General features: G+C 37.1%; 2 protein-coding genes across 2 annotated transcripts; one reads left to right on the top strand and one right to left on the bottom strand.

Moving 5' to 3' along the window:
- Window positions 1-15,554: 15,554 nt before the first annotated feature.
- On the bottom strand, window positions 15,555-18,176 carry LOC110932992. The gene is made up of 5 exons (XM_022176239.1): window positions 17,987-18,176; window positions 17,763-17,918; window positions 17,267-17,695; window positions 15,947-17,097; window positions 15,555-15,872 (listed from the first exon to the last, which is right to left on the bottom strand). The coding sequence occupies exons 1-5, from the start codon at window positions 18,174-18,176 to the stop codon at window positions 15,555-15,557; spliced, it is 2,244 nt and encodes a 747-aa protein (XP_022031931.1).
- Window positions 18,177-27,124: 8,948 nt separating this feature from the next.
- Window positions 27,125-50,918, top strand: LOC110935840 (ABC transporter C family member 13). The gene is made up of 36 exons (XM_022178192.2): window positions 27,125-27,358; window positions 28,860-28,900; window positions 29,016-29,103; window positions 29,178-29,333; window positions 29,415-29,546; window positions 29,913-30,013; window positions 30,217-30,280; window positions 30,431-30,682; window positions 30,757-30,826; window positions 31,516-31,576; window positions 31,698-31,785; window positions 31,892-32,010; window positions 32,121-32,218; window positions 32,325-32,391; window positions 32,999-33,116; window positions 33,524-33,640; window positions 34,261-34,341; window positions 34,431-34,652; window positions 35,492-35,593; window positions 35,693-35,760; window positions 35,897-36,028; window positions 36,119-36,266; window positions 36,755-37,038; window positions 37,731-37,881; window positions 38,507-38,682; window positions 39,416-39,527; window positions 39,626-39,679; window positions 40,748-40,870; window positions 41,683-41,781; window positions 41,861-41,953; window positions 43,066-43,176; window positions 43,254-43,415; window positions 46,282-46,469; window positions 47,468-47,657; window positions 49,215-49,382; window positions 50,760-50,918. Exons 1-36 carry the CDS (start codon window positions 27,320-27,322, stop codon window positions 50,838-50,840), a joined length of 4,356 nt encoding a protein of 1,451 aa, XP_022033884.1. The 5' UTR covers window positions 27,125-27,319; the 3' UTR covers window positions 50,841-50,918.
- The last annotated feature ends 21,171 nt before the right edge of the window (window positions 50,919-72,089 follow it).

Below are 72,089 nucleotides of genomic sequence, written 5' to 3'. Positions count from 1 at the left end.
AGAGTCAACAACTAGTTGAGCGAGTTCACAGTAAACAGTTCAATAATAGTAAGTAAGCCTTGTGTTCGTTCGTTAAGTCATGTATCGTACTAGTTCGTATCGCGGCCCTCTAGGCATGTGTGCGATGACTAGGGGAGGTTTTCCCCAAGTATTCTAGACTAGGTATATTCGTATCGCGGTCACCCGACATGTGTGCGAAGGTTAGTGTATAGTTCGCGGCCTTCCTAGGCATGTGTGCGAAGATTAGTCATATTATCGCGGCCAACCCCGGCATGTATGCGAAGATCAGTTCAATATGGTATCACTAGTCTAGTCGTATCTCATCAATAACCCTTCCTCACCCGAGGATCATATTACTAAGTTCCATAAGCTAGGTAAGTACAAGTAAATAATCCAACCCATTCCCACCCTGGGAACTCATGCCTTGGCTGTGTGAACCTACCTTGGTTTTGCTCGACAGATACACAAAAGGTTTCTTGAACTAAGAGTGGTCAACCACGTCCTAACAGGGTTACCATACAAGTTAGGTTTGCATTCAAGTGGTGCACGTAGGTTCTACACGTATTGTATCCAAGTAACGATCATAGCATACATGTATAATCATGGCTGTTAACATCAATTCATCCAAATCCAACAGTAACATCACGTAAACAATTAAAGCCCAACAGTTTACAAGTCCAAATCAGTGTGCATGTGTTCGCGGTCTCAAGTCGAGACTAGACGGTTTCGAGTTGTTGGCCTAAAGATCTCGAGTCGAGACTAAGAAGGTCTCGAGTCACCATGTACTAGTCGAGACTACGCGGTCTCGAGTCGCAACAGGACTCGCAATAATGGTCTCGAGTTGCGTTGTTTGTGTGTGGGTGTTGCGGTCTCGAGTCGAGACAGTGGGATCTCGACTCGCAACCCGTGTCGTAACAGATTTCCTTGTTTGATGCTCATTATCTCCGTAACATTAGCAAACAGATTTGGCAGTTTCATAATCAGATCAAATCACAATTATTCAACATTCAAACACGTTCATATCAATTTCAGAACAATGAATCAGTATCATATGAACATACAACCTAATCGTTCGACTATTGAACTCAAAGACTAGCATGTGACCCTAACCGATTCATCATATCAACCATGCATTCGGTTCTAGATCCTTATCATACAATTCCGATTTATATGAACATAATCTAATATATATATATGAGCCGATTATAACCTGAACAATCAACACAAACAATCATGTTTACAGTAATTCTAGATCAACATACAAAATTGTAAACACACATCAAAACATCATCAAACAAGTAACCGAAGAATCCAAACACTAACCGATTAAAAGAGTGTGAAGGGAATGATCCGATCAACAACGATTTTCGATCCGAAAGGGGATGTTCGCCGTCGGCTTCAAGAGAGGGAAAGAGAGCACTAGGGTTTGTAAACTTGTGTGTGTGAAGTGTATTGGTAACAATGTGTGATGGTTACAAACACTCTAATTGTTAATTGATCAAAGGGGGATGGGCCGAACCCAACCTGGGTTGCCCATTCGGTTTCGGTTATAAGAGTGTAGCCCAATTGGGCTTGTGAGGTCGGGTGTGAGTGGTGTATTTGGGCCGATTGCATACATACATACATACAAACGCAAATCAAACATAACATTCATTTAATCAACAAAGTTCACATAAGCACGTAACGTTACCCAAAGTAGGTTCGAATTACGAGTTGTCACAGTGGCGTTAGCAGCTGCCAACCCTAATATTTGAACTTGCGCATTCCACCAGGTCAGTGCAATGCCTTCGAGAGTACCAGTGGCATACTTCACCCTGCGAGCCTCAGGGCATTCACACATCTCAAAGACGGACTCGAGCCTTTCAAACCAATGGAAGAGTCCCACTGCTCCTTCAGTGCCACTGAATGTGCTAGGACGACAGTCCATGAAAGTCTTGAAGGTGCAAACAGGTGGCTGAGCGTGCTGACCTCCTGCTTGTGCGGCTGCTAGTGCCGCAACAGCTTGTTCGTTGATCAGAGCCGTCAACTAGGCTTGAGTCATGTTAACACGTCCAGCCATGATCTTCATATCAAGGCAGCATAAGTGAGAGAGGTTCGCGAAATATGCGATGACAGAAGAGAGTAAGCACACAAGTGTTCTTAAGCACTAGTGGTTATGTTTATCTAAGCATACCATGAGCAAAGTTCTATGTAATCTAGCAAGTAGGCAATGTAAACATGAATAGTATCACCTATAGTGTTGAGTCTTGCACGTGGAGCGAAGCGTCGTTGTGGATCGTTGAGCACTGTACAGGTTATAGTCTGGTTTTAATAAAAACATTTTCCCCTTATTAAAACCAAGTTTACTATAACCAATGGCTCTGATACCAATCTGTCACACCCCCAAAATCCACACGCGGAGTATCACCGCTTGGAGGCGTGACTGACCAGGATCAAGCCACCAATCATATTGAACATAATAAATAGTAAATGTAATTGAGACTGCGATACGAATTAATATGTTACATGGTTTACAAAACGAACATATGATTTACGAAACGAATGCTATAACTAAACAACCAGCTGTGAACTCGCTCAACTTTGTTGTTGACTCGTTGTTACATGCCTTGCAGGTCAATAGGTACTCAGGAGCTTGCACAGGGAGGCGTAGTCGTTGTGGGGCATGGATCATAAATGCCATGTTAAAAACATTATAACACTTGAACTTAGTACTTATGTTTAGGTTTTCACAATTATGATTCCGCTAAACACTTACTATGTTTCTTATTTTGAACACCTTTCATATTGTTTGGTTGAATTACATTTACTATTTATTATGTTCAATATGATTGGTGGCTTGATCCTGGTCAGTCACGCCTCCAAGCGGTGATACTCCGCGTGTGGATTTTGGGGGTGTGACATCGGGCAAGCAGGGTGGGGGCCTGTGTATGCACACTTTGCAGGCGGTGCATATGTAACTGGTGCTGGACGGTGGTGAGACTGTTGCTGCACCAGTATGGCTTGCAGTGGAGCAGCAGTGGTAGTGACAGCACAGTTCTTGTTGTTGGAGCTGCTGTTGTTGTTCTTCTTCTTGCGGCGTGAGGACTTTGATGATTGAGCAGCGGCAGTTTCGGCGGTTGTTGCGGTGGTAGCTTAATGCAGAGACTTTGAAGCTTTATCCCAAAAACCAGCTTTTACCCGTTTGTCGTTGATTTCAGCGGCAAGCAGATAAGTTTCTTCGATCGTTGCTGTTTTTGCGGCATGAACAAAGTCAGCAACACAGTCGGGTAGAGCTCGGATGTACTTCTTGATTGCCATATCAGACGTCTTCACTTGATCGGGGCAGATGATGCTGAGCTGCTTAAAGCGAGCAGTCAGGGCAGCGTTGTCTCCATCCTTCTGCTTTATGTTCCAAAACTCGTCCTTCAGCGTTTGGCGTTCATGGGGAGGGCCGAATTCATCCATCATGATGGCTTTCAACTCTTCCCAAGTCAGCTCATAAGTTGCATCATTCCAACGTTTGTTTCGTTCAGCCGTCCACCAGTCTAGTGCGCGAGACTGGAAGACGCCGGTTGCGTTAAGGGTACGGAGATTTTTAGGACAACCGCTTTGGCGCAGAGTGACTTCGATGGAATCGAACCATTGAAACATAGCCATTGGGCCATCTTCTAAAGTGAATTCCTTTGGACCGTAAGCCTTGAACTGCTTGAAGCTGAAAGCAGTTTTGGTAGCAACTTTAGGTGCGTCAGTTCTAGACTCCTCATACGATTTGCTAACATTCTCGTAAATTTTACTCACGATCTGAGGCACAACCTTGGCCACTTTTTTAGCGAGAATGGCAGTAAGGCGTTTGTCCCGTTGTTCTTGGCGAGTGAGTCGTGGATGACGAGACCCAGATGATGGTCCAGTTGACATTGTCTGCAACAAACATCGTCATAGGTCTCAGACACGTCATAATCGAATCTCACCTCACACGTCTAATACTAAAGCTCAGGAACACATTCAATCATATAGCCGCATAGACACATAATCACAAATTCACATAAGCACAGAAGCACATAAGCACGCAGGGCACAGAAGCACAGAACGCATACACATGTAATCACAGAGGCAGTCAGAATACAGAAACCTATCATTCAAAGTTCGCGAGCGTTCGAATGTAGCGATTGCGTTTAGTATAGCGATTAGTATAGTATAAGCGCGTGGTATAGCGAGCTTCGTACAGTGGTTCCTTATAGTAGCAGCGACTTGTTAACGTTTTGAGATAGATAAGCAATGCGAGTCGTGCGTGTCCATCGAAGTGATATCAAAATCGGATAATTCTCCAAAATTTTAAACACATAAATAGGTAAATACACATAAAATTGACGAATTATTAGAGTCAGCAGTTACGGGCTCAGAATCGAAACACACAAAAATCGAGAAATGGATTGTCTGCGGCTAGTTAGACATTGACTAACCAAGGCGATTCGACTATTCTCAAGGACTTGTCGTACACATTTTGACTTTCAAGATCGTGTCTCTGCCTCGATTCTTGGGCGTTTGGCACACATTCCTTTGGTCATTTAGGGACTTCAGGTCATTGGAGTCCGTCGAGACTTTGGTGAGAGTTTTGGAAAACTAAATAAAAAGTCGGAACGTCAAGGTTAGGGTTTCACCCCTGGCTTAACAACTTCATTCCTATTTTAGTAAAATATAGACGAAAGTTCGCGCTAAAGTATGGATTTCACTCCTAGTTCAAAGCGAATTCTCGCGACTGCCATCTGCGAATTAACAGGAGTAGGCGAACTTCTCTCTTCTTGTGTTCCCCCAAAACAACCGTCAAAAACCTCCCCACACTTGAAACCTACACTGTCCTCAATGTGGCAAGAAACTGCGACTCAAAACTAAAAGAAAAATAAGAATTGTAACACCTCGAAAATTTGCGTCCTATAATGTATTGACACGTGTCATAAGCCTGAACGAGTCAATGAATACTATAAAGGGACTAAAGTTGACAAACATAGAAAGTATGTGAATTCAAGGGTTCGAAATGTCAACAATAGATAAATATGCCCTACAATAACCCTACATGATGTTTATACCCTTAAACGAATGATTCATGGATCATACGAAGCTCATTGTGAAAGAAAGTGAGAAATTACAAACTACAGGGGTTAAATGTGTCAACATGTTTAAGTTATACCTCTGAGTGACCTTTTAGCAAACCCGAAGCTTTGTAAAGGTAAATTATGCTCACTACAATGCACGATTCAAATTTCATAAAGTTCCGTTGTAAAATGAGAAAGTTATGATCGATTTCGTACAAGAGGGGTTAAAAGCGTCAACGTTGGAAGTTAAGACTTTTCGGGTAATAACAAGGTAATCAAGGACTTAGCATGATAGGTAAAAGTCTAGGGGCCCTTGTAGGTAATTTGGAAGGGGTCAAAGTGCAAGAGATAAGTTAAGTTGACCTTTCGAAGAACCAGGAGCCAACATACAATTAATGAAAAGATTTGGAATCAGATCTGAAGGCTCACGCGGCCCGCATAAACATTGTGAAGGCCTTACGTGGGCCGCCTAACACGCCCATATGCAGAAAATCGTTTTTGTGCCTGTTCAGCCCATGTAAACGACTTATGTTGCCTTTAAACACTTCCAAGAGCTGCCTAAGCATCCCCTAGACATTTAGGGACACTTGTTAGTGATCAAACATCAATGGTAGACCTTGTTGTCAACAATCCATGAATTTATGAACACTATATAAAGCCCATTCTTGCACACTTTGTGATCATTCATTCCATCTGCTTTCTTGGAGCTTCCTGGAGCATAAGAGCAGACCCAAGCCATCTCTAATAGTGCATTAGACCTTGGTAAGTATTCTCAACCTCTCTTAGTTGAGTTTTTGCTTAGTTTTAGCTTAGAAGTCAAACCGTCGTAAGTAACGGTTGACTTAATGATTAATCACTATTGGTCCAGTGATTGATCGAATCGAAGGTGGTTATAAGTTGGTAATCATGTGGGCTTTAAACCCCTAAAAGGGCACCCTCTGATTCCCACTCTAACTAGTCCAAATGTCGAGTCAAACTTGCTTAGAAAAAGTCAACAGAATGCTAATTTGCGATTTTATGCATAATCAGTAATGTAGATGGCGTGTAACCTGTTTTAACACTCATATAACATGATAATAAGTATATTAACTAGTCTAAGCTTGATTGATCCGACCATTTACTGTTTTGACCCGGTTCGGAACCGAAAGTCGCAAAACTTTGACTTTTGCTTTGACTTCAGTTCTGACCCGTTATGGTATGATTTAGATATGCCTTAGGACTCTCTTAGGACCAGGTTACATGTTGGTATAACCCTCTGTGACCGGTTCGTTGTTTGTCCGAGTCTTTTGCACATTTCCGTTAAACGCTTAAAAGTTGACCATAACGCCCTTTTGACCTTAAAACGAGAATTTTGGACATGTGAAAGCACAATAACCTTAGTTACTAATTTCTAAGTATGTCCCTAAAATTTCACGTCAATCCGAGGTCTAGAATAGGAGTTATGCTAAATAGCGCAATTACGGAAACTTTAGTAATTAAAAGGCGCAATTAGCATAAAGCCTATCTAAACCCAAATTTCGACACCAAACCTTTTACACACTGATGTAAAATAATATTTTGGGATTTTTAAAGATTTTTTATTATTTTTAACCTGCTCATAACCTGCGGTTATGGCATCGATTCGGTAAATACCGAATATACCCTTTTCGGACATAACTTGAGTTCTACATGGTATTTTGACCCGATTCCAGTTGCTACTGATTTTAAATAATAAATAAAGTATTTTGGACTTTATAAACTGTTCGGAAAACTCAGATTTCCTGTAGAACTCAGAAATCTCTTTTATAATCTTTAAAAAGACCGTAATACCCCTTCAGGGCATATTTTGGATTTAAACTCATTACGGGCATTATGGAAGGTATCCTACTGATACCACAACCTCTTTAGAGTATATTAACTTAGGAAACTTGTGTAGGACTCTTACGGTTACCCGTTACGCCTTTTGCGCGCACGGTTCGGTTTATGTAACTAGCTTACATAAACTAGCCGAAACGGGTCAAACCTTATCATTTTTACTTCAAAATCCAGAGTGTGGTTATTATACCCATATAAAACAAGTCTTCAAACTTGTTGGGTCCAAACCACATTCCATTCCTGGTTTTCGCCTTTCACGCGATTAAACCGTATTTATCCTTTGAAACTGACCGGTCTAAGCTAAGGCTAAATTAAAGACCCGTTAGGAATCTAAAGGGTTAATAAAACCTTCGTTCCAGATTGAGAGCCCCAGTAGAAGTACTTGCGCTTGCTGATTAGAATATACAGCTGAGTATAAATTGCTTTTGCTAGCTCAGGTAAATACCTTTAACTTATTTTCCCTATACGGGCTTGGGATACGGTATTATAATAATACCGCTTGGTCGGGTATTGAATGTTTAGTCGGATTGTGATTAAATTATTGAGGTAACCCGCTTTAATCTGTATTGTTTGAAATAAAAGCCTTTAGGGGTTAATGACCATGTCCCGGATATCCCTGACATCATTGTATTATAAAATGGCCACGCCTTATGAACGAGGTGTAGGCATACCCCTGACAGTGCATAAGGGAAACGGTATCTCACTCTCTTGTGGGCCTATACTTGTGGCGTGTCTGTTAATCTTGACTCGATTTCTACATCGGGCCCTGAACGTACAACGAACATGTAAATCTGTATACAAGATTATAAAGATAATTGTCCCAAGTTATAAAAGATATGTTGTGCCTTGTGCATTCAAATCAATTTTATTAAACCTTTTCAAAAGAGTCGGTTAATTGTATTTACCAGTGTAAACTGACGTATTTTCCAAAAATGGTTAAGTGACAGGTACTGAACGTAATTGGCTGGAAGCTCAGGGCGTTAATAAGGAATCTTGCAAGTTCTAGATGCCTAAAGTCTGTTGAACAGTTTTCTTTTATTTGATCCGCCTGTGGATCCTTTACTTCCCGTTGTAATACTTTGACATTACTTAATATTCGGAATGTAATATATTTATCTTTTGCTTCCGCTGTGCATTTATATTTTGTGTTGGTTGACTATGATGACATCAATTACGTCACGATACTCCCCACCGGGCCCACCGGTGATACGTGGAAATTCGGGGTGTGACAAGAATCTACAAAAAAAAAAAAAAAAAAAACTAGAACCTTCGTTTAAAGAAGCAGGATCCTCGTGATTGTTCCATAACAGCCATATAGCATTTCCTTCATGACCGCGTTCAACAAAGACTCTGGTTGATAAGCTCTATCCATGTTCCAAAGAATTCACATGTACAAAGGCAAACAAGACACCTAAGCGTAATACCGAACTAAACAAAAAAATAAATCGTATAAAATAAAATAGAAAGAAAAATATTTTTTTTTTATTTTTTTAGAAAACAAGAAAAACAACTAAACTAACTAATAGTAACCACACTAACTCTCCGGCAACATCACCAGAATTTGATCGGGTGTCGTGGTTTGGTCAAAAATAGAGTTAAAGTGTCACACCCCAACCGATGGCGGAAACATCGAGGCATGGCACTGAGCGAAACAAATTGTCCAGAAGTTTCCATAACAATTATCATTACCAATTAATTTAAAGTAACATGTCTCATACCATGTCTCAAAAGGTAAACAAATTATTACAGACAAAACTAGGCAAATTGTTCTGTTTCGACAACTCAGGTTTCATTAGTACAGACAACTATTTGTTGGTAACTAAGACTCTTTCCTAGCCTTGATATCCAAGCAAATAGACACCGTAAGCACCTGTCACATACGTTAAAATAAAAGTCAATACACATAGCGTAAAGGCGAGTATACAAGTTTGATATAGCATATAGAGTTCGAAATAGTTTACGCATAACCAGCACGTACACTGAGTAAAACGAAGCATGTTAGTTATCGACATGAACCTATCGATACTAGGGGTGTTCAGGATTCGTTTCGAATTCGAAAAAATCAAAATTCGTTTAAATTCGATTTGATTGTCAAGAATTCGTTTCGATTATAAGAATTCGAATTCAAATTTGATTCAATTCGAGTCAAGTAAATCGAATACGAATCGAATACGAATTTATAATTTCAAATTCGATTCGATTTGAAATTCGAATAAAAAATTATACAGTTTTATTTATTATTTTTATATATAATACATATATAACTTTTATTAAGGTATACTATAAATTATTTTCAAAAATTTTTCCAAGTATTAAAATTACCCATTATCAAACCCACTACATGACCCATAAGTAAAACCTAAGTAACAAATCTATCAATAGATTTCTAACCCTAAAAATATTAACTTGCAATGTCGAGTGATTATTCCCGACTTCTCGTTTTGAATTTTAGACTTGTGGTACTTTATTTGAAACTTTTTAATGTGATATCGTGCTTTATGGCTGTTTTAAAATTTATGTTTTATTTTTATAGTTTTTTACATGTTTTAAAGAATCAGAATTAAATCGAATTTATTCGAATTCGATTCGAATTCGAAATTTTAATCGAATACGAATCGAATACGAATTGGGTTTTTTATTCGAATACGAATTCGAATCGAATTCGATAAGTTTTAATCAAATTCGAATCGAATACGAATTCAAGGAAAAATAAAAATTATTCGAACAATTCGATTCGAATAATTCAAAAATTCGATATTCGATTCGATGAACACCCCTAATCGATACCAATGACTGCGGGTTGACTGCCCAAGGCAGTTCGTAATACATGATCACAACTGTAATCCATGCAAATAATTGTCCTTAACAACCCCTGTGTGAACGGGTGCTGAGTCCAAACTATAGTACTATCGTCGTTAAGGCAGGTAGACAGCATTCCATGTGTAAACATACCAAACAAGCATTCATTAAGTCACGTATAACATGCGATATCGGTTAGCGTTTAATGTATTGCGTAGTGTGTTCGTTTGTGATTTTGAATAAGTAACGTATGTAACACCCAAAAGTGCGAAAGCAAAAGGGGATCGAGTATACTCACAGCGATTGATGGATTGAAGGGAGCGCTTGAGAGTAGGGTTAGCCTGATTAGATTGCCAGCATAACGATAAGTGATGCGTAAAACAAAAACAAGTTTATGTGGGTAGGACAGCCGTTCGTTCGGTTGGTAGTCCGCTCGGATGGTCATCCGACCGGGTGGCCTTTCGAGTAGATTGTTTCTTCCTTTAGGAAGGATGTGTTTGTGTATGATGGTTTGACTTTTGAAGTTTTTGTTGTAACATTTTGAAAATATTGAAGTATCTCTACCTTTCAGGTCGGTCGATCAGACGGTCGTTCGATCGGCCGGCAACCCGTTCGGCTGGGCACTTCAGTGAGAACAAGTTCTCAGCAGGTTGGCACTCGATTGAACAGCAGTTCGGTCGGGTGGCATCCTTAGTGCATTGAACATGTTTGAAAAATCGATTAAGTGTGGAAGCTTAGGTGTTTCATGGTACGGACGGCAGATCGATCTGATGGTAGTCCGATCGGACAGCGATTCGTTCAACACCCAACTTCATAGGTTGGCAAAAGTGGTGAAGTGTGGGTCCCAAGGTGCAAGCCGTTCGGCTGACCGGTCGTTTGTTCGGGTGACTGTCCGTTCGAACAACAGTCTGATCGGATGGCACCCCGTTCTGGTCGTCCTGTTCGTCTTACACTTTGTTGTTTTGGTTGTTTATCGTTTTATCGAGATGTTTTTGATAATGTGTTAAGCAACAGAAACCTCGTCAATACTTGGTATTCCTGGTCGGATAGGAATCACCCAAATCCGGTCAGTTAACCGTTCAAGACGGTGTTCCAGGTTTAACCCGTAATCGGTAACCCTCGTCGATGGGATCCGGATCTTGGACCAACACAACCACAAGAATGAGTAGGAAGTCGGTACAAGCTCCGATTCTATCGGTTTTGAGTGCATTGAGTGTAAAAGAGTTGAAAGAGGGTTGGAAAACGTTCTCTCAATCCTTTTTACCGTGAATATGTTTAGATCTATGAAAGATCTTTGTTGTTTATGTGGAAATCGGTTAGATCTAAGTTGTTCTTGGTGGATTTAGGCCAAAACATGAAGTTCTTTAAGAACACATGATGACGTCATCCTAGAACACCTTGAATCTTGGTGATTTCACGGTTAGAAGTTAAGATTCAAAAGATAGAATGGTGTAGGAGTGCGTGTAGATCAAGAAAGTACAAGATTTAGGACGAGATCTTACCGGAATTGAGAGAAATCGAGGAAAAGGCGAGGAGCACGAGCTGGTCGGTCAGAGAGTTTCCAGAAGTAGAAAGAATGAAAGTGACATGGGTATTTACAGAGTTCCAAAAGAGGACAGGGCTGGCCGATCGGCCAGGCAGCTCGATCGGACAGCCTGTCCGATCGGACGACAGTCCGGGTGGACGGCTGTCCGGGCGGACGGCTGTCCGGGCGGACGGCTGTCCGGGCGGACGGCTGGTCGATCGGCTGGTTGCCTGATCGATCGGTCGACTAGTTCGAGTGTTCGGTGTGACGAGCTTTGCTGTTTCGATTTCGATTGCGAGCGATGCGATGCGATGCGATGGAGTTTCCCAGTCAAATTACTTTTAATCCCAACTACTCATATCTCGCGCTATTTCTTCTCCACTAATTATCATACTATATCAACATACAATCATCCTTATTTCGTATTCGTTTAGCGATTACGATTGAGTTCGATTGCGATTCGATTGATTACCACACATAACATAAATAAACATGCACAAGTAACACATAAGGCACACACACGTATAACAATCACCAAAATGTGAATTTCGAGTTGCGAGCGCGATGTTGATTAGATTAGTTCGATTAACGTTTAGTTGACTTTATCGCATTGATACTTCCTATTGTTCACACTCGTAAAGCGATTCGTAGCGATAAATATTCGTCGATTGTTGCGATTATAATTAATTACTCCACATAATACAACTAACGTAAAACACAAAATAGACTAACTACAAGTCAAAGAAGTCAAAACAGGGATTGAGCAAGGAGAGACAGATTGCTATTAGCAATCTTTTCTTCCTTTGACTTCATTCTTGACTTTGACTTTGACTTCGAAACACGGGGTGTTACATAAAGTGTGTTCCTAATTACCCCAAATTATGTAGCTAGTGGCAATAAGGGTGTCAAATCCACTGAAAGTCTGTGGTCCGTGTTAAAAGTTAGTTCATTAGAAAACACGTTTATGAAGCTTGCTAAGTTTTATCTTTTATTGTTTGTTTGAAGGGGTGTTGGAATATCCAACGATTTATGTTTTGATTAAAACAATACTTGGTAAAAAGGATCACACCCGGTTTGAGATTATCAAACCTAAGGTTCTTCAGCACAATTAGGTTGGAATCACAATCACAATTTGGTATTAACGGGTTTGATGTTTGGCTTAGGCGTCAATAACCATCAATATCAAACGATAGACAAGAATACGTTTCGTTACTCAAGAACATACAAACCCTAATATCATGTCAAATCATATATAACCTGAAGGGGTAAGGTCCCAAAAACCTCACAGAAAGGATATAAGACCATGCCACCAGCTGGCCTTTCAACCTTTTTTACCTTGCGCGGCCGCGCATTGGTCTTACAAAAGGAAGAAAGAAATCAACAAGCGATAGTTGCGCGTCCAAAGGAAAACATAAAATCCTCGCGCCGTCTCCCATTGACAAAGGGTTAAAAACCCTGAGGGACAATACTTCCGCCCAAATATCCAAACTTGGATATTATTTTACCCAGACTTAGGACTTATGCAACTGTATGCACACTGTAAGGTGTCGCACCAAATTACAGCAGTAATCTTCTAGAAGGAATATGATCGTGCACCACCCAGACGGTTGTAGCCGTCTGGACACGTGTCATTACCACAAACGTCCTGAAATCACAACGATGGCATGTAATTGGAGAATGATCTCCACTTAAACCACTTTCCACGTGGCTATTCCCCAACCGTAGATCAAGTCATGATCCGTGTGCATTCACATCAGGATCAAAGCAACTTAACGAAGATCAAAAGGACTTAACGGAAGGAAAAATAACCGCTACGGCGTTAGCATCTTCCGTTATCTTTTCAATAATAGATTTTCCCTCCCAAACTCCCGGTTATAAATAGGAGAACTCTTCAGGTATAAACTCGGAACACATTTCACTACTCAAATACTTTTATCTTCTCCATTACAAATACATATTCTCACACCGGAGTCGGGTCAAGGAGAGAACCCTCTTCTCCCCTTGACGAGGCTAACGGTGCTCTGTTTTGCAGAATCACCGGAGAAGGAACTTGGCTGCAACTGAATCAATAGAGAGAGAACTATCCTTTTATGCGGATTCAAACCCCCTAGATATCTCGGTTCCGACCATTTATCTAGTGTTTCTTCATTGGCGCCCACCGTTTTCTCAGTTTTTCTAGTTTCTATCTCGTTTCGATTCAGTTCATCTCATTTTTCTGTTTTTGCACATGGTAGAAAATTCATCTTCTCACCGACAGCCTGGTCCTCGACCAAATGTCGGAAACAATTTACCAGTAGAAGGGATGGTTGAAGAGGCCTCAGACGATAACGAGGTTCAATCTAATGGAGCAAATGACCCTGTTACTCCAGGGATATTTCCCATAAATCCCGCTCAATCAATTTTACCACCGGGGGAAACTCCGATATCATGGTATGTCCGGTCACAAGGGGCATTAAATGCAGTGTACACGCAGTTGTGTGCTCAAACGGCTCCCGTAACACAATCACGAAGACCGGGATCTAGAGCTCATGCTTCCCAGCGAGAAGAATCAACTTATGATGGTACAAACAGCTACCAGAGACAACACCATGAATCACAACCTCGTCAAAGGCAATCAGTTCATGATAGGTTGGGTTCCCCATGGGATGCTCATACCGATGAATCTGATCAAACATATCGTTTGAGTGCAAACACCAGCGTATTCAACAGACTACACCCAAACTCTAACAAATCCAGGCCTCGAGCGGTTTACAACCCTGAGGCAGAGCATAATTATGACTTAGTTTACCGCCCTGCAGAAGCAGCGGAAAACTCGAAGTTTATACTGGAAATAGCTCTGGCTCCGTTAGAAAGAGCAAAATTACCATCTAACGTCCGGAAATTCAATGGGTTAACTGACCCCGACGATCATCTGAGAGTTTTCACCAGCGCAGGGTTGGTTGGCGGTTGGACTCTTCCGCTTTGGTGTCATTTGTTTGTTCAAACATTAACTGGGCCAGCGCGAATCTGGTTTGATAACCTTCCGACGGGGCAAATCGAGTCATGGAAGGACCTGCGCCAAAAATTCTTAACACACTTCAGCCAGCAAAGGCGTTCCATGCGGGATACATCCGATGTCATGAACATATGGCGTCGAGATGACGAGAATCTGGAAGATTTTATAACCAGATATAATAAGGAAGTGTTGGAGATCGGGGGTGTTCACGAACAGCTAATCCGTGCTCAGTTTAAGTACGCGGTTAGATGTGACGACATGGTCAAAGTGTTATCCGGAACAGAGGGCCTTCCCAAGAGTTGGGAAAAGATAATGGCGGCGGCCAAGGTTTATGCGCAGACGGAGAAAAACCTTACTACAAATAGGCCACCACCACCACACAGCAGGCCCACAGACTTAAGTGCAACGGGCGAGCGAAGATTCAAAAAATCATGGCGCGAGTCATCCGGAAGTCGCTCCTCTGAAGACGCTCGCGCAACAATTAACAAACTCTCTGCTCAAAGAGAAAACAAGCATGAAAATAGGGAGAGGCAGTGGACCCCCCTAACAAAGACCCCGGCGGAGGTTCTGAGTACCGAGGATTATCAGTTTAAACCGCCAATCCCGATGAAGAGTAAACGTGGTCAAGACCTGGCGTAATATTGCGAATATCATAAGGATACTGGGCACACCACAAACAACTGCATTTCCTTGCGCACCGAGATAGAGAAAGCCCTCAAAAATGGGGAGTTTGCGCATCTACTCCAGAATATGCGTAAGAAGATAAAACAGATTACCCGGGGAGAAGAAACCTCCAACAAACGGGCGAAGACTTAAGGGACTCTGTAGAGTTCCCCGCAGGAAAAGACATCAAATATGGCGAAACTATCAGGGAGTAAGTTAAGTTCCATCTAATTATTAAGACTTTGTAACGCCTCTGAGCTTTATCCATGAATAAAATTACAAAGTTTCTATCATTTGTGTTTACAAAATGCACGCAATTTCTTTTTAGTAAGCGAAAAAACATTATGGTAGTATAAAATAAGCTCCATACGCGGTCAGTGATTACCTCACAAACGACCATAAGCTTCACACATGAGCTTCATACCAACTTTATTCGCCTTACTTAAGTAAAAGCAATTGTACTCATGCAAAATATTGTAAAGACATTCAAACAAATGGAAACATATTACCTTCAGCGTACAAATACGCCCTGAAAAGATTCAAATACGGCAGTGTTTCGAGTTTTTACACAAACAGCGCAACAAAACAAGGATATACATCCCACAAATAGAAAGGGGGAAATGCAAATTGTTCAAAAACAAATTTCACCCTACTCTAAATCTTCATCCTCATCAGGAAAGATTTCTTTAAGCTGCGCTACCGGATCATCCGACTGCAGCGCCACATTTATCAACTCCATAACTGGAAGTTGTAAATTATTAAACTCTGCCTTCAGAGAAGCAAGCGCAGCGGCAGTATCTACGCCAAAAGCAGCGGACTTGCTATTATCCCAAGTAACTTTCAGCGCACTAGTTACATGTTGAGAGCATTCTGCATAACCTTGCGCATAACCATCCCGCCGCGCGGCAACCACTAAATCAGCAACAGTCTTATCCAGCTCTTTAGAGTTCAAAACAGATTCAGCAACCTATGAAATCAATCGACATTGGTAAAGCAAAAAAAAGAGCAAAAGCAAGCGCATATATAAAGGAGGGATCTTACACAAGCAATCCCACGATCCTTCAACCAGGTCATATCGTTCTTTAAAGGCTCAAGCTCGCTTTCCGCTGAAGCCCGCGTCGTCTCTGAATTTTCCAGTTTCTCTTCAGTCTCAGTCAAACGGCGAGAGGATTCAGCATGTTCGGAACGCGCAAGCTCCAGGTCCTTTTTCAGTTGTTCCTGGTCAGAAACCAAAGCAGTAAGTTCCTCTAGTTCTTTATCTCTAATGGCAAGAGTGCTTAAAGCTTGTACCTCCCGTTGCTCACTCCGTTCCCTATGAGAACGCGCTTCTGCCAGCGCAGCCTCCAAGTCAGCATTCTCTTTCTTCAATCTTTCAACCTCTGCATCTTGATTCTTCAGCTTTTCGACATCAGCTTTGAGGTTATTAATAATAATGCGGAGATTTGCTTTCTCCGCATTGTCCTTTTCACAAATTTTCCTCCAATTTTTTCGTTCTTCAGAAAGAAGAGCAGCCTCAGCTTCGGCCTTTCTTTTCCAACCAGCAACAGACCATTCCTCAGTCTTGCGCTCAGCCTCAAACTTGGCTTGATCATCTTTTAATTTTGACATCAATTGGGCCAGACGTCTCTCATCATTGGAGAATTTTTTCTGAGCCGCCATGAAAGATTTCTGCTCTTTATGCATATTATACCACTCCCGAACAATACGGTGGGTGGTAGAAACATGAGAGGCGGTCTCAGCAACATAAGACTGATAGGCCTGTTCACAAGATCGGCTTTCCTGAAACTTGACCTCCCCAGGCGGAAATATCCCCTGCAGCCAATCTTGGCACGCATGCCAGTCCGCAAAAGTATCTCCTTTCTTCAAATTCCAAACAGGGGCGTGAAGGTCAGCAGCATCCTTCTCCGAATAGCTCCGATAGTAATAATCTCCCAAAGTTTCCTCTGGGCGGATGGGAGATTGTTTCCTAACACCGACAGACGAGTCTTGCTCTTCAACCGTCATCCTCTCAACATGCTCCGGCATAGTATCTGAAGGCGAAGGAGTAGGAATTTTTTCAGTTGCCCCTTCCCCTTGGTCTTGAGTAACCACCTCGGGGGTCGAAGGATTATCCGTATCATCCACCTTACCTAGGCCAGCATCAGCAGACCTCTCGATTTCAACAGGCTTCTCCGCATCATCATCTGCACCTTCTGCAGCGTTCGAATGAACAGTTGCAGAAGCATGCGGGGGGTAGGAGGAAGTTCTTCATTCACCACAGATTGCACGTTTGTGGAAGTTTGAGCAACAGGAGCTGCTGTAAAAATAAAAATCTGTAAGAATCTAATATGTAAAAAGGAAACAAAGGAAGATGCTACTTACCAGAAACAGATTCCGTAACAAAAGCATCAAGATTCCCCCGTCGGGTAATCTTCTTTCTTTGAACTTTCTTAGGAGGTTGGCCCTCCGCGTCAGTATCAGTTTGTTTTCTCTTGCTCGCCCCCCTTTGCACTAAATGCTCAGGGCTAGATTCCAAGTCAATCGGATCATCTGGGTTGGATGGAGGAATATCAGCAGAATCTTTCGGTTCTGGTTTCGGTCGCCTAATAGTAACTGCAGGCGTAAGACCCTCCAAAGTGTCAGAAACCACCACATAATCACACTTGTCAGAAGAACGGCGCATACCTTTCTTCTCAACGTTTTTAGCTTTGGAAGATTGAGTCTTCCCTACATCGCTTTTCTTAGGCGCAACATTACTGGTCGTAGCGCGTCTTTTCTTCTCAGGGCCTACGCCCAAATTTGACAACTCACCTATAAAGCGCAAAGAACAGTTAAGGCGCAAATGAAAAGTTAAAACGGACAGTATGCGCAAACTTACCTGCGCCAGCAGCAGGAGGTTCAGACAAATCCGCGTCCCGCGGAAGAGAAAAATTCCTCGCAATACGATCATACCAACACTCTTCATCAAGATTTTTCTTAATGGTACCCATTCTCCCCCCTTCTCTTTTGTATGCAACAACATACAGCGAAACAACTGCAAGAAAAGGGGGACATGCTCAAAAAAAAAAAAAAAGAAAAAGAAGAGAGGAACCTAAACCATACCATGGCCTCCCTTTGTATACACAGGCTTGTCGTCCCAATCCATCTTCCAGTTCAAACTCATCCCAGCTCCGACAAGGGCTTTCTCCGGCAAAGCAATGTTAGGTATCTCCTTCAAATCCTGATACCAAGTTTCATCAGAAGGGGTCCGGAGTGTTTCAATAGGAACATCTTCTTTTCCCCTTAAAACCATCCTCACCGGAATCACTCCGGCCTTGATAAAGAAAAATTTCTGTTTCCAATCATGGAAAGATTTCGGAGGATTAAGCAAAATCTTCTTTGCAGTTTGGCTTAGGCGTCAATAACCATCAATATCAAACGATAGACAAGAATACGTTTCGTTACTCAAGAACATACAAACCCTAATATCATGTCAAATCATATATAGCCTGAAGGGGTAAGGTCCCAAAAAACTCACAGAAAGGATATAAGACCATGCCACCAGCTGGCCTTTCAACCTTTTTTACCTTGCGCGGCCGCGCACTGGTCTTACAAAAGGAAGAAAGAAATCAACAAGCGATAGTTGCGCGTCCAAAGGAAAACATAAAATCCTCGCGCCGTCTCCCATTGACAAAGGGTTAAAAACCCTGAGGGACAATACTTCCACCTAAATATCCAAACTTGGATATTATTTTACCCAGACTTAGGACTTATGCAACTGTATGCACACTGTAAGGTGTCGCACCAGATTACAGCAGTAATCTTCTAGAAGGAATATGATCGTGCACCACCCAGACGGTTGTAACCGTCTGGACACGTGTCATTACCACAAACGTCCTGAAATCACAACGATGGCATGTAATTGGAGAATGATCTCCACTTAAACCACTTTCCACGTGGCTATTCCCCAACCGTAGATCAAGTCATGATCCGTGTGCATTCACATCAGGATCAAAGCAACTTAACGAAGATCAAAAGGACTTAACGGAAGGAAAAATAACCGCTACGGCGTTAGCATCTTCCGTTATCTTTTCAATAACAGATTTTCCCTCCCAAACTCCCGGTTATAAATAGGAGAACTCTTCAGGTATAAACTCAGAACACATTTCACTACTCAAATACTTTTATCTTCTCCATTACAAATACTTATTCTCACACCGGAGTCGGGTCAAGGAGAGAACCCTCTTCTCCCCTTGACGAGGCTAACGGTGCTCTGTTTTGCAGAATCACCGGAGAAGGAACTTGGCTGCAACTGAATCAATAGAGAGAGAACTATCCTTTTATGCGGATTCAAACCCCCTAGATATCTCGGTTCCGACCATTTATCTAGTGTTTCTTCATAACCGAATTCATTTAGTAAAGTCAATGGTGCGAGTATATATCGACAATTCACGAATACAAAACATGATTGAAGAAATTAACACAATTGTTCAAATATTCAAACGCAAACACAATGATTCACAAACTAAAAATATGTTTCAAGACACTAGAATCTTACAAAGTCTACACTGGGGTGAAACCTAGGAGATTAGCCGCTCATGGCTTGTAGAACTTAGAATCCGGATGAAATTGTTGAAGAAGAACACATTCGATCTTGATTTTTGGTGTTACATGATGATTCGAGAGTCTTGGAATGGAAGATTATGATGGAGAATGAAGTAGAAATTGATAAGTAACTACCCCATTTCGAAATTCCCCAAAAAGAACAATTAAAATCGGAATTCAAGGTAAGTTTGACCAAATTTGCAATTTTTGACCAGAGCAGTGTGTCGCCGACACAATAAACTTGAGACGTTGACAGAAGTGGGTCGCTGACGCGATAAACTTGAGTCGTTGACACGATAAAAGTGCCGACGCGTAACTTTGCTGCCTATGGGCTTCCCGGCGCGCCATACGAAGGGGGGTCGCCAACGCGATTTCAGCCAGTTTTTCCACTTTTCTTCGTTTCTTCACTCCGGGTCCTCCTGGCTCCAATCCAAAGCCCTATTTAGCTCTCTAAATGCACCTTAAACTTATCTAATCTTGCAAAACGCAAACTGTATCAAAGTAGAGCATTCGAGAACTTAAATTCACATAAAAACGCAAATTTAAACACGAGAAACTAAGGACTTTTAACCACATATCAGGCTGCGAAGAAAACAACATAAAGTTATGTTTTCTATCTGAAGAAGAACAAGTAATTCTCTATATTATAATTTACAAATAGGGTTGTAATCTACAACACTTTGAAGATAATTACAACTCTTGGTTACTGCTAATTTTAGAAATGGCTAAGGTATAATCTTAGTCAAAAGTATAGGGAAAATAAAAGCAGAGAAGAATCTCAGGTATAATCTTAGTCAAAACTATATACTCTACATAACTGAGTGAAAAGTTCGGGGGTCGGCCGCCCCCTCCCGCCCTACTTAAGCTACACCCATGGTGCCAAGCCGATCGATTTATGGCAATGTAAGAGCGTTTTAAATAATCAATTGGATGTTCCATTTTTGTAGCTTGATTTGAGTTTTTATACCCTTTGTAACATCAACTGAACTTTTAATACAAACTTTTATAGACAAAGATTGTGTTTTGCAAACCAACGGGAACAATCGTTTCGCTTCTCTTATAATGTTCGGTTAATGCCATAATTGCTCGGATCGGATGGGAAGGAAGGTTTGTTTATACATATTGTTGGGATCTTTTTCTATCTTTTCACATTTAATATTTTTGCTTAAATGTCATGAATCTGGATATATTCCGCTGATATGAATCATTGAGATTGAGAAAGTGTTGGTCGGCTATGGTTGGGAAACTTAATTGATATTTTGCTTTCTTATTTTCTATATTTAAGCTATGCTGGTTTAGAAAACTGCTTTCTTGGTCATTCATTATAATAGTCTTTCATTCGAGTTCATTATACGAAGTGAACAAACCATTTCTCACAACTGATGAAATACAAGTTGGCAAGCTTATAGTATTATCATTTTACTTTTGTTTGGATATCTGATTGTATCCTCACGGTGCAGCCATTTTTATGTTATTTTTTCTATATGAAAAGGAAAATATGACTTATCTTGAGAACATTACAATGTTTTGACTTTTGACATCTGTGTTGAGGTGTCAGAAATGAGTATGTTGGTAGAACCATAGCAAACATATTGAATATAGTAGATTTTTGCAAGAAGGAGATTTACCAATTTAAACCTTTTATTGTCTTAAAGTTTAATGCATATTCTCTTCTGGTTCAACTACCAGCTCTATTAACACATCTTTAACCCACAAGATAGGTGTTGACAAGGCAACCAGATACTGCGCAACACTGTTCTATAGCAAAAAGATCGTTTGGATACCCTTCACTCAACCCAACCCGTAATAAACCGAACCGCTACCAACCGAGTTCCCGCCGTGTGTTACGTGGGGGATTTTACTAGTTAATCATTACGTATGAATTACTTAAAAACATCATTTCCAAATGTTTTTTAATAGCAGAGACCCAGGACACGCGGGACCACCACTACTAGAAAACAGCCAGATTTACCACAAGCATATTTGTAGCAAATTTGTGGAAAATTTGCCTTAGCTACATATTTGGGACAAAACAGGTTCGTGTGAAAAATACTTGTCGGAAAGTATGATTGCGACAAAATTGTAGGAAATTGGCTCAGTTTGCTACAAATTTCCTACAAATTCATGTTGTGTGGCGATTTTGTCTGAAAATTGCGGAAAAGTTTTGGGTCTTTTTTTCTCTTTTTTGTCGCAAAAACTGTAGGAAAGTGGTAGTAAAAATTTAGTTTGTAGGAAATTTGTGGGAAACTTTTGTAGTAAAAAATGAAGATTTCTAGTAGTGCACCTAGCAAATGGTTCACCCTTTCGTCCGAAAAACAGAACGTGATAACCTAGCTCACCCGTCTAGAAGAAAACCCATAACGGGAAAAACCTCTGGCTCAACTCATAGCATATTGCTCTAAGCGAGACTTCAACCCAGAACTACCCACAAGGAAAGCCATGGGACTACTACCGGACCTAATGGCTTTTGGTACACATTACTCGGAAGCTCTCTATAAAAAAAAAGAAAAAAAAAACGTGTCTAAATATCAATTTTAAATGAAATGGAGAATCCATGGATATTCAACGAACATGGGTTGGGTACCAATTACATAAAATCATAGTAAAGACTAAACACTTTTAATAATTTAATAATTTATTCAAGCAAATTGAATCACTGTTTGATAAAAATTGATTAAAGACATTTATCTTCATCGTCTCTATCTATATGCATATTATTATTGTTTTTTTTTTCAACTAAAATATTAAAATGCAAGTCTAAAATAGGGTTGTTAAAATTGTTCGACGCTCGAGACTCGTTCGATGCTCGATCGAAAAATGTTCGGAATTAGTTCGTTCGATTCTGCTCGATTGAAAAAGGCGCTCGGTTCGAATCGGTTCGTTTCAACGAACCGAGCATGAGCAAAGGTCCCCTCAGTTCGGTTCTACTCGGTTGGCTCCAATTATTTTTTAATATATATATATATATATATATATATATATATATATATATTAATAAAATAAGTAGAGGCGCATATTATCAATATCTGGTTCAAGATCCAACTAGAGCCCATTTAATTATAGACATGAAGGTTGATACCAATAGTCAATTGTCTAATAATCCAGAGTATTTGAGTCAAAATGTCAAAATACCAAAATGTGAAGCGTCAATCGATACTCAAGTGTCAACCCGTCATTCAATTTAGATGTACATAATCCTATTTAAAACCCCACATCAACCATCATTATTCAAATTCTCCGTCGTCAAAATGCCAACTCCCTAAGGTTTGCTTCAATCGGTTCACTTGATTTCAAACTTCTCATAGATAAATGGTCTGCTTTAATCGATCGACGAATTATCTTTCACTCGATTTCTATTCCTTGTTATTTCGTAAATTTATACTTGTATTCTAATTGGACAAAACCTTAGGGACGAAAACTGCACTTTACTCTAAAAACTAACAACCCTATCGTCGCTTCTATTTTTTATGTGATGCTCGATACTCGCTCGATGTTCGTTCAAAAAATACTCGGATTGAAAGGCGCTCGTTCGATTTTGGCTCGGTTGAAAATACGCTCGGTTCGATTTGGTTCAGTTTATAAACAAACCAAGCACGAGCAAAGATGCGATTGGTTTGATTCAGCTCGTAAACAGCCCTAGTCTAAAGTGACTTAAAATATAGTAGACTATTTGTTGTTGTTTTCTTTCCAACTAAAATATTATATATTGTATGATAAAAATAAAAATGCAAGTCTAAAGTGCCATAAAATATAGTAGACTTAATTGAGAAGAAATAAGATAAGAATTTTAAAGTTACGAGGGAAAGTTTGTTGTGGCTATTGAGGTGGTCTTTATCTTTACTAACTGCTTTCCATAAAACAAGCAGCCACAAACTTTAATTGACACGTGCCAAGCATGTAACACAGGACAAAACTTTGGTTCCTTCTTTATACGGAAAAGAAATTGGGTATACATGACTTATTAAGTTATTTTGAGGTAATTAATAAATCATTTGGAAAAGCTTTAATTTTGGAAAAGCTATTAAATTAATATTAATAAATCATTTTCAAACTCAATTCTGAACGCGTTTGTTTGTTTTTTGTCCTAGCATCCATAACGTGTCGTTCTTCCCCACAACTTGGCGTTGTGACGGTCGATGTTGAGGAGGGTGAGGAGGAAGGGAAGACGAAAGGAAGAAGTTTGTTGGTGTCCTTGAAAATAAGAAAGAAATCCATCTTGGTAGGGGCAGCTTAAAGAAGTATTTTTGTTGTGCCTTATGTTAACCTAAATATTTTTATTCAATACACGAATAATAACACATACATCAATCTATACACGAAATGCTAGCATTTATCATGTTCAAATTATTATTAGTGGGAAAAGCCTGATACATAAGTGAAAGTTATACGTGACTCGGTCTCGTATCTAATAGATAAGTGAGTGATTTGTTTATGACATGATATACAAACAACTCTAAAAAAAGGATATCATCGTGGTGTACTCTACAATCAAAATCTTAGAAGTTTAATTCTAGTAGGAAGTCAGTATAAATATAAAATCAGTAATAATAGTTTTTAGGAATGATCAGTGACGGATCTAGAATTTTTTTTCACCGGTTCCTTTTGGTAGATTTTTACAAGTTCTCACTAATTTTTCCAAATCATACAATGTTTCCACTAATATTTTCCATTTTTTCTAAACCAAGTGAGTTCCTGGAAACCCTCAAAAACCCCTTGTATTCGCCCCTAGGAATGATATAAGTGTGCAATAAATTATTAAATTCATAATTAATGCATCATGCAGTTAATACAAAATGCAAAAAATAAGTAACAATTTAATCAAGAATGGGAAAAGGTGGAAAAGATCATTTACGGGCTAGCTATTATTTCATGTTGGTGCATCTGGAAAGAAAGGAACGAGGTGGTTTTAATCAGAAAAAATGTAGTTCGCATGATATCAATGGGGAAATAAAGCCGAGAGGTTTTGCTTAGGTTAAAAATAGATCTTTTTGTAAGTATATATGGACGGATTGGTGTAAATACTCATTGTATATGTTGTAATTTTTTCCCTTTACCCGTTGGGTCGGAGGTGCTGTTGTTTGTCTAGCCTTTTGACCGTTTAGACAAAGGTGTGTTTTAATGAAGTTTAAATTTCTAAAAGAAAAAAAATAAAAAAATTGGGCATCCTTTTGTTTTTTCCGACTTTTTACTCCTTTTCCTTTTTCTGCCATCATGCTTTCCAAAAGTCTAAAGACAGTGCATTGCATGGGTTCTTTAAAGGCACGTGCATGCACGGTATAAAATCTTACCAAATTATTTTAAGTCCAAAATTCGTTTTAACCCGTCTATATTTTTCAAGCTTACTCACTTAGTGATTATCGTCCTTTTAAATTATTCTAATCTAAAGGTCACATGATTATGTAAGCTTTTTAGGGGGTGTTTGGGATTGCGTTTTCAACCTGATTATTTGATTATTGTGTTTTGAAATCGCAAAAAATCTATTTTGAGTGTTTGGTAAAAAAATAATAAAAAGTGATTTTTTACGTTTTGTAGAGTTCAAAACGTGATAATCCATAAGTAGGTCACCCCTTGCTGCAGGAAAACGTGATAATTAAAAAACTGATTTTTTACGTTTTCACTTATTTATTTTTTGAAATATATATACTTGCCAAACACTCAAATAGTTGATTATCTGATTATTGTGATATCAAACAACATAATCAAATCCAAACAATGTTGATTATCTGATTGTTATGATATCAAACAACATAATCAAATCCAAACACTATCTTACTGCAGCACGTTTTGTTACAGCTAATTATCTGATTCTGATTATTCAAAACGCATAATCTATTTTCAAAAATCAACCCCAAACACCCCCTAAAAGTTTTGTACTTTGTATATATCCCTTGTTGATAATTCGTCAGTAATAGATGTTGATGATTCGTGGGTGAAGTCTCTACCCACATATGCCTGGTTTGCCCACGAACCGAAACCTTCACCGAGTGTTATTTCCTATCCAACGGTTTACCCGACAAGTGAATTCGTTAGTGAAAGTCATTTGATTTGTAAAGAGATGGGATACATTAATCTTATTAATGTCTCGTATCTTCTAAACTTGTATTATAGGATGAACTGGTATTGTATTATACGATACAACTTATAAGGAAAGTTATAAGAGAGCGTTTTGTGTCTGTATAGTCCGTCCACACAAAGTGAACATGACTTCATTCGTAATAGCATCAATCGGATATACTCATGAAAACGTGTCATGTTTATATGGTAAAGAACTCAAATTTCAATGGCACTCGTCACTTACATGACCCCAAAGCTCACTAAAGATATCAAACGACCTTAACAGCCCAAAAACGCTTATAACATCTCTACTGTAATAAATAAACATTAATATGAAATCTCTATAACTAATAAATAAAAATAACTTGGGGACGCTTGTTAATATACTAGGCTATGTTTAGTTTTCTCGTCTTTCTCTCCTATTAAATAATGATATTAAAATAATATATTTTTACATATTTAATAAATCTAATATGGATACTTATCATTTAATTATGCAGTTATTTAAGTAATGACTAAATAATTGTTTATTTTTTTTACCTAAACGCTTCTACTTGATACATAATATGGTTAGATAGTTTAAATATATGAAAAATAGGTTGTATTCAAATAATCTAAGTTTTAGTTCTATTTTTTTTTTTTTTTTTGTATTTTATATACGAGTAAAATGTCATTGTCGTTGTTTGACCATTTTTGCGACTTTTGTTCCTGAGATATCATTTTCATTCAAAAAATTTGAAATCTTGTCATTTTCATTCCTGAGGGCCAAATTTTGATTAGCGAAAGTCGCAATAAATTGCTAAACTTAAGGATGAAAATGACAATAAAACACAAAACTGAAGGACTCAAATGCACAAAAAATCATTTTAAATTGAACAAATAAAAATGATTAAACCTCATAGACGACTTTGGCTTTTAACTCTTTATACATTTATAATTGCAATTTAAGTTAACTTGACTAAGTTAAAAAGTCATCTAAATGACCGAGTACACTCTAATTGAATTAACATTAATCAGTTACATAAATCAAATAAATATCCAATTAAAAAATATTTTAAAAATTAGCTTAATAAAATTTGTAACTTTTACATCAACGTTTATTTTTAAAGACCTATTTTGATAACTGTATATGTTAACAAATTCTTTTTTTTATTAACTCGTATAATACATCATCATCATCATCATCATACTTAGTCTCATCAATAGCAAAGCTAAGATTATGTCTAAGGAGGGTAAGATGTAGACAACCTTACCTTTACCCCGTAGGAATAGAGAGACTGCTTCCAATGAGACCCCCGGCTTGATAGTAGTTTTGCATCAAGCCTTGGACACAAGGCATATAACAGTATAACACACAACAATCGGGACAAAGGCCGATTAGTGCATGTACCCTTTTATCTTTCGGCTATCAACGACACCACATGATGCATGATTAACCATCCTCTCTTTTAACGTTATTTTTATGAAACAAGTAAAATAACGTTAAAATTCGTGCATTTTACTTTTACCCCTCGAACGTCTACATATATACATTATATGCGGATACCATAACCGGGAATAAAACTCTTATAATACACAAGGTTTTAAAAACATAAGCCACTGTAATCCACGTGTAATGCAATGACGATTGACGCCACCTTACGGAAAAAGCGTGAGTGCACAAAGGTGCATGAAACGTGAACTCAAATACTGAAAACTGAAAAGCGGCAGCACCACCACCGGTAACTGCACCTACAATCGTCCTTTCCGACGTCTCTGCCGCCGTCACCGTCACGACGGAGCCACAGCGAAGACGCCATGGATTTCCTCAAGCTAATCTGCCCTAATTCTCCTTACGTAAGCAATTAGTATCACTCCTTACGTTTAATTTTAAGTATTTATCGCTTGTAGCGTCTATTAGCGAGTTAATCGAAATTAAAACTTGTTTATAAACATAATAATAATTCATCTATGAAGTTGCAGTATTTTGATCATGTTCAGAAGTTAAGTTATCAGTAATTTGTTTACTCAAAGTAAGTTCATATTCAGTATGTATAGACTGATTTTATTGTTTGTTCTGAAAAGGAGCTTCGATTATAATCTGTTTGTCTAATATAGTTTTGTAACTTTTTGATTTTATCAGTAAGTTAATTATCAGTAATTTGTTTACTCAAAGTAAGTTCATATTCAGTTTAGATTGATTTTCAAAACCATGACGCTCTTTGTTCCGAAAAGGAGCTTCCATTGTAATCTGTTTGTCTAAGGTGTTGTTTGTTTAAGCTCTTAATGGTTCAGATCTTTTACTGATTCAACACTTGATGGTTCGTACTGTTTGTTTCGCAAGCAGATGTCTAAATGGTTCAGATATTTGTCTCTAAATGGCTAAGCATTATACTAAGGGGCTGTTTGTTTACCTCTTAATGAGGCTCTTCATGGTTCAGACCTCTTACTGGTTCAGCACTTAATGGTTCAGGTTGTTTGTTTCACGAGCAGATGTCTGAATGGTTCAGACATTTGCCTCTGAATGGTTAAGATTTATACAGAGCCTGAATGGTTAAGACCTCTAATCTGAATTGGTCAGACATTTGCCTCTGAACGGTTAAGCATTATACAGTCTCTTAATGGTTCAGACCTCTTACAGGTTCAGCACTTAATGGTTCAGACCTCTTACTGGTTCAGTACTTAACGATTCAGATGTTGCCAAACAGCCCCTAAGTCTGAATGGTTAAGACCTCTTATTTGAATTGGTTAGACATTTGTCTCTGAATGGTTAAGCATTATAGTGGCTTTTAATGGTTCAGACCTCTTACTGGTTCAGCACTTAATGGCTTAGAACTCTTACTCATTCAGCACTTACCCATTCAGAAGTTGCCAAACAGCCCCTAATATAGTTTAGTAACTTTTTGATTTTAAATTCATAACAGCTTAATTGTATATGTTTATCGAGGATTTTGTACAATTTCATCAGATATTTAGATTGTCGATTTGGAGTTGTGTATTGCAACGCAGTGGAGAAGAAAATTTTTGGTTATAATTGTTGACAGGATACGATAATGTAATAGAATCTTATTAGAGTTGCTTTTGTGTGTGTATGTTTGATGGTGAAACTCATGCTAATATTTTTATAAAATGTTTTGTTATATCATGTTACTTAGATTAGATGACTAGAACTCTCATTTTCCTCCCATTTGATAGAATAACTATATGGAAATGAAATTGTAGAACTTCTGTTATTATTTCAATTATTATGTTTTTATGGATCATAAACAAAATCACTTGATAATTGAGCATTGTTTGAAGCATATTTTCCCTTTTAGTGATATTTCTAAAGTTATTCTAACTCTGTTCCTTGGATCAGATATGGGATGGAAATGGAGTTTCAAGATGCGTAAATGACATATATCCTTTATCTTATGGAAATTTATGTTATATAAACGATCAACATAATAAAAAAACGCACACAAGGTGTTATCTTACTATACTATATTGATTGTACTTTCTTAACAAGATTCACTGTTCTTGGTTTTGGAGCAAGTATAATAACGGTTATCATAGTTGTAGCGCTTGTCATAACCGAAAGAACTACTAGAGGACGTAGAAAGGTAACAAGTGCTTATTGCTTTTCAAATAAATCAGAAGATGCATTATGATGCACTCATGTCATTTTTCACTGCAGATATACCTATATGAGAAGGTCTTCTTGCTTCTTTTACCTGTAATTGGGGCATGCATAGCATGCTTCGATATAACTATGCTTTTAAGTAACACAAGAAGGGGTCGTCCAGCTTTATATCACGAGTGGCTCCTTAGATGCTCTCAACTCTTAGTTTGGGTAAGGCTTCCGTTAATAAACTTAATTTCTAATATAGATGTCGAATTTTCTGATTTTAACTTTTTTTGGTGCATACTGCAGGCGACCATACTTCTTGTCTCACGGTTTGATTGCTGGTTATTTGTCTTATCGAATTTGGTATTGTGTTATTGGTGGATCACGAAACTGTTCTTAGGGATCCCGATTTTGCAAAAAACCTTTTCTTCTGTGAAGGTATTTACTTTTGTCTTCATATATGCAGCTACATTCAGTGGCGGATCTAGGATTCTGACCAAGCGGTAACGTTTTATAAATAGGCGGTAACGAAATCGAAAAAACGTCAAATTTTTCCAAAATTTACACTAAAAACGTCAAAAATTTTCCGACCAAGCGGTAGCGGAGGCTACCCCTTGTATTATTAACTTGAAGTCTTTTTCTCCTTTAAATTCATAGTGTTTGGCATAGCCTCAACTTTCTTCATTTGCTTCCATTTTATCTATTTGGATTGTAATTGTCAAAAACCGACCAAACAAGAATCTTACCGTCAAATCTTATTTCTTTACAAAGACATCAGTTAAATTACGATTTATTTTGCTGCAGGTTTTTAGCTGTGTTAATGAGAGCTTAATAGTTTTAGTAGATGTGCTGTTTTGTATCCTGATTAACGTTGTCCGAATGAAGCAGGCATCTCACAGGAACAGGTAACCTAATCCATAAGTTTTGTAGAGTTAATTATCCGGAACTTGCATAAAAATTAGTATCATACTTCTTTTAGCACAATTTTAAAAGTTAATTATCCGGAAATTATATAGAAAATAGTCTAATTCCTAAACTAAAACTTGGTTCTTACTTCTGTCATATTTATGATCTTTTATTTTTAACTTTTTATCTAACAACCCTGTAGTTCAATGGAAGAGTCACTGATTTCCTGTGAAATGGGCACCAATGATCATTTTCGATCAAATCCCGTACGTATTATTGTACTTCTTAATCCTTTTTTAAGATGTAATGTTCTACAGCAGGGTTTACTAGTATCAATGTAACAATACGGTCAATACCTCATTATTCTCTATTTTGTAATAGGATAACTTACGTGTCGTTTTCCTTGTTTACTAAAGGGAGTTCTTGCTAGTTTTTGGAATCTAATGACATTCAAAACTATAAATCCGGTCATGGAACATGGTGCGAAGAAGCAGCTTGACTTTGACGATTTGCTTCAATTACCAATAGACATGGATCCTTCGTTCTGTCATGATTCGTTGCTTAACTGTTGGGAAGATCAAACAAGGCGTAATGGCTCGCATCCTTCTTTGTTTTGGACAATCTGTTATGCATATGGATGGCCATATATGTGTTTAGGCATGTTAAAGGTACTATTAGAAACAATCTCCTAACTACATTCAAATTTTATATTTCTTCCATATCTCATACTTCATAAATTCAGGTACTAAATGACTGTCTTGGTTTTGCTGGACCTTTGCTTCTTAATATGCTGATTAAGTATCTTCAAGAAGGTTATTTTTTGTTGTCTTTTTCTTTTGTAGAAGAGTAAATTACGTTTTTGGCCCCTATGGTTATATCACTTTTACTATATTAGCCCAAAATAAGAATTTTTAACATATCTGCCCCCATGGTCTCTATAACTAACCATTTTAGCCCCTAAGTCTAGAGATCATGGGGGCCAAAATGGTTAGTTATAGAGACTATAGGGGCCAAAATGGTTAGACTCAGGGGCCAAAATGGTTAGTTGTAGAGACCATGGGGGCAGATATGTTAAAAATTCTTATTTTGGACTAATATAGTAAAAGTGATATAACCATAGGGGCCAAAAACGTAATTTACTCTTTGTAGAATGATAATGTATAGTTCATCTTTTAATAAGACTCATGACATTGATATTATAATGTTTTATTCTTTTTACATTCATCATTTATCTGTACAGACCTACAGGCCTGCTCTTGTACTAAACACATTATATGTTACAGTAGGATCTGGGCCCACAGGTTTGAACACACTGATGATTATGCGTCTTGCTTCTGCTATCTAACATATTTAAATTAGATATGCGAGTAATGTTAAATTCAAGAATTCTAGTTCTCATTAACACTTTCAAAAATGGAAATTGCACTTTCATTTTGCTTCTAACACATACCATGTGAACTGCCTCGAGTTCACATTAGTAACCATTTGTTATAATAAACAGGAACTGGGAATTTTGATGGTTATCTTCTCGCCGTTTCTCTTGGCTTGACTTCCATTTTGAAGTAAGTCTTATGCTTTTATTGTGGTATTACATCATTAAAACAGGTGAATGTAATCTTGATGATATTGTATTGTATATGTACTTCTTACTATTTTAATACGAGTTATTTTCTGATGGTGTAGATCTTTTCTTGATACTCAATATACATTCCGGCTTTCCAAATTAAAGTTGAAGCTACGTTCTGGTCTTATGACCATTATATATCGAAAGGTAAATTCTTCTCGTCTGTTTCTTGGTTTTCGGTTATAGAGAGAGAGACACATGTATATATGTATGCATGTATATATTCCGTAAAGTTGCCCATTGTCTATTTCAGTGTCTCCATGTTAGCCTGGCATATAAAACACAATTTTCCGAGGGAGAAATCCAAACATTCATGTCAGTGGACGCGGACCGAACTGTAAATATGTGCAACAGTTTTCATGATATGTGGAGGTCTTTATTATTATTTTTTTTTCACATTTCAAGTATATAATAAAGTAACAATTTAAGAAATGTTATTATTTGTACTGACTTGACCATCTTAAGCAATTTTAACCTTTCAGCTTGCCGTTACAAATTGGAATTGCCCTGTATTTGCTCTATACACAAGTTCAGTTTGCTTTTGTTGCTGGAATCACGATAACTATTTTGTTGATACCAGGTAGAATGTTCAAATTTCATACTTCTTTGATGTATCATGTATGATATCTTTGTAACGCGTTATTGTTTCTGATAAAGCTCTAATCATATAACGATAACATGTACAGTAAATAAATGGATTGCTGAAATGATTGCCAGTGCCACCAAAAACATGATGGAGCAAAAAGATGAAAGGTGTGTGCCACTTTGCTAAAGTATTCATAGTTTTTAAAAGAGTAAAATGCCATTTTCGTCCCCCGAGGTTTGGCCACTTTTGCGACTTTCGTCCAAATGTTTGTTTTTCCGCATCTGGATCCAAAAGGTTTGAAATCTTGCCATTTTCATCCGACTCGTTAACTCCATCCATTTTTCCCCGTTAAATGAGGGGTATTTCCATCTTTTTAGACAAATTTTTATTAAAATAACAAACACTATAAGAAATAAAGATCCACCTCTGTTGACTTTTTCCCCACCTAAACCCTTTTATTATACAAAAAAAAATGTATAAAAAGACAAAATACCCCTGACTTAACGTTAAAAAATGGATGGAGTTAAGGTATCAGATGAAAATGGAAAGATTTTAAACCTTTTGGATCCAGATGCAGAAAAACAAACCTTTAGACGAAAGTCGCAAAAGTAGCCAAACCCCAGGGACGAAAATAGCATTTTACACTTTTTAAAAAAACCAACTTGCTTTTCTTTTACAAAGAGTATTTTCTTGAGAAAATTGTATCTAGAAGTGCAGTGATGGAGTTATATGTTCAATTGTAAGTACAAATTATGAACTTCAACAATTTTGCAGGGTTAGAAGGACCGGAGAACTATTGACATATATTCGCACCTTGAAAATGTATGGTTGGGAGCTTCTTTTTACGAGTTGGTTAATGAAGACAAGATCCCTAGAAGTCAAATACTTATCAGTAACAAATTCTCTCTCCAAAACTATATAATTGATATAGATGACATTTTTGAACCACTTATTTATGAACGGGTCAATTTGGGTTATGTTTTATCTAAGGATCAAGCGAATCAAAAGTTGCACCCTAAATCATTTTACTCAAAGTTTATACTATTTTTTTTTAAAATAAGATAAGTTTTGTAATCATTTTGCTACGCTACTTTGTACAAAAAGTCAATCCTCTTCTACGAAAAGTGTTACAGGTCAACCAAATCCTAAAAATACTCGTTTTTAGTCAAGTCAGTTTTGGAAAATTATCCAACTGGCCCGGCCCGGTCATGTTGCCATCCTTAATGACTGACATCTTAATACAGTTATTCTTACTGTCTGATTTTTTATTTATTTATTTATTTATTTATTTTGTTGTAGACAAGAAAGTACTTGGATGCATGGTGTGTATTCTTTTGGGCAACAACGCCAACTCTTTTTTCTTTATTCACATTTGGACTCTATGTGATTATGGGAAATCAACTAGATGCAGCAACGGTATAATAAACACTGTTTTAATGCATAGAGTTACTTGTGGTTTTCTTATTTACATTACTTACAGGTGGTATTTTTGACCCATTCACTTTTTAATGGGTTGATTCTGGGTTATATTTTAAATCTCGAGGGTCAAGCGGATATAAGAGAAAAATAAATTAAAAGTTTACATATCAAATGGCCTGAACATGTAAGATGAGATGAAAGTCGCCCAGGGGCGGATGTACCATATAAGAAGGGGTAGCCTCCGCTACCCCTTGGCGATCCGGCGGTAGTGTAAATTTTGGAAAAATTTGACATTTTTTTAACGTTTTTTCGATTTCGTTACCCCTTTCTTTTAAGACGTTACCCCTATGAAAGTTTTCTAGATCCGCCACTGAAGTCGCCCAAAGTGGTACTTTAATGCGCAAAACCTCCTAAATCATTATTATAAAAGCTAAATTGTTACACAACAAAAAAAAAGTGTATCATATCTAACACACTAAGTATTCATAAACGAGTCAAAAATATCGGATAAATGTGTTTCAATTCAACCCAACTCACCCGTATAAAATTACCAGTTTTGACCCGTTACCGACCCCACTGTCCGCTAAGCGTAGCTTTTTTACCCTCTATTTTTGCAGGTATTTACTTGTCTTGCTCTATTTAACAATTTGATTTCCCCGTTAAACTCATTCCCATGGGTCATCAATGGGTTGATCGATGTGAGTTGTTTACACACCCTTAACAATTTGAGATTTCAATTAACAGAACTATATTTAATTTTTTTTTTTTTGTCAAAATTTATCTACAGGCGGTCATATCTACAAGGCGGTTGAGCAAGTTTCTCTCATGTGTTGAACATGAATCATCATCTTGCTCCAAAGAACTTTCTAATTTTACAGCTGATGAAATGGATATTGTGATGAAAGATGCTTGTTGTGCATGGTCAGTTGACCAGGAAGTCAAGGAGCTGATTCTGGATCATGTCAATCTTGCCATTCCAAAGGGTTCTCTCGTTGCAGTTATTGGAGAGGTCAAACCTTTACTTAACATTCCTAACTATAGGTAGACAACGGGCCCTATCGGGTCAAACCGGGTTTGTATCAGATGGGTAAATTTTTAAGGATCGGTTCAAATGGATCGGTGCCAGCTCGACCCACTAACATTTATTTTGTCTATTATTTCAGGTAATTAGTTTGTCGAATACAACAATATAGAAGGTTATAAACACGTGATTATGTCATGGGCTAGTTTCAGCTCGTTTTCACTTGAACTGATTGAAACACCCCCCCCCCCCCCCCTCCTATTTGCTTTTAGTCATATTTTCTTTATATAATGTGCATGTTTATGTCCTATCTGAAAGAGGTTTCAATTCGTATATAAGGAATATATTATTAGAGAGTTAATTACTGTTTTCGTCCCTGTGGTTTGTCAAAAATCACTATTTTAGTCCATTACTTTAAAAATTGCGATTTCAGTCCTTGAGGTTTCACTTTAGTAACCATTTCAGTCCCTGTGGTTTCACTTTCGTAACCATTTCAATCCATTATTATGTTAAGTATAGGGACTGAAATGGTTACGAGGTGGACTGAAATGGTTACGAAAGTGAAACCACAGGGACTGGAATCGCAATTTTTAAACTAATGGACTGAAATAGTGATTTTTGACAAACCACAGGGACGAAAACAGTAATTAACTCTTTATTAGAAAAAAAAAACATAGTTATTTAATATATATTTAGATTTAGTTAAGTATACAAACAAGATATACAAACTAAAAATAGATTTGATCTAGATTAAATGAAATCAATGATTCAGTATGTCACTTATTAAATACATGTTGAATTCAACATAAAGACATGCATGTTTGCAGGTAGGTTCAGGTAAATCATCCTTGTTGAATTCTATCCTAGGAGAAATGAAGCTTATCAAGGGATCTATATATTCAAGAGGATCTGTTGCCTATGTCCCACAGGTTAAAAAAAAAAAAACAAATTTAGCTAAATATTTAATTTTCAAGCTTTTCTTCAATCATAATTTTCAAATTTAAACTCTCCTTTATTTGGAGATGTAGATTCCCTGGATTCTCTCCGGTACCATCCGGGATAACGTCATATTTGGAAAGGACTATGATCCAATAAGGTACTGTTCTCTCGGAACTAACTGCTTCTAACTGTATATAAACTGAAAACTAACTGGAACTGCTGATGTGGCAGTGGCAGTAGTCTCAACAAGCCTGTAGTTGATACTAACATATAAAAGTATACTCTTTTTACAGATACTCTGCTGTTCTAGAGGCATGTGCTCTAGACACAGATATTTCACTTACTGTCGGAGGTGATATGGCTTATATCGGAGAGAAAGGGGTAAACCTGTCAGGCGGTCAAAGAGCTCGTTTAGCCCTTGCCAGGTGTCATCATCTAATTAGTTCTGTTTTCAAATAGCATTTGATGATTATAAGCAAAAAGGTTATTTCTTATGTTTATGATAAAATGATCAGGGCTGTATACCATGGATCTGACGTAATCATGCTGGACGATGTCCTTAGTGCGGTTGATGCACAAGTGGCTTCTTGGATTTTATCAAATGCTATCCTTGGCCCTCTTATGGACCGAAAAACACGCATTCTTTGCACGCATAATATTCAGGTAATGACTGTATGTCCTTACTAGAGTTGATGATTCCGGCTCAATGAATGGATCGATTCGAGGGTTTTTTTCTTTAACGTCATAAATCTTACAGGTAAAAGTCGTCCAAAGTGTATTTATAATGCATACAACCTCCTAAAAGTAATGTTGATTATGATCAATATAATACAATTTCAACCTCAGTTACTTATGAACACGTCAACTCGGGTTTTATTTTTTTAATCTTTTATAGGCATAAACAGGTGAAATAAAAAGTTACAAAGGAAATTGATCAAAATATTCGATTATGATTGAAATAATACAACTTTGTTATCATATTTGAGACACTTATTATTTATAACAAATTTGGACAAAAATCGTTCTTGGTCAACACGGCCCATTTTAACCCAAACCAAAAGGTTACCTGTTTTGACTAGAACTCATTTAACATGTTACCGAGCCGACAGCCCATTTTACCACCACTACTAACAACCTTTTTCACTTTACAGGCAATATTTGCTGCAGATATGGTTGTTATAATGGACAAAGGACAAGTGAAATGGGTGGGAAGTCCAGCCAGCTGTTCCAATTCACCATACGCGTCATACGTCAGATCTGAAAAACTTAATACCTCTTCTGAGACTAAACCACAAGTAGAAACTGGAGATACTTGTACGAGAGTCCTAGAGGGTGACGTGACAGACAGCGAAATTATAAATATTGTGAACCCCACTGATGACATCATCAGGGTTGAAGAGAGGAAAGAAGGCAGAGTTGAAACAACTGTGTACATGTGAGTCCATGTTCCGGAAATAATCGTTTTGAGAAAACAAGTTGAGGTGACAATACGGATTGGGTACCATGTCAAAATGGTTCGGGTTGTAACGCTTGATTATCTAGTATGGCTCGAAACTGCTGGGTCAGGTTGGGTTGACTCACTAAAGCTTTTTGTATTTCTTTGTGTTAGTTATTATTACAAAACTAATGGAAACCTAACCCAACTGACCGTAGTTGTTAATAGCGCTATAGCGGCGTTATAGCGAATACCGAAGCGTTAATGTGTCGTCTGATTTTATCGCCTCCATAGGGGGGAAATAGCGGGATTTTAGTTTTTTTTTTAATATAAATAGCGATATAATATACATATAAAATAGCAGGATTTTAGTTTTTTGTAAAATATACATATAAAAACAGTGAATTGTATATAATATACATATAAAATATTTCTAAAATTTTCTTTTAGTGTATCGCTAAATATAAAATAATTTCATCGCTATCGCTACGTAGCATATAGGTAGCTTGTTTCTATCGTTAGCTATTCGCTATTAACAATTATGCGACTGACTTGTTAGAGACAAGACAAAAACGCTTATTGATCTATATATACGTAGTTGGGACAAACTACCACCTCTATTAACCAACATTCGATTTCTTGCTTGTTTTATTTCAATATCCAACTGGACACTACTTTATCATATCATGCAGGAATTATGCTGCGTTTTCTGGTTGGTATATAACAGCCATAACATGCCTATCAGCACTTCTAATGCAAGCTTCTCGGAATGGAAATGATCTGTGGCTATCTTACTGGGTTGATACAGCTGCGTTAGAAGCCCATCCAACATCCTTTTATTTGGTAATTATATTGGTTGTTAATATTGGCGTTAACTTCTCAAACAATATAAGCAGATTTAGTGAAAGGGTTGAGTCAAAATGACTAGGAAGAAAAAGTTCTTTGTAATAAACTTCTTTTCGTATAACTTCAGTGGAATCTTATGCTCCAATTAATCTAGAGACTGAAAAATGGGTGGGTTGGGTAATGGGTTAAAACATGACGGGTCGTGCTGACCTGAAATACTTCTTTTATTCAAGATTAAAGTACATGGATGGTCCCTGTGGTTGGCCAAAATTTTGGATTTGATCCCTAGCTTTCCAAAAGTACACGATGGTCCCTGTGGTTTGTACTTTGTAACGCATTTAGTCCCCTACTTTTGCCAAAAGTACATGGCTGGTCCTTGTAGTTTGCCCTTTTAAACGCATTTAGTCCCTAACTTGGACATGCTGAAGCCTTTAGATTTGTTAGTTGGGGATTAAACGCGTTACAAAGTGCAAACCACAGGGACCAACAACTGAACATAATCTTTTAGTATTTTTCAAGTTTTCAAACTGTATAATATTATTATTTATTCCATATGAGGCTGCAGATGAACAATTGCCTGACTTGCAAAAGAAGATTAACCAACTTTTAACTGACACTGCAGGTTATACTCTGTATCTTTTGTACAGCAAACTCCTTTCTTACTCTAGTTAGAGCTTTCTCATTTGCATACGGAGGCTTACGCGCAGCAATTCATGTGCACAATAGCCTATTGAAAAAGCTCGTTGATGCACCAGTTTCCTTCTTTGACCAGACCCCAAGTGGAAGAATACTTAACAGGTAACACAAGCTGTTCTAGAGGGGGAAATGTGTCATTTTTTTACGGGTTGAAACGGGCCAGGTCAGGGGACTCAGGTGGAGTTGACCCGACACACTTTTTTATCCTGTCTTTTTTTTAAATTCCGTGCATATTTGTTCTTAACTATGATTACAGAATATGTTATTATAAATATTATTAAAAAAACAACTTGTGCAGTTGTGCTTAATGTAGCATCCGTCAAATGGTGCTATGTGAAATCCATGCTACAGTAACTTTTTTTAATTTTTTTTCTTTTAATTTAACTTGTACATTTGCACTTGCACCCCTGACACTTTAATCAAGTTTTTTTTCCTTTATCAATTTACGTTTCTACCCCTGAACTTTGATAGAGATATCATACGGCTCCTGAATTTAATAATTATTTTCCTTAAACCAATTTATGTTTGTATCCTTGAACTAAAATAGAGTTAACATACGGCCCTTGAATTATAATAACGTAATTTCTTCTTTTTTTAGCCAATTTTTTTTTATATATTTAATTCTTTTTTATTTAACTTATTATAACTGAAGCTGACTTTTGACTTCAGACGTGTTTACTTAACTGTGTGGCTTGTTTTCCTATTTGACTCGTTGTATATAAAACGTAAACCAAATTGACCCGTTCACAAATCTACATTGCCACTTCTACTGAAATTCCTTTAATAAGATCAATATCACTTTTTTTTTTATTGTACATGTTAATTGTTTTTTTAGGTTGTCTTCAGATCTCTACACAATTGATGATTCTCTGCCATTCATCCTCAATATTCTTCTTGCCAATTTTGTTGGTCTCTTAGGGATTGCTATAATTTTGTCCTTTGTGCAGGTAATTGTTTAATGAAATAGAGTCATTGTTCTATGTACATTAATACCTTTTTATATTAATTGCTATTAACTTTGGTCATTATTCATTTTTGTGTGTAGGTCATGTTCTTGCTTCTCATTCTGCCGTTTTGGTATGTCTACAGCAAAGTGCAGGTACCAGTTACATGAAGAGTAACTCCTGTCAACATATTTCTCATACAAATACTTAAATAGATAAAACAAAATAAAAAAGTTGACCCATTAGTTATGAATGGGTTGATTTTGGGCGTGTCAACCCAGTCAGGGTGGCTGGTTGACCCGTTTAACCCATTTATATCATATTATATTTTTTTACAATATATTTTTATGTCTTAAATTAAATTGAGTGTGTATTTTATGCCATAATTTTGACTTAAAAAGAGAAATTGACGTAAGATTTTATAATTTAAATGTAATTGTACTATATATATTTGTGTTTTTATGTAGTAAATTTTAATTTTAATATACTAGTTTGCGGAAAAAAAAATATTGGGTTGAACGGGTCGTGTTCGGGTCAACCCGTGAATATTTGGGTCGTGTTCGGGTCAGTGGCGAAGCTTGAGATTTCCGACCGGGGGTCGAAAACGTATATACCAAAAAATTCTGTAAAATCGGGGGGTCAAAAACGTATATACCCAAAAAATTCTATACGAAAACTACATACTCTCCACTAACGAGCGAAAAGTTCGGGGGGTCGGCCGCCCCCTCCCGCCCCCACAAAGCTACGCCCATGGTTCGGGTTCATATGTATGACATGATTTTTTTGTTCGGTTTGTCTAAAATTTTCAGGTTGCGGTCGGGTTGAACCCGCCAACCCGCGAACACGAGCCGTTTAGCACCCCTAATACTGACCAGTCCAAACTAAAAATGAAAAGAAGAGCAACAACTAATGCAGGCCGGCCCAAGTAATTTGAGGCTTGGGCTTTAGGCCTCCAACTTTAAAATATATATATATATATATATATATATATATATATATATATATATATATATATTTGGGCTGGGCTGAACTTATCTTTACACATACAAAAAAATATATAAAAATACAAAAAAAAAAAAATTACTTTGCCAACAACAAACCTTTTAGTTTATTTTTCCGGTCCCAACCCAGGTAAAGGAGGGTTTTTCTCAAATAGTAACACTGCTAAATATACGATTATTCAGTGATGCAATGGTAACACTGCTAAATATAGGATTATGCAGTTTTACTACAGGTCAACATCACGTGAATTGAGAAGGCTGGACAGCGTATCGCGATCACCCATATATGCATCATTCTCGGAGACACTTGATGGATCATCAACTATCCGCGCTTTTAAATCCGAGGTGAAACTGACAAACTGTTGCCTTTGAATGTGGTTGAGTAAAATGACATTTTCATCCCTGAGGTTTGGCTCTTTTTGCGACTTTCGTCCAAAGGTTTGTTTTTCAGCATCTGGATGACTGGATCCAAAAGGTTTGACTCTTGGCATTTTCATCCGACTCGTTAACTCGATCCATTTTTTAACGTTAAGTCAGGGGTATTTTCCTCTTTTTAGTTATTTTTTTGTGATGATTAAAGGGTTTGGGTGGGGGGAAAGTCAACACATGTGGATCTTTATTTCTTATAGTGTTTTTTATTTTAACAAAAAATGTCTAAAAAAACAGAAATGCCCCTCATTTAACGAGAAAAATGGGAGTTAACGGGTCGGATTAAAATAGCAACATTTCAAACCTTTTGGATCTGATGCGGAAAAACAAACCTTTGGACGAAAGTCGCAAAAGTGGCCAATCCTCAGGGACGAAAATGGCATTTTACTCAATTTGGTTTTATACAAAGTTTTATCAGGCCAGGAAATTAGGTAACCAACTTATTTTAGGCTAGCAAAAACTATCAAAGTTTCGAAATTTTCGATCTAAGGTAATTACCTAAGAAAATCTATTTTCAGGCGCGACGTTAACAAAAAGTCTACATGGTCAAAAGTTAACGACGCATTAGTTACAGCGTTACATTTTACGGACCATAATAATTTTGTTTTTAATTTGGTTCCCTTGAATCAAATTTTTTGAAACCTTTTGTGTGACAAGCAATAGTTCCTATGATCGTTTCCAGTAAAAGAAAATCATGTTACTAAGTAATGTTCTTTATCCGTATACAGGACCTTTTCTTGTCGAGGTTCATCGAACACGTCACAATGTATCAGAAAACTTCTTATTCCGAGACTATAGCAAGCCTGTGGCTGTCCTTACGCCTACAAGTATTCCTCTAAAACTTGTATTCAATGTTGCATTTTAAGAAAATGCTGTAAGCTTATATCTTATTGTGTATGGCCTCAGTTCTTAGCAGCTTTTGTTGTATCTTATGTTGCGGTGATGGCGGTTATTGGAGCTAACGGGCATCTTCCAGTCAATCTAGGTACCCCAGGGCTGGTAAGTCCTCAATTTTCTGAGTTCACACCATTTAACAAAATACTATAGAAGGGAAATTTAGGACCGTTTATATAGATGCGTTGTTTGAGTTATATATATCTCCAATGGGTCAGATAAAAATTTTAGTTGAAGGGGGAATGGGTCAAACGGGTGGAAATTTGCCCATAGTCTATTCTTGACGACCTCCTTAATCTTTTTTTTTTTCTAAGTTCTATATTATTATTGTAATAATATCTTTTTGTAACCATAGTTAACATATTAACTATTTATAAAAAAATAGAAATGGATAAAGAATGTTCATGGGCCAACGCGACCTGCTTGCTAGGAGTGTTCAAAAAACTCGCAGCTCGCTCGGAGAAAGCTTGAAAATTGCTCGGTCGTAAACGAGCCAGCTCGGCTCAGCTCGATTAATAAACAAGCCGAGATTGAGCTAGGCCTGGCTCAGCTCGTGAGCTCACAAGCCGGCTCGAATTATCTTATGTTATATAGGTTAATCAATCTTAATTTTAAATGTATTAACATAAAAAAAGATGTGGGAGAGATTGGAGTGTTAACATTTTAAGTTTAATTAATCAATAACATATTTAAACGGGAAAATAAACAAAAATTATATGTATAATACTTTTAATATGCCTTTTGATCTTTAAAATATTAGAAAAATAAAAATGGTACATATAGATATATGTATTATTTTTATTTACTTTTATTTTTTATGCTATCAATATTTGTAAAGATGTTTAAAAAATCTGAAGTTTTTTTAAATTAATGAACCAGCATGATTTGGCTCGAGCTGGCTCAACATTTTACGATTGGAGCCCGAGCTCAATTTTTAAGCTCGATTAAATAAACGGTTTGATCCGAGCTGGCTCATTTAAGTTCAAGCTCGAGCCAAACCTGGCTCGGCTCGATTACCACCCTACCGCTTGCTTTGCCCCATACCAAAATGACTTGTGTCAACCCAAACCCGTTTTGACCCATGACCCAAGTTGCCCGACCAACCCATCTTGCCACCTCTAAAAGTTATTTTAGTCATAGTTTTTAAATCCAACGTGACAACTTTCTTAATTTTTCCATAAATAACATGATTTTAACATCACAAACTGTGTAAACAGGTAGGTTTAGCACTTTCCTATGCAGCTCCAGTTGTATCATTGTTAGGAAGCTTTTTAACAAGTTTCACCGAGACTGAGAAGGAGCTAGTCTCAGTTGAGAGGGCTCTTCAGGTCTGAAGAGAACTACTTTTGCTTGTTAATATTTACTATCATAAGTTTTTTTAAACATTTAATTGTTTTCGTTGTAGTACATGGATATCCCTCAAGAAGAACTTCAAGGACACAACATGTTGGATGCAAATTGGCCGTTTGATGGACAGATTGAATTCCATAATGTAACACTCAGATATATGCCGTCATTGCCTCCTGCAGTTCGTGATCTTAGTTTTACAATAGCTGGTGGAACACAGGTTTCTGAATCTAGTAACATATTTGTCGTTTTAATAAGCTTAGTTTTACAATAGCTGGTGGAACACAGGTTTGTGAATCTAGTAACATATTTGTCGTTTTAATAAGGGGTGCTAAATGCCAATGAGGTAGTGGTGGAGTGGTTGGGGAAAGACTTGGTGTTCCTTGTGACCCAGGTTCGACTCCCACTCTCCCCATTATTTTCTGCGGCATCCAGGTGAAGGGCGAACACGGGTGGCGCCGGTTCGTCTTGGATCGGAGACGAGGTTTTACCGATTATTCCACTGTCGTGCCTTCGGGCGGGTGGAGGTCTGGTTTCCGCACATCTGGGAGAGCCAAGGGGCGGAACTAGAACATTAACTCAGGGGTATCCCAAAAAAAAATTACCGTATAATCATACAATATTAACAAAAAACAATACATAAAGGGGGGGTAACTTTATAGAATAGTAACCAAGTTTTAAAAGTGTTCCAATTAAGTCACTCAAGTTTTAAAAGTGTTCCAATCAGGTCACTCAACATTCATTCTTCATTAAAATTAAGGGTTTTTTCATCAATTTCATAGGTAACCGTGGTGATGTGGATATTTGTTTCTTTTTTCTCTTTTATTTGATGCTAACGTCGAGTGATGACGTGGATTGTAACTTGTTTTTTTAATTTTTAATGTAATTAAATGGTTTTTATTTTTAATAAATATAATTTCATATATTAAAATAATTCGACCCTAACATCTTATGCTTCATTTTTTTCTTGACACGTGGAAGAGGACATGGATCGATTTGAATGTTAAGTTATCTAATTGGGATAAAAACGACATCAGTGACCTAATTAGAACACTTTTAAAACTTGGTTACTATTCTGTGAAATATTCCCTAAAGGGTAAAACAAATACCTAAGGGTCTGTTTGGTATGGGGTAATGGAATAGATGAGAGAATGGAATGGACGAGGTAATGGAATGGACAACGGAATGAAATGGATCATTCCAATCCATTGTGATGTTTGGTTACTCATATGTGAATAGAATGAATCATTACTTTGTACAATTTGATAAACAAAAAAAGATGAAGTAACAAAACACAACTGTATAATAATAATAAGAGTTAAATGCCTTTTTAGTCCCTGTGGTTTGGGCCATTTTGCCAGTTTAGTCCAAAGGTTTCATTTTTAACCCGTGGGTCCAAAAAGGTTTTCACAGTTGTCATTTTAGTCCACTTGGTTAACTTCATCCATTTTTTCTGTTAACGAGAAGGCCAATTTGGTATGACAAAAAATTAATAATAGATTTTTTATATATATTAATATTAGTATGAATATTAATAAATATAAATATAAATATAAATATAAATATAAATATAAATATAAATATAAATATAAATATAAATATAAATATAAATATAAATATAAATATAAATATAAATGTAATAATAATAATAATAATAATAACATATTTCTTTCCATTCCTTGAAGGAATGGAAAAAAAACACCTACATCCTAAGGAATGAAAATTATTATATTTGGAAGGAGTTACATTCCTTTGGAATGCTCCATTCCATTACCACATGATAACCAAACATGTTTCTTTTCATTCCATTAGAATGATCCATTCCATTCCACCTTCCATTCCTTCATACCAAACTCTACCTAATAGATTTGTCCTCTTCTTTTTTTCATAGCTTGAAATCTTTCCATCACATCGCTGTCTTTTACTTCACGTAAAAAATCCTTTTCGACCGCACAAACCATAGCATTGTTCAAGAATTCCGGGCCGATTCGATTGCGTAAATCCGTCTTCACAAGCTTCAATTTCGAAAAACATCTTTCAACGGTTGCGGTTGCAACCGGTAAAAGCAAAGCTAGCTTAACTACCCGATAAACTATTCGTGTAATGTAATCGTGTGACGTTCGACATCAATTCTCCGAGTGCGATGAGTCGATGACAAACTGTTCGTGACTTCGACAATCGACCTTTGATATCCCTTCCCTGCATTCAATCTGCCACACCATAACACTATTGGGTTATTATTTTGGTTATTTGGGCTAACTAATATTGGGCTATCATTTGGTTATTTGGGCCAATATAATCAGAATTATTTGGGCTTAATATCAGTTTGTAAAAATTTTGTTGAGGGGTGTCCTAGTAGTTGTTGAGGGGTGTCCTTAGTATAAAAATCGAAATTTTTTATTTTTACACTACCAGTTAAAAGTTGAGCCGTAGCCCGGGCTACGCCTCGGACCACACTAGGTCCGCCCCTGGCTGGCGGCGCTCGAGTAGTCGACGTTGGCCACAGCGCCCAGTGTCACGGTGGTTGGCATGTCGTTCCTTGCCATTCAAAAAAAATAAGGGGTGCTAAATGGGTTGTATTCGCGGATTGGCGGGTCCAACCCGAACCACAAATCGTGTTAGATATACGAAACCGAACACGACACAAATATTTGTGGGTTGAACCTAACACGACCCGTTTAACCCGATTTTTTTTTTCATTTTTTATTGCATATTAATATTTAGAATTTGAATTAAAACTTTACAGCAAGATATATAAACAATTGTTTATAACACGAAACACCCAACCAATTTAATTTATAACACGAAACACATGTTGGAAAAAATATAAAAATATCTGTAAATGGCTTAAACGGATCAACCCGTAGGGTTGACACATACCTGACCCGTTTAGCTGAACGGGTTCGTGGGTTCAACCTAAAACTGGCCTGAACCTGTTTAACAAGATTTTTTATTTGGCCCTTTTGAGATTAGAACAGCCTAAATCCACCCCTACATTATTACAATATTACAATTTGGTCCTTCTACTATTTGTACCATAACAAATTGGCACTCGTAATCCTGAGATTAATGTGGTTTCTGAGCAGGTAGGAATTGTTGGAAGGACAGGTGCTGGCAAATCAAGCATCTTGAACGCGTTATTCCGCCTCAACCCGATATGTGCAGGACATATTATAGTCGATGGCGTAAACATAGCAGACATTTCTCTGAGAGATCTTAGGTCGCGTTTTTCGGTTGTCCCTCAGACTCCATTTCTTTTCAAAGGAACTTTAAGGTAGAATCACACACATTCAAGTAGTACTCAAGTAGATGTAGCAAGATTAGCCAGTCAGGCAGTTGGGTAACGGGTCAAAAGAGGTTCTTGTTAAACAAGTCATGTTTTAATATAACTTAAAACCGGACACGTTAGGTTGGGTTGACTAGCAAACAACTTTTTCTCCATTTTAAAATCTTTTTATAAAGAGTAAAATGTCACTTTTGTCCAGGAGGTTTGGCCAGCTTTGCAACTTTCGTCCAAAGGTTTGTTTTTCCGCATCTGGATCCATAAGGTTTGAAATCTTGCCATTTTCATCCGGCTCGTTAACTCCATCCATTTTTCTCCGTTAATTCAGGGGTATTTCTGTCTTTTTTGTTAACTTAAAGGGCAATTGAGTCTTTTTCAGGGGTATTCGGTCTTTTTACATACAATGAAAAAAGACCGAATGGCCCTTTAAGTTAGCAAAAAAGACGGAAATACCCCTGACTTAACGGAGAAAAATGGATGGAGTTAACGAGCCGGATGAAAATAGCAAGATTGTAAACCTTTTGCTTTTGGCTTTTGGATCCAGATGCAGAAAAACAAACCTTTGGACGAAAGTAGGGCTGGCAATTCTGACACGAACACGATAACACGATACGAAGTTATCATGGTTCGTGTCTTATCGTGTTCGTGTTTTAACAGATCGGGTTACCTGTTATGCCAGCCCTAGACGAAAACCGCAAAACTGAACAAACCTCAGGGACGAAAATGGGATTTTACTCTTTTATAAATAAACATGAGTTACTATGATTACAAGAATGAAGGCAATCTAAATGTTCGTATAAGAATGATTTAGGATGTTGTACACATCAAAATACATTCAACCTGTTTGACCCAGCCCATTTGACCAGTTATCATCTAACTTTTTTTTTTATTCGACCCATACAAAAGTAAATGGGTCAAAATTACCTCTATATTCAATATCATCATTTGGAAATAACAAATATCTATGTTTTCTTGCATATTAACTCAAGGGACAACCTAGACCCCTTTAACTTATACGAAGACTTAAAAATCTGGAAAGCTCTAGAGAAATGTCATATTGAGGAGGAGGTCCGGGCTGCAGGGGGACTAGATATGCAAATAAAAGAGTCCGGAACTTCATTTTCGGTTGGGCAGCGACAACTCCTTTGCCTTGCACGCACCTTTCTTAAGTCTACTAAGGTTAGAATGACTTTTTTTTGTATCATAGAGGTGGCAAAATGGGAGGGTACGGTAACAGGTCAACATTGTTGACCGACAACTTTTTGTCTGAAATGTTGTTACATTGTATCATAGGTTCAGATTTTCATAGTCCTAGTTACCTTTTCAAAACACATAATATCATTTTTGCTCATTCAAGAGTAAATATAATAAAACCGGTTACTTATATTTTTTTTCATGAAATAAATGAAGATGGGACAATCTTCACAATAACAACATTGTTTTCTTACTATGGAACTGGTAAATATGATAAATTTAGTTTCTGAGAGGTGTATGTGTGTATATATATATATAAGAAATAAATGTATTATATATAACTAATAGTATGGTATCATAGTTTTTGCATCAAGCGATTTGTTGGATTTGAAGGTATACTTGCAGCGGATTCATTTGATAGTTTGGAATTCATGATTAACAAAGAAATATTAGAAATGTTATTGGAGAACAAGATCAAACGATATTGTCTCTTAGTACCGGACATAACTGCCGGTCATCTACCTATATAGTGTCGGTTGGTGGCGGTTTAATTTGGAGGGAAACCAACCGTTTAAAACGGTGCCAACCCTTGCCACATAACCGTTCACATATTACATATTTGTCACCTACATTAAGTATACATAATACACATAATTCGAATATAATACATAAACATAATATATTAAGTTTATAATGCTAACATGATTCAGGAGGTTATATGCATTAGATACACTTTGGGTTATTTTTAAATTGTGTAACATATTTAGGGCTGCAAATGAACTGAATAACAGTTCGTGAACCGTTCGGCTAGAAATTCGGTTGTGTTCGTTCGTTTATTAAATGAACGAACATGAACTAGAAAATTCCGTTCTTTTAATTAAGTGAATGAACATGAACAGAGGTCGCGCTCGTTCGTTTATGTTCGTGAACGTTCAGTAACGTGTTCGTTTATGTTCGTTTGGGTTCGATAGTTCATTGGGGGTTTTATTTTTTATATTTCTTTTTATATAACTACTTCAAATTCTGACTAATGAAATATTCAATAATTATTAGTGTATTGTATTTTATTTGAGTTTTTCTATAAATATTAGGTTAGTGTTCTATGGCTGGATCTACATAATATTTGTGATTAAAGATACCGATTTCATGCAAAATTTGATATATGTTTCATTGTGTTGTGTTTGTTTATGTTCATGAACGTTCGTTTGTGCTCATTTATGTTCATACGTTCGTTTGCATTCATTACCTAAACTTAACAAACGAACACAAACACGTTCCTTTCCTTAATGAACAAATACGAACAAAAAATCTTGTTCGGTAAATGTTCATGAACATTTCGTGAACACACAAATTTCCTTAACAAACGAACGGTTCGTTTGCAGCCCTAAACATATTTGACCCAACTTCCTTTTTAGCTAATTTGCTTGATTTTGGCATTTTGTCCATTTGACCTAATAGAGGTAAAACGGGTCAAAATTGTCACCTCGTAGTCTTTTGCTTCTGTATGATATTCCAAGTCTCTAAAAGTTTAAAATGGTGTAGGTGTTATGTTTGGATGAATGTACCGCAAATATAGACACTCAAACCGCTTCAAAACTTAAAGACGCAATATCTAGCGAATGCAGAGGCTTGACAGTTATCACAATTGCTCATCGTATCTCCACAATTTTACATATGGACAATGTTCTCATTCTTGATCAAGGAGTATTGGTGAGTTTGTTAACGTGCCTTGCTCGTTTTTATCTGTTTATAAATAAAGGTGGAGTAATGTGTGTGTTGGGTAACGTGTTAAAACATGTTTTCTTATACGGGTCGGGTCGACCCAAAACACTTACTTCTCTAAGTTTCTTTTTTGGAAATTATTAGCGAGTTGGATATGAAGCTAAATTATATAATTTCAATAACTGTCAAATTTTTGGGTTAAAATGATAAAATATGTCTTATGCAATAATATGCGTTTTTGACAACTATTGATCTGTTTGACCCATTTTATTAAAAAAAATAATAGTTTTCATTTTACCTTTTCTCTTCGTATGAACAGAAAAGACATGAAATGACCGGTTATAAGTCATAACCCATAACCAAACTGATCGAAATTCCCATCTCTGATATTAAGGATGCGGTGGTCACATTATTAATGGTTCATAAGTAATGTAAATATTTAATACAGTCAAATTCAAACATGACACATATATTTTCGGGTTGAAATAAACACAAGTCATTTAACCCGAAGAAAAAGAAAAATAAAACAACTATTTCATTTTTGTTTATTATTGGTTTGACACGAATCCTTTTAGAATAAACCTAAACCCAAAAAAAAAGTACTATTATTGAATTTTTCTTATATCTTTCTATACTAATAAACAAAAATCTTTTTTGGACACGTGTCATTCTCTGGTAATTTCTCACCCTTATTATTATTTAAATAATAATAATATTAAACATCAATTTAACTAAATCTATTTATCTCTTTTGTTTAATTGATTTCTTTTTTAACTCTAAAGTTCTAATCTTTGGCAATTTAAGTCTAAAGTTTTGATCTTTGGTATTTTAACCCCTTTGATTAATTTGATTTTTCACTTCTATTTCAAAAGTTTTCATCTTTTGCAATTTAACATCTTTAATTTTTTTTACTTTCAATCCAAAGCTTTTCATCTTGTGCAATTTAATCTCAACATTTTTTTACTTTCAACTTTAGTCTCTTATATACTTTTCATCTTTCATAAGTTCTCCGTTTAACGTGTCGTTTTTAATTTCCGACTTAACACGCCGCAACGTGCGTGTGAGGATCAACGTTTTTTCGTCTATTTTTTCCTGTTTGACATGTCTGTCACAACACATTTATTTTTCCCCGTTTGATAGGTCTGTCGCAACGTGCGAGTCAGAGATCGACTTAGTTATTTTTTTTCTCGGTTTTACACATAGGCTCGTAGTCATGTGAGAAACATTTGCCTTTCATCTAACATGATATATAACTATTGAATCCTCCGGCGCATTGCGGCGGGTGGTAAATCTAGTGTCTTATTAAATAAACATATGTTTTTTTTGGCATTAAATAAACTATGGTTTTTTTTTTGCATGGTGCAGGTGGAACAAGGAAACCCTCAGATTCTAGTCAATGACGAGTCTTCTAGATTTTGGAGCTTTGCTAAAGCATCTTCAATGTAGTACCACCAGTCAGAATTATGTTTCTTTGTTGGTGTTGCCCATAATATCTCCATATAATATCTAGAGTTAATTACTCTTTTCGTCTATTCGTCTATTCGTCTATGTGGTTTGTCAAAAATCACTATTTCAGTCCATTAGTTTAAAAATTGCGATTTTAGTCCTTGTGTTTCACTTTCGTAACCATTTCAGTCCATCTCGTAACCATTTCAGTCCCTGTACTTAACAGAATAATGAATTGAAATGGTTACGAAAGTGAAACCACAAAGACTGAAATGGTTATGAAAGTGAAATCACAGGGACTGAAATCGTAAGTTTTAAACTAATGGACTGAAATAGTGATTTTTAACAAACCATATAGACGAAAACAATAATTAACTCTAATATCTATATCTCCAGATTTTGAAGCTTTACTAAAGCATCCTCAATGTAGCGCCACCAGTCAGAATTATGTTTCTTTGTTGGTGTTGCCCATAATATCTCCATAATAAAGCATCTTAGATGTTTCTTTGTTGGTGTTGCCCATAATATCTCCATAATAAAGCATCTTAGGTAGGGACACAATACTTTATGAGAAAATCTCTATAAGATTTTTCAGCCTAAAATATATTTTTTTCTTATTTATCCCTACTTTATTTATCAAATTCAAATAATTATGATCAGTTATTAAGTTAAAGATCATATGTTATTTTGATAAGTTTGTTTTATTTACGTGATTAAAAAAATATTAACTTGAAGATTATATGATAAGTTTGTTTTATTTACATTGAAGATGACTACGGATATATGATTTATTAAGAAGTTATATATAAGTATTCTATTTTAGCACCTTTTTGTAAGTTATATTTTTCTAATATATATATATATATACACACACAATATCTTAGAGCCTGATGTATCATACGAGTTGAATAAATGTAAGTTTATATACTAAGGGTGTACGGTATGGCTTCGGTGAATGGTTCAGGGTTGCCATTCACCGATCGGTGAACCATACCCCCTAAATCGGTGACCCCCATTCGGTGAATATGGATTGTTTTTTTCGGTGAATAGTCACCGAAGTTATTGATGAGAAAGGTGAGCCATTTTTCGACCGTTGCATATATTTTTTTGACCGTTGCCATTTTTGACGGTTCCCTCTTTGATCTGTTGCCCTCTATTTTTATATAACCCACAATTTTTAATCATTTTAAAACACACAACTCTTTCAAAACATCTCTCTTTCTACACCCACAAACACCATGGATAAACAAAACAAAAGTGAACCCAAGAAAAAAGGTTCCGCTAGCCGAGGATCGGATTCAAGAAAAAAGGTTTCGCAAATGAGACAAGGTGATTTTAGAGGTCCGAGTGCACCGGTTCAAACCTCCTGCTACGAGGCGGTGAAACAACTTTTGTATGATCGGGATTTGGAGACATTTACTAAGCCACACGACCATGCTTCACCCGAAATGTTGCCATTTATTCTGGCGAGGAAACGAGATATCGCAAAAAAATATAATTGGTCATGCAATTTCTAAATATTAGGTTTATTATGGTTTAATTTTTTAGTTTTAAGTAATGTGTTTTTTTTTCAATTAAAAGTACTTTTATTTAGTCTAAATATGTTTTATTTATTTATGCATAGTTTATAATTTATAGAAAAAAATATATATATATATATAACTCAAACACACCCTAGAGTGATTGAACCATACCTAGTGATTGAGTGCAAAATGGGGGAGTGAAATGGTCAAATGGGGAGTTGACATGACATAATATTATTGGGTAGAGAATCACTCAAACACCCTAGAGTGATTGAACCATACCCCCACCCTAAGTAATAAAATAGTTACATTTTTTAAAAGCCCGTGTATTGCAAGGATTGAATAAACACATTTATTACACTGGTTAAATAAATACAATTTAAACGATTAACACATATAAGCGTCAGTGGCGGAACTAGACCTTCAACTCAGGGGTATCCCAAAATTTTTTAGAGGTGTCCTCGTACTTGTTCAGGGGTGTCCTGTATATAAAAATCGAAAAAAAAAAAATTTTTTACACTACTCGTAAAAACTTGAGCCGTAGCCCGGGCTACGCCCGTTTACACTACAGGTCCGCCCCTGATAAGCGTTAAGATATGTTTTTAAAAAAATGAACTTAGATGTACTATTTACTTATTATCATATTTTACTTTTTTTATTGTTAATTTAAAACTTGTGTATTACACGTGTTTTAACATTTTACTATGTTTTATATATTTATTATTGGATTAGAAACTTGTGTATTACACGGGGTTGGATTAATGAAATACTAAATGGTTATTAATAAGAAGAAGAAAATATAAGTAAGAAAACGAACATTAAATAAATAAGAGATCAAAGGATATTAAGATTTAATATTATTATTTTATATGAGAGAGAAGCGGAATGATATGATTCAATATTATTGTTTAATATGAGAGATCCACATGTTTTATTTATTTGTAAACTATAATGTAACACACGTAAAATAACAAAAATACAACATATGACTAACTTTTTTGTAGGTCTAAGGGAAAAAAAAACCTTTTTATCTAACATTTTAGATGGTATGCTATATATACATTACCTTATACATGTACACATTATTAATGTGTTTTCTAGCTTAATTTTTTAAAACTTTTAGTTGTTTCATGCAGTTTGTACCCCCGATAATGTTTATACCAATGCTACCAAGAGGCGTAAATTAAAAAAAAATGTTGTTAAATTATCATAATATGTTACCTTAAACAATAAATTCTAACAAGATATCATCGTCAAATAATAATATTAAAGAGTAACTTAACTAAATCTATTTATATTTCATAAATGTTTTAAATAAAGTTTATCCTCATCGTTTAAAAAAGGTTTACAATGTATTGCAATTTATTTATTAGACATTTTTAGTCTCTAACATAAAGTTTTACAATATGTATATAACTGAAAGAGGTTTCCAATTCATTTTATTCCTATCATATTTTAATTAAGATTGTATTATTAATTTTGAGATGAAAATAGAATCATAATACGTCTTAATCCTCTCATATTTTAATAGGTAAATAGTACATTAAAGTTTATCTTTTTAAAGACATATCTTAACAATTATATGTATTAACTTATTACATTATATTTATTCAACATATGTAATACATGGGTTATTCAACCGATGTACTGCAATACACAAGTTTTTATTAATGATATAATTTTTTTATTATTTGATATATAAAACTACATTAATACAATCCGTGTAATACACGGGTTCTAACATAATTTATACTATATATTAAAAGAAACCTATGAGTGGACACGTTTTGAATTTATCTGCATCCTCATAATTGTTTTCCTGCCTCTTTTTTTCTCTAATTTAGTTGATATCAATTAGGTTTAAATATAATTTATATATTTCCTAACTGATAAGTGGTAAACAATAATTATAGATAAGTTTTATTTTTTATTTTACCTATTTTTTAGGTCTAATTATTGTTTATATATATTTTTAACTCATAAATGATAAGCCATAATTATAGATATTGTTTATATATTTTCTAACTAAATTCATTTTATTACTTTACAAATTTCATAATGTTATTAAAATTCTTAAAGTTATGTTTTTCTTTTATATTCGTACTAAAGAAATTCAATTCATTCATGATTTTTTTTTTATTATTATTATTAATATTGTTACCTCCGTGGTAAATGTATTATCAGTAATATGTAGTTCTAAAATCGGGATGTTACACAAATGAAACTACATAAAAGATAATTGGCTTATAACCTAACGCTATCATGAAGTGTGATAAATGTGCTCTTAGAAATTATCTAACAAACCGCGTAAAATACTTTTATTATTATTGTTGTTGTTGTTAGTATTATTATCATTTTGCATCATATGTTATAATTTGTATCATATGTTAACTATATTTATCTTTTTCAACCCATGTAATACATGGGGTTGTAACCTAGTTTAATAAATATTTAGAACTCTTGTAGCATATATGGTTTGTGGTTAGTTAATATACTTTATTATAAGATTTTTGGTGCCACTGAAAAACGGTTTTCAAGGGTTGAATTTGAAGAGATGTAAATATAAATAGTTTTACGCTAAAATTTAAACATCCAAGGTAAAAAAAACATCTAAAAACATGATATTTGTCATCTTTTATAAACTCTTATTTCCCTACATTAATGCATGTTAAAAACGTTCAAAACGTCACCACATCATCACCACTTTTTATACTTATTTTTATTAATCTAACTATTTTAAAATATTTTACATTATTTAATGTTCAGAGGCGTCTTAGAGAATTCACTCTTAGAGAATTCACGTACCCTGTTTGAGCTTGAAAAAATATGTTCTTCCGTAATGTTTTATTATAATTTAAAAAAATAATAATCAAATTATTGTAAATGGGCCTATATTTGAATTGGTATGTGTTCACTATTTAAAAAAAAATAACTTATACATAAAATATTAGATTTTTTTAAATCGCGTGCCCCTCGAAATCACGGCCCTTGTGTGCAGTGGCGAAGCTTGACCATGAAAACGGGGGGAGGGGGGGGGGGGGGTCGAATACGTATATACCCAAAAAATTCTATAGAACCGGGGGAGGTCGAAAACATATATACGCAAAAATTTCTATACGAAAACTACATATATAACACTATTGAGCGAAAAGTTCGGGGGTCGGACGCCCCTCCCCGTCCCTCTTAAGCTACGCCCTTACTTGTGTGGAGTTCCTCCTCACATACCATCAAGCCGCCCTCTTTAATGTAACATAAGTTTTAAATATCTATAAAGTCTATCATAAGTATTAAAAAATTGGGGAAAAGTTAAATGTTGATCCGAGTATCCTTGAAATGGTGGATATCCAAACTCTGGGTTTTTGTTTGGATTCATGATTGTTAAAAAAAAAAAAAAATAGTGTTGATTGACAGCACTAAACGTCTGAATGTGTGGAAAAAATGGGAGCCGTTGTATTTATATTGGTTTTGACGGTGAAAATTAAAAATTTTGAAATCTAATTTTACAATACTAACATGTTAATAAAAAATACGGTTTTTTAGTTATATGACCTAACAGGACCGGCTCAACTATTTTGGTGGTCTAAGGTGAAATAAAATCTTGTGGTCTTTTTTTTCTAAAAAAAATGTATGTGATTGAAAGTGAAACTTGAAAGGCCCAAGTGTAATTATTTGAAAGATTGTGTTAAAATTTAAAAACAAGAAAATAAAATTGCGAACCAGGGATTCGAACCTGGGTCTCACCAACATCAATACATACACAAAACCACTACACTACCAATCATCAATCTGTTGATAATCCACACTCTAAATCTTTTATAAATGGACTGTGGTTTCATCAAATTGTGGAGGCCCTATAGTTTTGGTGGCCCAAGGCCCAAGCCTCGTTTGGCTTACCCTTGGGCCAGCCCTGTGACCTAACCAACCCCCACACCCCATGTGTAACACCCCAAAACCCGAATATTTATATTGTTGTATGTTCCTATAGGACATATCATGAAATAAATAACTAGGCTATATAACCTAGTTAAAAGATGTAGCTAAAAATAATAAAGGAATGAATCCTTAGGGGGCAAACATGTTAAAAATGGAACTTGAAAGGTTAATTAGGGTTAAAACACAAACACACACACATTCAGGTGTGTGCGTCGCGTGGATCAGGAAGGAGAAAAGGGGGAACACCTCTAATCATCATAAATTTAGAAAATTCAAGCCCTAGATGTGATCTTGAGTCCATGCATGTCTCGATTTTGGATCATCTATGCATTCTTGAACACAAGGTAAGTAGAATTTTGGTGTTTGATGACTTTGAATGTGATGGGTTATGTTGTAAATCGTGAATTGGTATGAACTTGAGTATGAGTAGGTGTTAATGTCATGATATAGAACCAAGATTATACATGGTTTGGGCTAATTTGATGATTAGAGGTGAAACCCATTTGTTTTGGTAAGAATGATGACTTGGATGATTATCCATGTTTAATTAATCATGATTGTTGATGGATAGGATGAATTCTTACTAGAAGAATTGAAAGAAATATGATGATAATATGTTTGAATGTTTATGTGTGAATGATATATGTTATTAGTAGGAGGATTTGATAAATTATGTACGAAATTAGGAGATTGTGCATGAATTAGTTGTACCTTATGTTTAGAAGGTTGTACACACACCAAGGGTATGATGAAATTAGAGATAACTGAGCTTAGATCATTAGTAAGTGATTAACAATGAAGTTATGAAGTGGGTTTTGTATCATGATGATATGTTATTGTAATGATGTTTGAAATCACATACGTGTGTATATGTTTAAAGGAAATCGGCTAAGATTTGATAGGTTAGCATGTTATAAGGTTGGATGATAATTTTAATATAAGATCCGTGTGGTGAAAAAGTCGTGATGAATGATGAATAAGCTAACTATCTTGAGAATGATACATGATAGATTGATGCTTGATAAGCGGCGTTGAAGCTTGGGAGAGAAAGCGGGTTAAATGGAACTTATGTGCACGGGAAGCGTACTCGGATGCAAGGTAAGTAAAGCTTACACCCCTTTTGTAGGATATTTATTCATTGTATAAATTCAGAGTATGATAAGATTAATATATGAAGAATGATGTTTCGGCAAGTTTCGATACGGGTCGGAACATGTGTCTATGATAAGAAACTAAGTTGTGGGGGAAAGGGGGTACAAAGGGTATTATGGTAATTTTGATTATGACCTAAGGATAGAATACGCTACATGGATGGGATAATGAATAATTACCACCCCATAAGGATGAAATGGTCTTTTAGACCAAACCGGTCAAATGTTGAAGATATCACCATTTGACGATGTCGACTAATGATTTTATTGTCAAGTATTATGAATTCACAGGGTGAATAGCGAAAGGATTTGCGCTGTTATCAACTAGCAACTTAGTGGATGAAGTATTAAAATGTGTCATAGCTTTGACTCGAGCAAGGTATGTGTGATTAGAGTTATAGTTAAGTAGTAGGATTGGTTAAATATGCAATGAGGTCCTTTGTTGTAAAGGATGGAGCAAAGTTGACAAAAACGCCCTTGATAGGTATCTCGGACAAACGACCTTAAAAGTCATTTGGAAACAAGATATTCGATTAGAGTAATGTTGTGGTCAAGTTTAAAAGCGAAAAGTATGGTTTTGTATGTCATAGACCATTTAATGTGTAAATACCCATAACAGGTCAAAATAAGCTTTTGAGCGAAAATGTGTTAAGAGGATGCAAGACATCCAAGAATTCAATCCTCTATGATAAACAACGTTGAAATTATAAGGTTCATGAGTAATCGAGGTCAAATAATCAGATTATTTTGATAAATGCATGAACGGGTCAAAACTTTGTAAAAAGGTAATAAGTCGATAGCTTAAAAGTTCAGAATTTTGTTAATCCGGATGTCGGATGTTAACTCCATGTGATGGGAAATTTAATTACGAACGCGTAGGAAAAAAGAATCGCGCAAAACGGACATTTAGATCAAAAGTTATGAAGCTTTGAAGTTAAAATTTTGATAAAAAAAAATGGAGCTGGGCAAATGCAGCAATAAATAAAGGAACTTGCTGTAAAAAAGGGGCTAGGTGGGGCGTCTAGCCCCCCCTGAATCCTAAAATTGTTTGTTTGCTCCGTTTTGTCTTGGGAACTCGTTTAAACGCGTTTTAAGTTGCGTATGACTAATTTAACTTACGTTTTTACGAGCATACGTGTATGCACATATGTAGATAGGTATGTATGTATGTTTGTATGTATCTATACATGTATGTAAGCATGTATGCGCGTACGTATGTAAGATTATAAGTGTGTGAGCAAATACACGCGGATATATGAAGGTGTATACGAGTAGGCATGTATGAGTTGGTTATGTTGCAAATAGGGACGTATGTATGTATATATGTATAATGTCATGAGTGTGCGTAATGATATAGGTATGGGTGTATGTAGATATGCATGTATTAACGTAAATGTGTTTATATGTGGGTATGTATGTATGTATGTAATTGATTATGTGTGAACGTATGAATATGTATAAGTATGCATGAAGGTAGGTACGCATGTGTCCAATGAAATTGAGTACTAACGATATTAATAGCGTGCCTGGTTAATGAAGTATAACGCAGGAATAGCAAAGAAGTCTCACCGCGAATTGTATGATCAGATGGAAAGCCGGGTTGTAAAGAGTTAACGAAATGAAAAGTAAACATGAATAAATAATGTATGTTTATATTGCGTACTAATGCTACGAGCTTTTATGTGGTGAGCGCAGGTAGTACGAAACACGAGGATCATCAAAGAATAGAGATCGAGGACCGAGTCACGTGAAGGATTGTACGGGATTGTATGAGAGAGTAATTCGATACAAACAAGTTATGTTTTATTCTGTAAAAGAGTTAAATTGATGTATTCAGTATACAAGAGTTATTTTAAAATGAAATTCAAGTAAGTCAAGACAGTTATAATGAAAGAAATTTTATGGCTCAAATTTCCGCTGCGACCTTTTTGTCAAATACGTGTTAGGGTCATTACACCATGACCCACAAGACCTCCTTTGAGGCCATTCATCCATATAAACAAGAGGCCATAAACGTCCTAAAAGCACCCCAAATAGGCTATTTATGGGCAATTTTGGAGAAAAAAAAGTGAGGTGAAGGAGAGAAGATGGGATCAGTGGCAAAGTATAGAAGGGATGGGGAGGGGCGCCTGACCCTCCGAAATTTTCGCTCAATAGTGTTATATATGTAGTTTTCGTATACAATTTTTAGGGTGTATACGTTTTCCACCCCCGGTTCTGTATAAATTTTTTGGTATATACGTTTTCGACCCCCCCCCCGGTGATTTGGGTCAAGCTTCGCCACTGGATGAGATGGAGTTCTTATGGAGGAAAGACGTTAGACTGGTTTGTGTGCGTGATAGAGAGGATAGGGTGAGTTTGAGGTGGTTTTTGAGGGTTTTGAGTGTCACACCCCAACCGATGGCGGAATCATCGGGGCATGGCACTGAGTGAAACAGACTGTCCAGAAGTTTCCACAACAACTATTTATACTATTCAGTTGAAAATACGTCCCATACCATAACCCAAATAATCAAATATATTATTACAGATAACATCTTAGACAAGTATTTCTGTTCCGACAACTCAGATTTAAATTAATAACATAAATGTTGTTCAAATGCTCCTAAAGACCCAGCCTGACAAGATCTACTGACAACTATGCACTAGACGCTTGTTCTCGGCAGACAACTATTTGTTGGGGGCCTCTAGAGCCTTATTCTAGCCTCGCTTTCCTAGAAAGCAAACACCTTAAACACCTGTCACGTACGTTAAAATAAAGTCAATACATATAGTGTAAAGGTGAGCATACAAGTTTGATAATAGCATAAAGAGTTCGAATAGTTTACGCATAACCAGCACGTACACAGAGGAAAACGAAGCATGTTAATTATCGACATGGATCTATCGATACCAACGACTGCGCGTTGATTGTCCGAGACAGTTCGCAATACACGAGTACCACCGTAATCCATGCAAGTAATTGTCCTTAACAACCCCCGTGTGAACGGGTGCTGAGTCCAAACTATAGTACTATGTTGCTAAGGTAGGTAGACAGCATTCCATGTGTAAACATAACAACAAGCATTCATTTAGTCACGTAATACATGCAAATCGGTTAGCGTTCAAATAGTTGAGTAGTGTGTTCGATTGTGATTTAGATATGTAACGTATGTAACACCCAAAAGTGCTAAAGCAAAAAGGGTTCGAGTATACTCACAGCGATTGATTGATGGATTGAAGGGAGCGCTTGGGAGTAGGGTTAGCCTGAATAGTTCGATGGTACAACGATGAGTAATACGAAAATGGAAATAAGTGACAGTGGGTCGAGCAGCCCGGTCGATCGAACGGTAGGTTCGATCGGACGGCTGATTCGATCGACTGGACAGCCCGTTCGGACAGCTTATTCGATCAGCCGGTAGGCTCGATCGGTTAACCTGTTCAAGTGGATTGTTTTTTCCTTTGTGTAAGATGTGTTTGTGTATGATGGTTTGTACTTTTGAAGTTTTTGTTGCAGTATTTGAAAATGTTGAAGTGTTCTTACCTTTCAGGTCGATCGATCGAACGGGTCATTCGATCGGTCGGCCTAACCGATCGGTTAGACACCTCAATAACAAGTCCTCAGTAGGTGGTCACTTGGTCTGGCAGCATGTCCGATCGGTTGGCACCCCAAGGCTTGTCGGGTTAAAAATCGATTAAGTTTTGGAGCATAATATCTCATGATCCGAACAGTAATGTTTACCAATCGTCGTTCGATCGGTCATTACTTCGTTCAATATCATACTTCATGAGTTTGTCAAATGTGGGGCCATATGCTAGCCGATCGGTGTCACACCCTGGCTTTGCGGAAGCGTGGTTAATTTGGTGTGACTTCTTAATACCATAGCTTAATCATAACAAGCTATATGAAAATAAAACCATGCAAGATCATCCAGTAAATTAGGTTCGAAAAGTAAAATACCATAACATTGTCTCAGCGGAAACACATCCTAACAACATAAACAGTGTTCAACAGACACAAACATCAACATGACATAAACACAGTTTAAGAACTGTGACTCGTCCAGGAAAAAGTCACATCCCTTAAACTTGGATGACCTCGTAACTAGTGCAGCGGGAAAACGTGCCATACCGTGCCAGATCCTTTAATTCCCTGAAATACATGTGAGTTGAAAAATCAACAATAATGTTGAGCGAGTTCATGTGTAGTGAGTAAGTAAAACCTTTGTAAAATGTCCGTATGTATGAAAATTCCTGGTATGTAGCAATAAGGAAAAAGAGATCAATTAATGTGTAGCTAATACATTAATAAGTGAAATGGCCTAGGAAGCACTCAACCCTGTAACGCGTATTTCATACCGGTCCTTCCGGCGGAACGACATAGTCACCACATGCAGCCACACGCTGGCTCATGCGTGGGGCTCGCAACACCCGATAGATCTATCACTCATGCCTCTCGGTCCTTATACAAGGATTAATGGTCTTACGATAATAGCCTACCCATTCACATGATCTAGGTAATAACCCTCCTTACGCTATCCATACCATGTAAAAAGTACTTGTAATCATAGTAACATGTATTCCACCCCCGCAGTTTAGAAAACTGAAAACAGTTAAGAGAAAAGGGGGACATGAACTCACAGTGGTGCGTCTCTACCAAGTATACCTCCAAATCAAGCAGCTGTGCGACGACCTACATGTACTAACTCTATTAGACGGACGGCCGTGCTTTAGCTTTATGGTTTAATTCCTTGGGAAATAGTTAGATAACTATTTCGTGTTTACTTTCTGTATATACTTGGTAGTTATTTTCCTTCCCAAGGATGGGGGATTTAATACATGTGTGTTCGTATATCTTTGAAATATATCATTAAGTCTCACTTAATATATATTTATTTCTAACTTCAAAATATAAATATTTTTCTCAAAAATATTATATTTTATTTCACATAATTTTCCCAAAATAATACTTTAACAAAAATACGCGTTCATAAATATTTCCGTAAGGTGCGTAAGTTACGTTTTAACAATCGAGTGGTAATAATAATTACCGGTGTAACTTATATATTTATCGTGAAAGCGTTCGTATTATTTTGGATTCGTTAACGTCTGATAATATTATTTTTACCCTAAAAATAATATTTATTCACTTCACAAAATAGTTGACAAGTGACATTGTGAAAAATATATTTACCAAATATATATTTATCACGTTTAATTTTGTGAAAATCCCACCTTCGATATTTGTAAATAAAGTCGTGGCGAAACTTATATTTTGAAAACGTGTCGAAAAGTATTTCTAACACTTATAGTGAAAATAATTCTAAGTGTTAGGTTTTTGGAAAAATTTCGCCAGAGTTTCCTCTGTAACTGGAGGTGGCCACGCTTTCAAGCGTATCATTTTCTTTTACAAATCAATTCAACAATTTTCTTATTCAGTCAAAACAACGTCCAACACAACAAACTATTTAATATATATGTAAATCGCCAAGATTTCATGAACTTGTGATTTACTCAAAAATACGAAGTAAATCTTATTACTTTTAGCGGATCTTTATATAAAGCAATCCGATCTCGTAAAAACCTCGTCTTTATAGAAAGTCCGTCTTTACATCTTCTTGTAAATTTTACAAAAATAGTTATTTTGTCGGATCTTTGTGTTACACAAGTGTTTACACACTTGTGTGTTAAAAATCATTCTTGTTAGTGTAAGATCCATCTTTATAAAACATGATTTTCTTGATTCTTGGTTCTTTGAAAATACCACTTGTAGATCCGTAGATCTACTAGTTTTAAACACCATTTCACAAGTAAAAACGCTTTTACACAAGTTCATGATTCGTGTGGGGTAGAGTTTCACCCTTTAACCCTTGTTTCCTTCAAAACTACCTTATGTCATGATCTATGATCATGACCAAACCAGGTTAAATGATGATCCGAGCTACCACAACATAGATCGGGTCCAAATAACCACACAATTCAATTACTACATCATTTACACAACATATGAGCTTTTATCCATCATTTCAAGCATTCTTAGTAAACTTTAATGCTTCATTTTGTATGTTCATGACTTTTAACCGTTACCAATCGTTTTAACCACTTTAAGATAGTTCAAGAAGGGGTTTTAAGTAACATACCACTAGCTCGAGGCTAGGAAAGAATCTAAGCGCAAATAGGGTGGATAAAAGCAAGAGAATGAGGTCCTTCGCCTTCCGTATGCACCAAGCCTCCTCGAATATGATCCTTAACACTTGTGTGACCTTGGAATGGCTTGAACAAGATTCGAAAAATTGATGGATGTTTAGGGATGTTTGGCCGTGAGCTTTCTAGAGGGAGAGAGGAGAGTTGTTTGGTGAAATGTTTAGTGAATGATCATGTGGGATTATGTCTTCTACTTATAGACATTGATGTGTGTAAAATGCAACATATAAAACACATCAATTAAGGCATAAAACTAACCCTTTTTAAGTACTAATGTTGGAAAAAGAGTGTTTTTGTCTTCCTTTTGTATTTTCAGGATGAAATGAGCTCAAAATCACAAAAGAAGCAAAAAGACCACTAATTCTACCATAAATACAAGAAAAGGAACAAAAGTGGACTGCCCGGACCCTCAACGGCACCTCCCAAGGCAAAAAGAAGGAAACAGAGTCTGAACACGCCCCGTGTCCAGCGAACACGGGGGCGTGCCCAGGAAGCAGCAGAAAAGACAAACCAGTAGAAGCTTCCATTGCCCACCACGGGGCCGTGTCCAGCGAGCACGGGGGCGTGGTGAAAGTACAGCAGGCGCATTAATTGTAATTCGCAATTACAATTAATGAGGAGAGAGAGTGTCAGGCGGGCACGGGGTCGTGTCCAGCGGACACGGGGCCGTGTCCAGCCTTCTGTTCAGCCTATAAATAGAGGAGCTTGGCTTCATTCTCTCTCATCCCTTGGCACACCACCTCTCTCACACCTCATCCACCACCCACCACCACCATAACACCATCATCCACCACCATCATCCATTGTCCATCGTAGAGTGTGTGAGTCGTCTCGGGATCCAAGATTGATCGTAAGAGTTCTTGACAATCAAGGCCATGTTTGCCTAAGTCTCTTACATCACTTGGTTAAGACAAGTGTTTAGTATAATACTTTTTATTTTTAGTCTTTTGCACTTTTTATTTGGTTTTGTATTAATGACTTTAATAACTAGTTACTTATGTTGAAGGTGATCTTTCCTTATCGTTTGTCCGTGGTGTCTTGGCGTTATTTTACTGTCTATATAAAATAAAAGATTTTCACCATTCATATCTCCACGGTCTATATGGAGGTATGTTGGCTACCTGGTCGGGGGTTAAGGGAACGGTTTGGTAAGGGTCTTGCTCTTGTTCAGCGTTTAGAGGTCCTGCTTGGGACCTGGGTCAAATTTAGTAGGATCTCCTTCAATGCCCATAGGTATTGGATGGCGGGGATCCAAACTCTTTGACCCCCTCATAAGTTAACTACTATTAATACTATAACCCGGCTATTTAGGACTGTATCCCTGCTGACTCAGACTACTTAGCCGAGGGTAACGTCACCGCCAAAAGCGGGGCCTACCATAATTTGCATTAATAACTTAATTCATTATCTTTCAATAATCCGACCCTTTAGGATTGTATCCTTGCTGACTCAAACTACTGGGTTGAGGGTAACGTCGCCTTCAAAAGAGGGGCCTACTACAATAACTAAGATAATCTCTTAAACAAGTGCAAAAGTGCAAAAATAATCAAAGGTTATACTAATACACGTGTCGGATCCAAGTGATTCATCTTGTCTATCTGTTTTTATTTTATTTTCAGCATTTAGTTAGTTTTTATTTTTCTTAGTTTAAAACATTTTTCTAACTTTTTGATTTGATTAGACGTTGAGGATAAACCGGTATTAAAAGCTCTTGTGTCCTTGGACGACCTCGGTATCTTACCAACACTATACTACGTCCACGATGGGTGCACTTGCCCATATGTGTGTTTAGTGTTAGTGAATATCGTGTTTTATAAATTTAAAACTTGGCTAAAAGTGTAAAAAGGGGCTTAAATACTCATCAAAATAATATTACACTACACACGCATCAAGTTTTTGGCGCCGTTGCCGGGGACACAAGGATTTTAAGAAAGCTTAAAATCGACGGCCTAATCAGTTTTTCAAAACCTTTTTAAAACGCGCGCATTTTTCTGCATTTTAGTTTAGTTTTTGCATTTACAGTAGCCTGAACACGGGGCCGTGCTCACTGAACACGCCCCCGTGCTGCATATTTTTAGAGTAGATACCCAGATACAGAGTCTGAACACGGGGCCGTGCTCGCTGAACACGCCCCCGTGCTCAACGTGACCAGTAACTTTAATTAAAACGCCCAGATACAGTCCCTGAACACGGGGCCGTGTTCACCCAACACGGGGCCGTGTCCAGCTTCTGTTTCCGTCTTATTTTTGTTTTCTGGTCCCGAGACTCAGTTGTGGTCTGTTGAGTGATTCTTATGGATCAATACTCAAGAGGTTACAACTACACCTATGATGAGGATGATTATAGGGGTAATTATTGCACTAATTGTCGTAACACACGCTCGGTTCAATATAATACTTCATATCAACCATCCAATTCATACAACCATTATGAGGAGCCCAGGTACGAGCTATCAACTTCATACACATCCTATGAAGACCAAAGGTATGAACCTCCTCCCTCATACTCATATTTTGATGAACCAAGGTATGAGCCTTCATACTCGTACTTTGAAGATTCAACATATGAGCCACCACCTTCATACACTTATTATGAGGAACCATGGCGTGAACAACCCACCTCATATGAGTACTATGAAGAACAAAGTTTCGACCCTTATCCATCATATACTTACAATGAAGAACAATGGTGTGAACCATCTACTTCATATGAGTATTATGAGGAACCAAGGATCGAGCAACCGGATTCAAGCTTTGAGGATCCAAATTCTTTCAATCTCACCGAAGTGACCAATAGGATATTAGAACACATTAAAACTATCGAACGTTGTATAAAAGAATCTCGCGCAAGGGAAGAGGAATCCCGCGCAAGAGAAGAGCTAAAAAATGATAATAACGTAGAGATAGTTGAAAGTGTAAAAATGGAAGAACAAGAAAGTGAAAAACCGACACATGAGTTAAACAACGAAAATGGTGAGTCCGATAATGTTAAAATTCAAGAAGAGTCTAATTTCGAAGAAATTAACCTCTTGTCACCTACTTTCGAAAACCATTGTTTAATAACCCCTCATGCTAAGTTTTTAAAAGAGTTAAACGCTAGTGCTAAAATCAAAGACTTAGTAAGCGTTAAGTTAACTAATGATCAAACCTCGCTAATAAAAGAAGACCCTTTTGAAATTAACATTACACCGGTTCCATGTTTCTTTCAAAATTCATTTATTAGTAATATCACCATCGATAAGGATCTTTACGTTAACATAATGCCTAACTATATTTTTGAAAAATTAAGTATTAGCGATTTTACTCCACTTCAAATACCCATTTTTCTATCCGATCGGAAAGTAATAAAATCAATCGGTGTAGTTGAGGATGTTTTGGTTCAAACAAATCAAATGGTAATCCCAACCGACTTTGTCATCCTCGATGACGCTCCTCTAGTCTTGGGAAAACCTTTTGTACAAACTCATAGAGCTTTGAAAAACCGGAGATTCAACAATCTACCTCTTCAATTAGGGGCATTCAAAAGGAGCATAGATCTTGAGCGCTCAATGAAATATCCTTTTGGCAACAATGACCCCCTAATTGAAGATGAAGCTGAACCACCCGATACAACCAACGAAGAGGATCCATTGAGGATGAGGAAGAGGAGATCTCACTTCAGACGGTTAACGAATAAATTCGTACCCGACATGTTACAGGTAAGTGTACGTTTAAAAACCGGTAAATCATTTTTCGGAAATAAGGGGCATGCACACGAGCACAAAAAAAAAAATTTCAAAAACTTCGCCCGGCACGGGGCCGTGTCCGCTGGACACGGGGCCGTTTCGAGGCGACTGTCGGGATAAATCCCTCTTTTCCTATCAGTTACACCATTCCACACGCCCCGTTTAGCCGAAAACTCTCTGGTTAGAGGCGATTTTCTGCAGATTTCGAACGTCACCACCGAATCTAACAACGTCAAGGTATGATTCTATCCTTCTTAGTAGTTAGATTAGTTACTTGCATGTAGTTAAAACATCAAAAATTGGGGGAAAATCTAGGGTTCTTCATGTTCATCCGGATCGAACTCAAAATTTTTGATGAAAATTGTTAGTAGTAGTTTAGAATAGAGTAGTAGGAAGTATATAGACAAGTATTGTTGATAGATTTGTCCGATTTCCAAATAAAACCCCAAACCCTTGTTCTTGAACCGAAAACCACGAAATTGAAAGGGTAAACGGTTTGTTATGGGAAAAATGACACTTAGGGTTTCATTTTCGGGGGAAACCGCTACTAGTGGGATAAAAATTTTCAGGTTTTCGAACCCGGGACGAAAAATGGAATTTTTGGGTTACAGACGCCTGGACACGGGGCCGTGTCCGCTGAACACGGGGCCGTGTCCAGCCCACTGTTTGCAGTTTCGCTTTAATTTTCCTGGTTTCGTACTAATTTTTTATGTATTCTTTTCAGATGTCGAAATTCACAAGGTTTGGCGCAAATGAACTGGATGCTAGGGCACGGTACGAGGTTCTACAAACACGACCGGAAGAATACCCAAGGCGGGCGTGTACTGATTTGCTAACCATGGTGAACCAACTTGACCGCTTCAACAACATTGTGAGGGGCCCACTGCACGTCGCATTGACTGCCCGACTTCGGTCGGTTCATCAATGCACGATGGAGTTCTATAGCACCTTCATTTTCAACTCGAGGCGCGAACCGTTTGATCATGACGCGGTTGAATATCGATGTGGAGGGACCACCTATAGAACCTCCATGGCGCAGTTTGGAGCCATCATTGGGCTATACAATGATGAAGAAGCGGGAAATGAAGAGAATACAGGGGGGTTACGAGACTTGGATGCAACCGAACGCCAAGCCGCATGGGCTCAAATAGGTGAAGGAATCTACAACCCGAGCAGCACAAAGAGCACCAAACTGAGGGACCCGTTATACCGCTACATCCACAGGCTCCTCACGTACTCGCTGAACCAACGCCATGACAGTAGTGGCGTTGTTGGGTTGAAAGATTTGGTTGTCCTTCACTGCATTCACAACCAGAAGCCCCTCGATGTTCCTTACTTCCTACTGCGAAACATGCACTTGAACCGCCTTGCCTCTGCTCCTACACCAATCTTCTTCGGGGGATGGGTGTACCGTCTTTTCAAGCACTTCACGAATATCCCAAGGTCCTTCGAAAGGAGTCCATGGTCGGGACGGGTCGATTATCATATTTGCCGAGCCATGAACTTGCTTTATGAAGCGGAGGACGGGACGGTGAGCTTTCAGAGGACGCAAGGCTACGCATGGAACCCGCTGGAGGCTCTAGTTCTTCATGCACCACCTCCACATTTCCAATACCCACCCCAAGGCGATCCGGGTCAATCCTCCTCTCAAGGAGGCGGTTTTCCTAATTTTCAAAGTTTACATGATCTTTTGCAGGAAAACCTTATGTGCACCAGGAACACCTACAACCTCGCCAACAACACATACCACCGGGTTGGAGCTATCGAGCGCAGCGTCAACGATATACAAGATGATATCGGTAGCATCCGGGAGTACATGGCGAGGCAAGGGGGTGGAGGTGATGGTAGTGATGAAGACATGGAGTAGGAGGCTGGGAGGAACAAGGGGCTGGCTGGTGATGAGCCCACAGGTTTGATTGCCCTTCTTATCCATCAAACAATTCATGGCCTGCGTGCCAGTTGTCGAACAATTTACTTTCCTTAACTACTTTTTATCTTTATTTTGTTCTTATTTTATGGATAATGTTTGACAATGGTAAATTAGGATGGTTTGTGCTTGGTTGGTTGGTATTGAATGATTAACAGGTGCAATGCAGGGGTTCGAGTGCTAAACATTAGTACTTGCAGCCCCAGGAGGGAGAAACCGGGAGAAAACCTTATTTTTCAGGCTAACAGACTGTCCACACGGGGACGTGTCCAGCCGACACGCCCCCGTGTCCATCTCCCAGATCTGCTGTTTGGCTACTGACCTGCAATTTTTTGCCCGACACGTGGCCGTGTTCACCCAACACGCCCCCGTGTTCACCTTCTGTAAGTTTTTCGTTACTGGCAGTTCACCACGGGGCCGTGTCCAATGGACACGGGGCCGTGTCCAGACTGCCAGTAACACAAATCTTTGCTTTTTAGCACACTTTTATACATTTTAATCAACCAAAAATATTGTTTTTGGACACGTTGAGGACAATGTGTAATTTAAGTGTGGGGGGGATGCTAAAACCTTGAAATTTTGCAAAATCCTAAACACAAGCCTTACACAAAACTCTATTGGAACCGCTAAACACCCCAAATTTTTTCAAAAACTTTTTCATTTTTTATTTACTTGTCTTAGTTTAAGTTGGGAAGAACAAGTTCTAAAAAGGTTATATTTTTACAAGTTTACAACCGATAGCGTCGTGATAAAAAAGGAACCAACATAAGAAAATTATGAAACGGCATAACAAGTCTAGTTTAAAATTCGATTATATATGCTTGGTCACATTTAAAAACCCATTCCCACAAAAGTGAGTTTTGAGCCTTTATTGAGCATAAAAATACACATATTTAGATTAAATGCTCATTTTTCGTTTCTTGTGTGAATAGCCGCTCGGTCCTTACAAATCTAGAACTTGCCACAACGATACATTCCCAGTCCTTACCAACTTAAACCCAAGTAAGTAAATGATGGAGGCATTAGGACTAACTATTTTTCTTTCAAAACCATTATTTTTCATTTTTTTAACCTACCCAAAATCCCCCTAGATAGCCCTTTGAGCCTAAACCTTTCATTTCATTACCCCAAAAACCATTTTTACCCACCAAAAACCTTTTTCATTTTTTCACCCTTTATTTTAGTAACAAGCTCGGTTTTTCGTCAACTTGCCCTTTCATGTGACATCAAAAAAAAAAAATCTTATATTAAGTCAAAAACAAACGAAAGCTATAAAAAGCTTGTTTGGAGAAATACTTCAAAAATAATAAGTCACTAAAAACAAGGTATTTTACGAAAACCGACACTTGTTACGATTTTTCGCCCTTTTTACTAACCACTAACCAACCACCCACCTTTAAACCCAAGCCTTCACCCAAAAAGTCCTCTTGATATTTACAAAGGTAAAAAGTTAAAAAGGAGGAGGATTGATTGCTTGGCAAGCCTATGGAAATACGTAAGTTCCGTGCCGCTCTCGAGTGATTCACTAAAATATACACCTTCGGCCGAGTGTTGAGTGATCTCCCGTGAGGTATGTGAACTTGTATATAAATGGAATTTTAATAAGGCATGTTATGCCCAACTAAGTAGTTTATCTTATGAAAAGTTCAAAATAAATCATAACGAATAGGATTGTAAATAAATAAAAATAAAGCCTATAAAAACCTTGGATTCCCGACACTCTAGGACAAGCTAAAAAACTTCTCTTCTACCTATTCCATTTGGGAGTGTAAGCCACATTTAAAGAGTTTTGCTTGAGGACAAGCAAAAGTTCAAGTGTGGGGGTATTTGATGTGTGTAAAATGCAACATATAAAACACATCAATTAAGGCATAAAACTAACCCTTTTTAAGTACTAATGTTGGAAAAAGAGTGTTTTTGTCTTCCTTTTGTATTTTCAGGATGAAATGAGCTCAAAATCACAAAAGAAGCAAAAAGACCACTAATTCTACCATAAATACAAGAAAAGGAACAAAAGTGGACTGCCCGGACCCTCAACGGCACCTCCCAAGGCAAAAAGAAGGAAACAGAGTCTGAACACGCCCCGTGTCCAGCGAACACGGGGGCGTGCCCAGGAAGCAGCAGAAAAGACAAACCAGTAGAAGCTTCCATTGCGCACCATGGGGCCGTGTCCAGCGAGCACGGGGGCGTGGTGAAAGTACAGCAGGCGCATTAATTGTAATTCGCAGTTACAATTAATGAGGAGAGAGAGTGTCAGGCGGGCACGGGGCCGTGTCCAGCGGACACGGGGCCGTGTCCAGCCTTCTGTTCAGCCTATAAATAGAGGAGCTTGGCTTCATTCTCTCTCATCCCTTGGCACACCACCTCTCTCACACCTCATCCACCACCCACCACCACCATAACACCATCATCCACCACCATCATCCATTGTCCATCGTAGAGTGTTTGAGTCGTCTCGGGATCCAAGATTGATCGTAAGAGTTCTTGACAATCAAGGCCATGTTTGCCTAAGTCTCTTACATCACTTGGTGAAGACAAGTGTTTAGTATAATACTTTTTATTTTTAATCTTTTGCACTTTTTATTTGGTTTTGTATTAATGACTTTAATAACTAGTTACTTATGTTGAAGGTGATCTTTCCTTATCGTTTGTCCGTGGTGTCTTGGCGTTATTTTACTGTCTATATAAAATAAAAGATTTTCACCATTCATATCTCCACGGTCTATATGGAGGTATGTTGGCTACCTGGTCGGGGGTTAAGGGAACGGTTTGGTAAGGGTCTTGCCCTTGTTCAGCGTTTAGAGGTCC

This window comes from Helianthus annuus, chromosome 4, assembly GCF_002127325.2.
Source record: "Helianthus annuus cultivar XRQ/B chromosome 4, HanXRQr2.0-SUNRISE, whole genome shotgun sequence".
In the NCBI taxonomy this organism is placed as follows: Eukaryota; Viridiplantae; Streptophyta; class Magnoliopsida; order Asterales; family Asteraceae; genus Helianthus; species Helianthus annuus.
Note: the sequence above shows the minus strand (reverse complement) of the source record. Positions and strands in the feature narration are given on the sequence as shown.

Excerpts from the sequence above, each read along its gene's own strand:
- LOC110932992 (XM_022176239.1), bottom strand. The coding sequence starts at position 18,176 with ATGGTTTTAAGGGGAAAAGAAGATGTTCCTATTGAAACACTCCGGACC. Across the intron at positions 17,919-17,986 it reads GTATACAAAGGGAGGCCATG|TTGTTTCGCTGTATGTTGTT; the intron begins GTATGGTTTAGG and ends CTTTTCTTGCAG. Across the intron at positions 15,873-15,946 it reads AGGATCGTGGGATTGCTTGT|GTTGCTGAATCTGTTTTGAA; the intron begins GTAAGATCCCTC and ends TTGATTTCATAG.
- LOC110935840 (XM_022178192.2), top strand. The coding sequence starts at position 27,320 with ATGGATTTCCTCAAGCTAATCTGCCCTAATTCTCCTTAC. Across the intron at positions 30,683-30,756 it reads TGTGTTTAGGCATGTTAAAG|GTACTAAATGACTGTCTTGG; the intron begins GTACTATTAGAA and ends TCATAAATTCAG. Across the intron at positions 41,954-43,065 it reads ATCTAGGTACCCCAGGGCTG|GTAGGTTTAGCACTTTCCTA; the intron begins GTAAGTCCTCAA and ends CTGTGTAAACAG.